This window comes from Vespa mandarinia, unplaced genomic scaffold, assembly GCF_050613455.1.
Source record: "Vespa mandarinia isolate Hongniang unplaced genomic scaffold, ASM5061345v1 scaffold_57, whole genome shotgun sequence".
NCBI lineage: Eukaryota > Metazoa > Arthropoda > Insecta > Hymenoptera > Vespidae > Vespa > Vespa mandarinia.
Genome location: NW_028197191.1, coordinates 601,190 through 673,278, shown reverse-complemented (window position 1 = coordinate 673,278; position 72,089 = coordinate 601,190).

Sequence of the window (72,089 nt, the reverse complement as noted above, 5' to 3'; positions counted from 1 at the left end):
AAGTTACGCGAGTGCCTCTCGGACCAACACGGCTGCCGTTTTGGTAATTTTTTTCAATTCGAGTGACACTAATGCGAGTGGCTCCCGAATCATTGCGCCTGGCGGAGTTGGAAATTTTCCGTCGAGACCGGGGAAAGTTGTCCTAGTGAAACTAGAACCAATGCCACTGCCGGGCTTGACAATATTCTGTCAGGTCGAAGAAAAATTATACGCGTGACTTTGGAGCCAATGCGCCTGTCAGAATTGGAAGTATTTCTTCAAGTCGAAAAAAAGTTAAACGAGTGCCTGTCGATCCCATGCGACTCTCTGTATTGGAAATATCCTGCCCAATCGAGTGAATGTTTTACCAGGGCCTCTGGAATCAATGGGGTTGTCGGACTTAGAAATAATCCGATTAGTGTAGAGAAAGTTATGCGATTGCCTCTCGAACTAGTGTGGCAGTTGGAATTAGAAATATTCCGAATATACGCTGGAAACTTACGCTAGTGCTATTCGAATTTAAGCGACTGTTGGACTTGAAAAATCTAGCGTTATCGTAGAATAGTTATACGAGGGACTCCCGAACCGACGAGACTGACGTACTTTGAAATATTTCTTCTATTGGAGAGAAAGCAATATGAGTGACTCTGGAAACAATTCGGCTCTCTGACTTAGAAATATACGGAATAGTTAAGGGAAAGTGATGCGATTGACATGGGAACCAATGAGACTTTCGAGCGTTGTAATTTCCGATTACTTGGGGGAAAGTTACGAGAGTACATCTCCAACCAATGCGATTGTCGCATTTGGAAATATCGCGCATAGACAAAAGAAACTTGTATGAGATAATTTCGAACCACACAACAAACGGATATAGAAATATTCCAACTACACGAGAGAAAGTTATGCAAGTGTATTGTGATCAAATGAGAATATTGTCCGTGTCAATATTTCGAATAGGCGAGGGAATGATATGCGAGTGCTTCTCCAATCAATGCGACAATCGCACTTGGAAATATACCGACAAAACGAGGGAAAATGATACAAGTGCCTCTTGGACCAATGCAACTCTCAGACTTGGAAATATTCCGAGTTTTTCCGTTGCCAACGGAAGGTTATGCGAGTGCCTCTCGAAACAATGCGATGCTAAGTCATACACAAATTTCGAAGTCGAGGAGAATTTTTGCATGTTCCGCTCGAAATAATGCGACTGTCGCAGCTACATATATGCTAACTAGTCACAGGAGAGTTATGAGAGTGCCTCTCGAATTAACGCAAAAGTGGGACTTGAAAGCAATCGAACTAGTAAACGGAAAGTTGTGAAGTAGCCTCTCGGACCAATGCGACTATAGAACTTCGGAATATTTCGACTAGTCGAGAAGAAGCTATACGAGAACTTCTCTAATCAGTGCGTATTTCGGGTTAGGAAATATTCCGCTTAGTCGAGAGATTGTTGATAGCGTAACGCTCGAACCAATGACACTGTCAGTTTTGGAGTAATACCGTCAAGTCCAGAGAAGGGTATGCTAACGTTCCGAAAAACTATGAGACTCTCGGACGTAGGTATATTCCAACTAATAAAGGAAAAGTTATGCGAGTGACACCGGACATATGCGACTATTGATTGGGCTTGGAAATATTATGGCAATTTAAGAGAAATTTATACGAATTCCTTTTAAACCAATGCGACTGTCGGGCTTGGAAACGATACCGCTAATCCAAGAATTGTTATGCGAATGCCTTTCGAACCAATGCGACTGTTTGACCAGGAATAATTCCGACTAGTCAAGGGAAAGTTATGCTAGGTCCTCTCAAATCAATGCAACTGTCGAACGTAGATATTTTCCGAATAGTTGATAGAAAGTTACGCGAATGCCTCTCGAAACAAAGAGGCTGCCGTATCAGCAAATATTCCGACTAAACGAGGGTATTTGTGTGAGTGTCTTCTCGAACCAACGGGACATTCGTACCTAGAAATATTACCATAAGTTGAGGCAATGCTATGCAAGTGCCTCCCAAAACAATGTAATTGTCAGTCCTAAGTATATTCCAAATAGTCGAGAGTTAGAAATGAGAGTGCCTCTCAAATCAATGCGAAAATCTGACTTGGAAACATTCTGCCTTGTCGAAGAAAAGTTATGCGAGCTACATGTGATACAATGCGATTATCGTACTTGATAATATTCCGAATAGTCGGGGGAACGTAACGCGAGTGCCTCTCGGACCAATACGAATATCGCAATTAGAAATACTCCGACTAGTTGAGAGAAAGTACGCTAATGCATCTCAAACCAATGCGACTGTCGCATATTGAAATATTCCAGCTAATCGAGGGAAAGTTATGCTTGTTCTGCTCGATCCAATGCAACTTGCGTACTTAGAATTGTCCGGACTAGTTCAGGGAATGTTGTGCGAGTGCCTCTCAAAGCAATGCTGCTGTAGAACCTAGAAATATTCCAACATTTCGATAAAAATTTTGATAATATCTTCCGAAGCAATGAGAAAGTTGGACTTGGAAATGTCGCGCCTAGTCGAGAAAAAATTTTGCGTGTGCTTCACGAATGAATGAAGCTATCGGACTTGGAAATTTACAGTCTAGTCGAGGGAGAGTCATTCTAGAATCTCTCGAATCTATCCGACTGCCGGAGTTAAAAATGTAAAAACTAGCCCAGGGAAAGTTGTGCGAGTGGTTCTAGCAACGACGCGACTGTTGGTTTTGGAAATATTTTGACTAATCGATTGTAAGTATTGCGAGTGTTTTTCGGTCCATTGAGTTATGTCGGACGCGGAACTTTGGGACAAGACGAGTGAAAGTTGAGTGATTGCCTATCCAACCAATGCAAAAGTCTGACTTGGCATTGTTCGGATTAGTCGAGGAAAAGATAAGAGAGTGCCTTTCGAAACAATACTACTGTCGGCTTGTACATATTTCGAATGGACGAGGATAAGTTATGGGATTGCCTCACGTATAAATGCGACTGCCTGTCTTGAAAAAATTCCGACAAGTGGTGGAGAATTACGCAAGAGACCCACAGACCATTGCAACTATCGAATATGGAAATATTCCTATTAGTCTACGGAAAGCTGTGCAAGTACATATCGAACCTGAATTTTCCGAATAGTTGAGGAAAAGCTATGCGTGTACGTTTCGAACGCAATGCGACTGTCTGACTTGAAAATAGTCTGCCTAATCGATGGATAGTTATGCGAATTCTCAATACAATGCTACTGTCAGACGTGGAAATATTCCGGCAAGACGTGGGATAGTTATTCGTGTGTATCCCGAACCATTGCGACTGTAAGACCTACAAATATTCCGACTATTCGAAGGAAAGTTGTGCTAGAAACTTTCGAAACAAAGCGTCTGCCGGACTCAGTAACTTCCCACTGGTCGTGGAAATATTGTAATAGTTACTCTTCAACAAATACGAATGTCGACTTGGATATATTCCGACTAGTCGAGGGAGAGTTATGCGAGGGCTTCACGAAATAATGCGACGGTCTGTCTTAGATGTATTCCGTCTTTTCTAGGGAAAGTTATGTGTGTGACTATTAATACAATGCGACCGTCGGACCTAGATATATTCCAAGTAGACGAGTGATAGTTATTAGTTTGCCTCTCGAAACAATGCGAAAGACGGACTTGGAAACAATTCGACTAGTTATGGGATATTAATGCGAGTGCATTTCGAAGCAATGCAACTATCACTCATAAAAATAGTCCGACTAGTCATAGGAAAGTAATGCGGCTGCATCTCGGACCATATCTATCATCGCACTTATAACTGTTCTGACTTGACAACGGAAAATTATGATAGGGCTTCTTGTACCAATATGTCTGTTGGACTTGGAAACATTCCGACTAGCCAGGAGAGAGTTATGCAATTTCATCACGAAACAATGAAACTGCCTGCATTGGAATTATTCCAACTAGTCGTTGGAATGATAAGAAAGTGCTTCTCAAAATAAAGCGACTAAGGGATTTGGAAATTTCCGACTAGTCGAAGGAAGGTTATGCGAGTTCCTCTCAATACAATGCGTCTGTCGGACCCAGATATACTCCAACGAATGGAGGATAAGATTTGTGGATGCGTCTGGAACCAATGAGGAAATTGTCTGGAATATTCCGAATTTTCGTAGGAAAGTTATGAGAGTGCCCCTCCATCCAATGGGATTGTTGGAATTAGTAGCATCCCTTCTTGCCGAGGGAGAGTTATGCGAATGCCCTGTGAATAAATGCGACTGTCGGATTTGGAAATTTTCCGACATGTCGAGGGATAGTTATGCAAGCATTGGGTGAATCGATGCGACTGAGGGGCTTGGAAATTCCCCGACTAATCGAGGGATAGTTTTACTAGTAACTTGTGGACCAATGCGAATTACGAACTAGGAAATATTACGACTATTCGTGGTAATGTTATACGAGTGCGCCTCGAACCAATACGATTGTCGGTCTTAGAAATTTTTCGAGTTGTCGAGAAAAAGTTATGCGATTGACTTGTGATCCAATGCGACTATTTGTCTTGGAAATATTTCAAGTTGGCGAGAAAAATTAGTGCGGATGCCACACGAACCAATACTACTATCGGACTTTGAAAAATTCCCGATAGACTAGGGAATGATTTACGACTACAACTCGAACCAAAGCGACAGGCTGACTTGAATCTATTCCGGCTAGTCGAGAGAAAGTTATTCGAGCGCCTCCCAAAACCATGCATCTGCTAGACCTAGATTTATTTCAACTATCGGAGGGAATAATATGAATATGCTTCTCGTACCAATGCGGCTGTCGGACATGGAAATATTCGGACTTGTCGAGAGAATGATATACGCGTTCCTCACGAAACACTGCGACCGTCGAACTTAGCAATGCTGATTTTAGTAGAGAACAAGCTTTGCGAGTCCATCTCGAAGCAATGCGACTGCTGGACCTAGAAATATTCCGTCTAGTGATGGAAAAGTTATAAGAATGCACTTAAAACTAATGTAATTTTCGTACTTATCAATATATCGACTAGTCGAAGATAGATTATGTGAACGACTAGTGAAACAATGACACTGTCGGACTGAGAAATATTCCGTCTAGTGGAGGGATATTTATGAGAGTGACTCTCGAAATAATTCTATTGTTGGGCCTAAAATTATTCCATCTAGACGAGGAGAGAGAGGTGAGTGACGTGTGTAATAATGCGACTGTCGGATTTGAAGATTCTCCTATTCTTCTAATTCCTGTTGCTTAAAGTATTTCTACTGAAGTACTAAGCCAACTGTCTTGCATATGTTGTTTACGCCCCCTAACCTGAAGTACTTTTACCAAGTACGTTGAACGTATATTCCTCTTTAATTTTTCAAGTCCCTTACTAAAAGTATTAACACCAAAACAGTTATTACACGTTCTGTGTTTTCATTCTAGGTCCCTTGACTTAAAGTACTTTTACTAAAGAACTTCGGTTGTGTTCTTTCCTACTAGTCGGTATATTTCCAATTCTAACAGCCGAATTGGATCAAGAGACACTCGCATAACTTTCCCGCGACGAGCTGGAACATTATCAAGCCCGACTCTTGCATTGGTTAACAAATCACTTGCATAACGTTTCATCTTGTTCATCTAGTTGTAATATTTCCAAGTCCAACAGCCGCATTGTATCGAGAGACAACTGCATAACGTTCCCTAGACCGTTCGGAATATTTCCAAGCTAGACATCTCATAGGTTCAGAAGACACTCGCATAACTCTCCCTAGACTAGTCGGAATATTTCAAACTCAAACATTCTCATTGGTTCACATAATGCTCCCATAGCTTTCCCACGACTGGTCGCAATGAATCCATGTCCAACATCCGCTCAGATTAGAGTGGTACTCGCTTGAATTTCCCCTGTTTAGTCGGAATATTTCTTAGTCCGATAATCCCATTGGTTCGAGAGACACTTGAATAATTTTCCCTTGACAAGTCGGAATACTTGCAAGTGCGACATTTGCATTGGTTCGAATGGCACTACCATTACTTTCCTTCTTCTAGTCGGAATATTTCCAAGTCTGACAGTTCCACTGATTCGAGAGGAATTTGCACAACTTTCCATCGACAAATAGAGTTATTTCCAAGATCAATGGTCGCATTGGTTCACTAGTAACTCTCAACAACTTTGTCTTGACAAGACGTAATATTGCTTAATCCCATTGTCGCATTGGTTCGATAGCCAGTCACATGACTTTCCCTCGATATGTCGGAATATTTCCAAGAGCGGCTGTCGCATTTATTCGGGAGGAACTTGTACAATTTTCCTTCGATTAATCGGAATGTTGCAAAGTCGCACAGATGCATTGGTTCTAGTAGCATTCGTTTATCTTTGCCTCTACTAGACGTAATATTAATAAATCTGACAATCGCATCGGTTCGAGATGTAGACTAATAACTTTTCCTCAACTAGTCGGTAAATTTCCAAGTCCTAATATCTCATTAGTTCACAAATCAATCGCATACATTTTTTTCGGCTAGACGTAATATTTCCAACACGGATAGTGGCATTTCTTCACAAATTACACGCATAACTATCCATAGACTAGACGGAATATTGATAAGCAAGATGGTCGCACTTGTTCAAGAGGCACACTAACAAATTTCCCCCAACTAGTCGGTATATTTCTAGGTCCGACAGTCACACTGCTTCGAGAGGCGATCGCATGCCTTTCCCTGGACTAGTCGGAATACTTCCTAATCCGACCGCCGCATGAGTTCCAGAACATTCCTAATATCTTTCCCTTGTCTAGACGGAATATTAACAAACCTGACAATCGCTTTGATTCGAAAGGCAATCGTTTAACTTTCCCTCGCCTTGTTGGAATATTTTCATAGTCCGACAGCTACATTGGTTCGAGGACAAGCGTATAACTTTTCCTTGTCTAGTCGGAATATTTCTAGGTCCAACGGTCGTATTCGATCATCAGGAACTTACATAAATTTCCCCCTACTAGTCTCAACAATTCTGAGTTCGTCAGCCGCTATGGTGCAAGAAGCATTCGCATAACTTTCCCTTAACTTGTCATAATATTTCTAGTCCTGTTGGTCGTATTGTTTCAAGTGGCACTCGTATAACTTTTCCTCGACTACTCGGTATAACTCCAAACGCGACAGTCCCTTTGTTTAGAATGGCACTATACTATTTTCCCTTGACGTGATGGATTATTTTTAAGTTAGACAGTCGTATTCGTCGAGAGGCAATAGTATAAATATATTTCTACTCGTCCGAATATTTTCAAGTTCAACAGTTGCAATGTTTCGATAAACACTCGCATATTTTTCCCTCGATCAGTTAGAATATTTCCAAGTCCTAAGGTCGCACTTGTTCGTTCAGCGCTCTCATAACTATCCCTCGAATAGTAGGAATTTTTCTAGGTCTGAAAATTGTAATGGATCGATTGGTATTCATATAATTATTCATCTCCAAATTGGAATATTTTCAACACCAACAAATACATTGGTTCGCAGGCCACTTGCATAAATTCCCATCGAATAGTCGGATTATTTCTGATTCCAACAGTTGTATTCGTTCGAGAGGAATTCAAACAACTTCCCGTTGACAAGTCGGAGCATATCTACATGCGACAGTTGCTTAGGTTCGAAGAGCACTCACATAAATTCCCACATACTTGTCGGAACAATTCTAAGTCTGACTATCGCATTAGTACAAGAGCACTCGTAAAATTATCCCTCTACTAGTCCGAATTCAAATATAACAGTTACATAGGTTCGATGGGAACACTCATGACTTTTTCACGACCAGGTGAAATTCCGATAATAAAGATTCCATTCCCGATAATCGCATTGGTTTACTAGTCACTCGCAAAGCTTTTCCCGACTGAACGGAATATTTTCAAATTCAGCATCCGCATAGGTTCGCGAGGCACACGCATAACTTTCGTTCGACTAGATGGAATATTTCTACGCACGAAATTCGCGTTAGTTTACAAGAAAGTCGCAGAAATTTCCCTCGGCAATTCGCCATATTTCAAGGTCCGATTATCGCACTGATTTAGAAATTACTCATTCAATTCTCCCTCGAGTACTCGGGATATTTCAAAGATAGACAGCCGCATTGATACACAAGTGTCTCGATTAATGTTTACACGTCTAGACGGATTGATTCTATGACTAACATTCGTTTTGATTCGAGTGGCGCTCGCATAAAGTTCCCCCGATAGTCGGAATATATTTTGCTCCGAGTGTCGCATTAATTCTAGAATCACACGCATTTCTTTTTCTTGACAACTTGGAATATTTCCAATTCCGACAGCCGCATTAGTTATCAAGAGACTCACATAACTTTCCTTCGATTATTTGGGATATTTCCAGGTCCGATCGTTGCAATGATTCTAGGATAACCAGCATATCTTTTCTTGACTGGTAGAAACATTTTCTATTCGGACCGATGCACTAGTTCTAGTATCACTCTCACACATTTCCATCGAGTGGTCGTATTTTTTCCAACACCGATAATCCCTTCGGTTCGATTACACTCACATAAATTTCACTCGACTAGTGCGAATAGTTCCAAGTCCGCAATCCGCTTTGGTGCGAGTGTCTCTCGCTTAAGTTTCCCTAGACTAGTCTGAATATATCCAAATACAATCTCTTCATTTGTTCCAGAGGCACTCGAAAATCTTTTGCCGTCTAGTCAGAATATTTTCATTACCGACAGTCGCCTTGGTTTACTTGTCACACGCGTAGCTCTTCCCGACTAGACGGAATATTTCCAAGTCCTGCGCACTCATTAGATCGAGAGGCACCCGCATAACTATCCTTCGACTAATCGGTATGTTTCCATTTCCGACAGATGTATTGGTTCCAAAGACATATTTGCAGGATTGCAAAAATGCCAACTTGTCGAGGCTTAGTAATGCGAGAAACGTGTGAACCAATGCGGCTGTCACGCTTGGAAATATACAAGTAGTCGTTGGACAGTTATGCGAATAATGTGAACCATTGAGACAGTCAGGCTTGAATATATTCCGACATGTCGTCGGTATGTCGTGCGAGTGACAAACGAATCAATGCAACTGAAGTACTTTAAAATATTTTGATTTGTGAACGAAAGTTATGCAAGTGGGACTCGAAAAAATGTTACTGATTGGAAACTGACTTGGAAATATTCCGATTAGTTGCAAGTAAGTTATGCGAGTAACTTGAGATCCGATGCGACTTTGGAATCCAATGCGATTTTTAGAAATATACCGATTATGTGAGGGAATGTTATGGGAGTTTCTCTCGAACCATTGCAGTTTTAAGTCCAAGAAATATTCTGTCTTGTCGAGGGAAAGTTGTGCAACTAATTTGTGAATCGAACAATTTCGAGTATTGGACTAGGAAACATTCCGACTTGTCTAGTAAAATAATGCGAATGCCTTGTGAACCAATGTGAGCATTGATCTTGGAAAATTCCTAAGAATTGAGAAATATTTTTGCCAGTGCCACTCGGACCAATGCGACTGTCACACTTAGCAATATTCATTTCTGTCCAGTGAAAGTTAAGCGATTGGATCTCGAACCAATGAGACTGCTGATCCTAGATATATTACGACTAGTAGTGGTAATGTTATGAGAGCGTGCCTAGAACTATTGCGATTGCCGAATTATCAATATTCCGTCTTGTCTAAGTAAGGATATGTGATTGACTTGTGAACCAATGAGACTGTTGGACTTAGAAATATTCCTTCTAGTATAGTCATGTGAGTGACTCCCGAAACAATTCTACTGATTGTCCTAGAATTATTCCAACTAGACGAGGAAAGACATGCGAGTGACGTGTGTACCAATGCGACTGTCAGATTGGAAATTCTTCCATACTTCCAATTCTTGTTACATTTAGCATTTTTACTGAAGTACTTGGTCCAACGGTCTTGATTATGCTCTTTACGCTTCCTAATCAGTAGTACCTTTACCAAGTACGTTGATCATATGAACTTCTTTTCGTTTTCAAGTCTCTTACTTAAAATACTTCTACTATAGAACTTTGCTTGTGATTTCCTCTCTATTCTAAGTAAAAATGCGCCCTTATCAAAAGTACTTTTAAAGTATCTAGGTTATATGCTCCTTCCTCTCCACGTACCATCCATTAAAGTATTTTTCCAAAGTACCTCCACTATGATTGATTGCACTCCTCCCCTTCCAAGTCCTGTCACTCAAAGTACTTTTAAAAAAGAATTTTGATTGTGTGCTTTCACTTTCCTTCCCAATCCTTTCATGTAAAGTATTTTCAGCAAAATACTTCCTCATATTTTCCCTCTTTTCCTTCGAAGTCGTCTTACAAATAGTACCCTTACAAAAACACTTGGACTATATGACCCTCCTCCACTCTTCCCAGCTATTTTACCTAAATTACTTTCACTAAACTACCTCAATGATATGCTCTCTCTCTTTTGTTCCTATTACTTTTACTCACAGCATTTTTGCCAAAGCACTTGATTACAAGATCATTCTTTCCGGTCTAAGTCCTTTTACTCATAGTACTTCTACTAATTTACTTGATTATATGTTCTTTTGCTTCCAAGTCATTTTACCCGAAGTACTTTACCTAAGAACTTTGATCATATGTCCCTACCTCTCTCAATAAGCCCTCTTACTTAAAGTCATGCAATAAGAACCTTGATCATTTCCTCCTCCCCATTACTTAAAGTAGTCTTATGAAAAAAAATCTTATTTCATTCCTCTCCACTCTACGCCCTCTCACTTAAAGTACCCTTGTTAGATTATCTTGATTACGTATTACTTCTCTACTCCGCTAAGTGTTTAACTTAAATTGTCTTAATAGAGCACCCAAGCCTAGATGATTTCTGCCTTCTCCTTTAAGCCCTATCAGTTAAAGCATTTCTCTAAATTTCTTCTACGGTTGTCTGATCATCACACAGTCACTTAATCATTAATGGAAGTATAACTGAGAGGTACTACATTCCTTCACAAATTATTATTATTATTACTATTTTACTTCATACGATATCTTTCAGCTTAAAAGATTTCCTTCGACTTCTTCTTCTCTTATATTTAATTAAGATGTCACCAGTTTAAATTCCATGAAGGTTGACCGGGGGGAAAGATATTCCGGAAGTGAATTAGCATCCCGTTTGGATCTCAGGGTGAAGGTTTTCCCAGTGATGGTTAACGAGGTGAGGAGTTGCTCGTGCATAGCGTTGCTGAATGAAACTTGCGCGTCCCCGAATGTTACGATTGGATGCACGTTCAGCGTAAGGCAGCGCAGGCACGCAGCAACACGCCGGGATAGTGCGCGATCATCGTCCATGGCTACTCACCGAACCTTCAGCTGCGTTACTACCTTCACATAACGCGGGATGATTCAGGTGGAAGCCAGTCTTTGAGTATCTATAGTAGTTTTGGAAATGTCCGATAGGAGTTTGCTGTTATCATTTGCAAGAACGTGCACAAATTTGTTTGTAACAAATGTCGCTTATGCTAAATCGGCCGAGATTAGTTTAAGGGAATAAATCACCTTTCATCCAGTTTGAATAATATACTCGTCGAACAGAACATAGGGTGCGGATCGATATTCACGCCATCGCGAATTCGATCGTATGTCAGCATGCTTTCCACGCAAAAATCCCTGGAAGCGGAATTTACGCCCCCAGTCCATACAAATGGCAGCGACCCTCGCGACTACAGCGCTAAAGGAACGAATGTAAAGGACCCCTTATCTCCGATAATGGAGCAAGACGCCGAGCAAGATAGCGCGGATACATCCCGGGAATTACCGAAAGCAACCCTAGAAATAGGCAACGCCACATTGGCAAATGTTGAAGCGGACAAGGCACCTGAAACCACCGATGCCCTAGCCGCGGGTTTTAAATTCGAGGCACTGCGGGTCACTTTTGCAGAGCCCTGCGCATTCACCCGCAGTAACAAAATGTATTCGGCTAAGGCCCCCCTCACATAAATCGTACGTTCTCCAAAATTCTCTTATTTCAGCGAAATATGGGACGTACTAAAACGGTAACGAGTGAAGAGCGCAAACTTATTAGCCAAATGCGCTTGAACGTACCACTCATACAGGAGCCGTACTAGTAAAAGCAAGGGAACGGATACGAGGTTATAGGATTAGGCAACAGGAAAACAATTGTTGCCATTCGCGATGAAAGATCCTGGTTTGCATTCACTGCGACCAACCCAAACATCTCATTGCTGTCTATCTCGCAGATCAGCAATCTGCACTGCGGCTGTGTAGTAGTGCAGGTTCCCAGCCCCTCCTTTTACTTAGCATCGCTCTACATTCAGTATAGAGACAAAATGGAGGAGCTCCTTAGGAATTTGGAGCCTGCTAATCGTGCCCAAAGTGGGGAGAGGGAAATGATACCACTGGACGCCATAACACAATCTCCTTCTGGGGCCTTCAGGGCACAGACGAAGGATCCTCGAAGTTAGAAGCCCTCTACTGGGCATCCGAGCTAAAATTAATTAACGACGTAAAGCAGCCACCCTCATTCTGGACCACGAGGGGCTCTTAATACATCGACGTAAACTTCTCGTCGCACTCCATGACCAGACTTATTGTCCAATGGAAAGTAAGAACAGGTTGTCCGTTTAGTGATCACAATTATACAGTCATCACGACAGATCCACCAAAGGCCGTGTTGGTTCGGGAGGGTGGTGCTCGGGGCAACGGAAACAGGCAATTCAATACCAGGAGAGCCGATGGAGACATGTTTGCTTGCTTTCTCTCACCGCGGCAAAGCTAAAGGGAAGCAGATTAGGGTCTGCTTCAGAAGTAGAGACACTAGCTAACATGCTGACTTGTGTCCGACAAACCACTTGCTATGTATCTATGCCCGAGAAGAATGCTCACCGGAAGTTCAACCCACGAAGGTCATCAGCGCTAAAGAACAAGAAGAAAGCGGTTGCTAGATTGAGACGCGCATTCCAGCGAGAAAATGAATATCAGGCACGCCATAGGTTAATGCACGTTTATCGTTCTACGCTGCGGGCTTTCAGCGAAGGGTTAAGATGTGCCAAATCAGTTAGTTGGAAGCAATTCGTTATGGAACGTGACAACGCTAAACCGTGGTTGTACGTTTATAAAGAACAGGCGGGCAAACTACGCGCCAAGGGAGTAATTAATACTCTTAAACGAGTCGGAGGGAAGACCACTAACATCCAAGAAACAGTTAGAATCCACCTCAATGTACCGAACGACACCCTATACGAAGACACACCAGAACTGCGAGCAGTACGGATCTCTCAAGATACGTTCTCGAAACAGCGGATGACCCACTCTTCAAGAAGGAGGAGTTCACGCGTTTCATATGATCAGTTAAAAACGGCAAAGCGCCGAGGCTGGATCTCATCGAGGGTTATAGGCTCAAAAGACCATTCGCCATCATCCCATCCCAATTCGTAGATATTTTCAACGGATGTTTTCAATGGGATGTTATCTTCTCATCTACATGGAAGGAGGACTCCTTAAGTTATCTCCTGAAGTCGACAACGAAGACACGGAAGACCACGAGACCTATCTTTTAATATGCCTTCTCTCCGGAAAAAGGGAACGTTATGGAAAGTCTGCTGAAGTTGCGCCACATCGAAACTTCCCTCGAGCCGCTAAGAATACCGGAAAATCTGTTCGGCTTTGTCCAGGGACGTTCCATAGAACGGAATAGTAGAGATCCGTCGAATAGCTTCTGCCTTCTCACGGAGATATGCCGTCGCGTTGTTATTCGACATATCTGAATCCTTTAACAACGCTACGTGGCCTCTAGTTCTCAAAGCACTCCAAGATCTGGACTAGACGAGGAACGCCTTTAAATTGAAGACAAGTTACTTCACGGACTATAAGGACAAAATCGCTCTAGAGAAACGTAATGTTTCAAAGCAGGCCTCGAGAGGATGCTCACAAGGTTCAGTCCTCGGCCCCTTCTGATGAAACTCATGTTCGCTCAGCTCCTCAGGATCCTGGAGGAATCCTCGGAAGTCAACGAGATCGCGTACGCGGACGACCTACTCGTCATTGTAGATGAGGACTCAAGGAAAAAACACAAAGTGAACGGAAATCGTCCGATTAACAGCATTACCGGATCGTGCACATCGGCGAAATTGACAATCACCAAGCGTAAGTCGGAGGAGATCGTCCTTAAGAGAGATTGGGTTAAGTGGAATCCCATCGGCAAAAAGGGAGGGAAACGTCCGAATAGAAAGCAGAAAATAGCGAGAAATCCGGCCTAGCTATCAGGCCTCCCAACATTAAAACTGGGAAAAATATTATTAAATTATGAATTCCATTAGATACCTCGTATTCGATACATTGTTGTTAACTCAACGACAAGGTCAGCCCATTGTTCGCAAAGCAAGTTAGGTTTGCAGCTCGGGAATAGGAAATCAGCCACTGCGTCCTCCGAGCGATCTATCGTATTCCGTCCTACGGTCACGTTCGAGGCAGCAGGATGGTCTGATCTCTTCACGGAAGGAGATCTCAAAACGTTAGGTGCGTCCCGTCGATCGACGCTCATGTAGGTCTCATCCGTGTATTTCACATTCCTTACGGAACCCCTCTGCGTCATAGTAGTGTAGTTCACGACAGCTCTCCAATTACTGAAACGAACGAGACTATGCGACATTCTGAAATTTGGTGCACCGAGACAGGTAAGCTAAAATCGTAATGCACGAATGTGAAACGCGCGATAGCGAAACAGTTAGATGAGGTATTCTCTAGGGTGTGGCAGTGTAGGTGGGAAATCTCCTACAAAGGAAGAAATACATACTCGTTAATCCCGAACATCAAAAACAGGATTGATGCCCGCTTCGTCTCTCCTAACAACTTCTTAAGTCAGATTCTTGCAGGACACGAAGTCTTCAAGGCCATGCTGATGTCGCTGGACATCATCAAGGAAGGAGCATGCGAATGTGGCGAATAGGACATGGTTTCGCATTACATCATCTACTATCTGGATTTCGAACCACAAAGATAGGCACTGGAAGAAATTCTCCGTAAACGGAGTTGGCCGGAAGCAACAAGACATCTTGTCTCCACGGCCGCGTCTTTCTCCGTCTTCGCAGAGTTTTGCAAAGAATCCATCATCATAAAGGGTTATTAGTTCATGAATACTGTTCTGCCGGGATCGTCGGAGTTCTGGTGATGTGATATGCATCTAGTAAACCAATGCGACTATCGGGAATGGAAATATTCAAACTAGTCTGCGAAATTTATGCGACTGCCACGAGTAGTCGAGTGAAAGTGATGCGAGTGTTTCTAGAACCAATGCGGCTTTCGGACATGAAAATATTCCAACTAGTCGAGGGAACGTCATTCAAGTCACACTCGAACCAAAGCGTATGTCGGCTTGGAATCATTCCGAGTTGACGTGGAAACGTTACTCTTGTGATTTGTAAACCAAAGCAACTATCTGCCTTTGAAATATCACGTCCATACGATGAAGAATTAAGCAAACAACTTGTGAAACATTATGGCTGTTGGACTTGGAAATATCCCGACTAGTCGACGAATTGTTAAGCAAGTAACTCGTGATCATTCGTGACTGTCGGGCTTGGGTACATTCCGACAAGTCAAGCGAAACTCATGCGACAGCCACTCGAACATTAACAACTGTCGGACCTGGAGCCATTCTAACTAGTCGAGGGGGTAAGTTATGCCATTTTCTCTGAAAACAATGCGACAGTCGGAATGATAATATCCTGAATAGTCGAGGGAAATTTATGCGGATACCTCTCTAACCAATGCAGATGTCGGACTTCAATATATTACTACTATTCGAGGGAAACTTATGCAAGTGTCCCGCGAAATAATGTAGACATCGGACTTGGAAATATTCCGACTAGACAATGGAAAGTTATGCGTGAAATTTATTAAACAATGTGATTGCCTGGATTGAAGGTATCTCTACAAGATAGGGGAGGGTTATGCCAATTCCTTTTGAACCAATGCGACTATTATGCAAAAAAATATTCCGAGTAAACGAGTGAAGGTTATGCGATGGCCTCTCGATCCAATGCTGCTGTCCGATTGGAAAAATTCCGACTAGTCGGCGTAAGTTACGCGAGTGTCTTGCAATCCGTTGCGACATTCGGGTTTGAAAATATTCCGAATAGTCGGGGGAATATTATGCGAGTGTTTATTGAGCCAATGCTGCTGTCGCACATGTACATTTTCCGATTTGTGGAAGAAAAGTTATTTGGATGCCTTTCAAACTATTTCGGATGTTGGACTTGGAAATATCCAGACTAGTCCAGGAAATGTTATGCGAGTGCCACACGAGCCAAAACGGATGACGAACTTTGACATATTCGAATAGTCGTGGGAAAGTTATGCGAGTGCCTCTCGAATCAATTCGACTATTGTACTTGGAAATATTCCGACTAGTCGCGTGAAACTTCTCCTACTGTTACGCGAACTTAAGTGGCTGCTGGACTTAGAAATATCTCGCCTAATCGAAAGATAGTTATGCGAGTGCCTCTCAAAACAATGCGATTGGCTGAAATGCAAATATTCTGATTACTCGAGGAACAATAATTCGTATGACGTGTGAGCCTATCCGAATGGCGTGCTTGGAATTATTACGACTAGTAGAGAGTATGATATGGGTGTACCAGTCGAATCAATGCGACTGTCGGATTTTGGTGATTATCCGACTTGTTGAGTGAAATTTATGCGAGTGTCTCCTAACTCATTGCGACTGACGTTCTTCCAAATATATTTACTATTCGAGTGAATGCCATGCGAGTGACACTCAACCCGAGGCGACTGTCGTACTTGGAAATATTCCGTCTAGTTAGGAGATAATTATGCGAGTTCTTGTCGAAACAAAATGGACGTGGGACTTAGAAATATTCCGACAAGTCGATTGAAAATTCTGAGAGTTCCCCCCGACCCATTGCGACTGTTGGACTTGGAAATATTCACTTTAGTCTAGTGAAAGATATGCGAGTGACTCCCGACCCAATGCCACTGTCGGACTTGGAAATTACTCGATTAGTCGTAGGTAATGCGACTACTTCTCGAAAAAATGCTGCTGTTGGAATTTGGAAGAATTTCAACTAATCGTAGGACACGTTTGCGAGTGCAACTCAAAACATTGCGGAGGTCCGACCTGAAATTATTTCGACTTGTCGAGGGAACGATTTGCGAGTACCTCTCGAACCAATGTGACTGACAGTCCTGTGAATATTCATACAAATCGGGGGAATGTTGTAATTGGTCCTCTTGGACTTTCTTACTTGAAAATATTTCGACTTGTCGGGGGAATGTTGCTCACATACCTTTCGAACCAGTGTGGCTTCCAGAATTGGAATTTTTCCGACTAATCCATGGCCAGTTTTGCGAATGCCTCTCGTACCAATGCCAATGTGGGTCCTAGAAATATGCTGACAAATCGAGGGAAAATTATGTGAGTGGCTTGTAAACCAATGAGACTGTCGTTCCTAGAAATATTCCGACTCGTGGAGGGAAAGTTATGAGAATTACTTGTGAAACAATGTGACTGTTGGATTTGTAAATATTCCGACATTTCGAAGGAAACTTATGAGAGTGTATCTCGTAGCAGTGCGATTGTCGGACTTAGCAATATTCATTTTAGTCGAGGGAAAGTTATGCGAGTACATCGCAAATTAATGCGACTGTAGGACCTAAAACTAATCTGACTAGTAGTGGAAAAGTTAAGAGAGTTCAACTAAAACCAGTTCGATTTTCGTCCTTATCAATATTTCGACTAGTCGAAGGAAAGTTATGTAAGCGACTTTTGAAACAATGGGACTGTCGAACTTAGAAATATTCCGACCTATCGCAGGAAAGTTATGCGAGTGACTTCAGATCTAATGGAACTTTAGAACTTGGAAATATACTGACTAGTCGAGGGACATTTATGAGAGTTCCTCTCGAACTATAGCGATGTTCAGACCAAGAAATATTCCATCTAGTCGAGGGAAAGTAATGCGAATGACTTATAAATCAATTTCGACTGTTGGATTTGGAAATATTCCGATTTTTCGGGGACAGTTATGCGAGTGATTTGAGAACCAATGCGACTATCGGTATTGGAAATATTCCGACTCGTCGAGGGAAAGTTATGCGAAGGTCTTGTGATCCAATCCGGCTGTAGTGCTTGTAAATATTCCGATCAGTCGAAAGAAAGTTATGTGGGTGTCTCTCCTACCAATGCAACTGTAGAACTTGGAAATATTCCGTCTAGTCGGCAAAAGTTTTGCAAGTGACTAATAAACTAATGCGGCTATCTGTAATATAAATATTCCGAGTAATCGGCGAAGGATTTACTAGTGCCTGTCGGGCACATTCAGTCTTCGAACTTGGAAATATTCCAACTATTCTAGGGATAGTAATGCGAGCGGTTATCGAATTAATGCGGCTGTCGGAGTTAGAAATAATCCGACTTGTCGAAGGAAAGATATACGAGTAATTCTAGAAATAATAGGTCGGTCAACATTAAGAGCATTCCCAGTGGTCGAAGAAATGTTATACGAGTGGCTTTCGAACAAGTGCTGATATCGGATTTGGCACCTTTGCGATTAGTCGTGGGAAAGTTATAATTAACTTAAAAGTTATAATATAACTTGAGAAGCAATCTGAAGAAGACTAACTGACTTTGAAATATCCCGACTTGCCGATGGAGTCTTATGCAAGTGACTTGTGAACTATTGTGGCTGTCGGACATGAAAATATCTCGACTAATCTAGGAAAAGTTATGGGAGTGTTGAATTAACCAATGCGATTGTCTGACTTTGAAATATCCAGACTAGTCAAACGAAAGTTATGCATGTGACTTGTGAAACATTGTTGCTTTCGAACTAGTAAATATTCCGTCTACTCGAGGGAAATTTATGCGAGTGACTCTAGATCCAATCCGGCGGTCGGACATGGAAATATGAAGACTTGTCAAAGAAATTTATGAGTGCGTCTCTAGAACCAATGTTGCAATCGGACTTGAAATTATCGTGAATTGTGTAGGGAAAGTTATGCGACTGTCTCTCGAAACAATTCGGTTTTTGGACTTGGAAATATTCCAACTAGTAGAGGGAAAATTATGCGAGTGCCTCTCGATCGAATGCCACTATCGGACTTGGAAATATTCTGATTAGTCGATTGAAATATATATGAGTGCTATAGGAACTACAGGTCCATTCGAACTTAGAAATATTCAATCTGGTCGGGAAAAAGTTATAAGAGCTCCCATCGAACCTACGCAACTGTCAGATTTGAAAATTTTCGGACTAGTAGAGGGATAGCTTTACGAGTGCTCTCGAACTAATGCGATAGTCGGATTTAGAATTGTTCCGACAAGTATGTGGGAATTTATGTGAGTGCTCTTCGAACCGAAGTAACTGTCGCATGTAGATATGCTCCGACTTGTCAACGGGAAGTTGTATGAATTCCTCTCGAACGAATACAACTGTTGGAATCAGAAATATTCCGACTATTCGATTGGAATTTATGCAAGTGGCTTGCGAACCAATGTGAGTGTTGGAGTTGAAAATAATCCAAATGGAGATGAATAATTATATGAATACCAATCGATCCATTGCAATTTTCAAACCTAGAAACATTCCTAATTTATGCTAGTATCTTGTAAACCAATGCCACTGACGAGCTTGCAAAAAATCTGAATAGGCGCGGGAAATATATGAGGATATTTCACAAACCAATGCGAATGTTATACTTGGAAATATTCCGCCTAGTCGGGTATAATTATGCGAGGTATTCTAGATATAATGCTACAGTCAACATTAGAAATATCCCGATTAGACGAGGGAAAGTTATGCGAGTGATTCACGAACAAATGCGGCAGTCAGAGTAGGAAATAATCCGACTAGTCAGGGTAAATTTATACAAGTGCCACTCGAACAAAAGCAAATGACTGTCCTGGAATCATTCCGACCAGACAATGAAACTTTGTTCGAGTGATTGGTGAACCAATGTTACTATTGGGATAGGGAATATTCCTAGTGGTCATAGGTATGTTATGCTAGTGCCTCTTAAACCAAAGCGATTGTCGGGTTTAGGAATATTCCGACTAGTGGAGGGAAAGTTATTGGAGTAACTCTAGAACTACTGCGACAGTCCGATTTGGAAGAATTCCGACAAGCCGATGAAAAGTCATGCGAGTACCACTTGAACCAATGCGATTGACGAACTTAGTAATATTTCATCTAGTGCTGGAAATGTTATGCCAATGCTTCTCGAATCTATGCGATTATAGTAGTCGGAAACATATCGACTAGTCAAAAGAAAGTTATACGGGTTTCTCTCGAAAAAATTCTACTGTCGGAAATAGAAATAATCCGACTAGTCGGGGGAAACTTATGAAAGTGCTTCTCGAATCAATGCAACTGTCTTACTTAGAAATATTCCGTCCAGTCGCGTGATAGTTATGCGAGTGACATGTGAACCAATGCGAATTTTGGACATGGAAATGTTACGTCCACCCGAGGAAAGATATGCGTGTGACATCAGAAACAATCTGACCGTCGGACTTCGAAATATTCCGTCTAGTCGGCGTGAAATTTATGAGGGTGGTCTCAATCCAATGCAACTGTCGGACCTATAAGTATTCCGAATAAACGACGGAACCATTTCAGATTTTTTCTCGGTCCAATGCGATTGTCGGACCTAGAAGTATTCCGACTAATCCAGAGAAAGTTTTGCGAATGACATGTAAAGTAGTGCGATTGTCGGACTTCTCAAATATCCCGACTAGTAGAGGGAATGCTATGAGAGTACCTCTCGAACGAGTGGGACTGTTGGACTTAGATATATTTTGAAAAGTCGACAAGTACTTATTCGAGTGCTTATCGAACCAATGCGATTGTCAGGCTTGGAAATATTCCGTCTAGGCGAGAAATAGTTATCTGAGTGCCCCTCGAACAAAAATGACGGTCGGGATTTGGTAATATTCCAGTAAACCGTGGGTTTCTATCCGCATGCCTCTCAATCTAATGCGATTTACGGATATAGAAATAATTCGACTAAACGAGGGAAAATTAAGAAAGTTATTTTCGAACCAATGCGACCGTCGTCATAGGAAATATTCCGACTAGTAGAGGGAAAGTTATTCGTGTGCCTCTCGAACCAATGCGACTGTGGGCCCTAGAAATATTCAGTCTAGACGAGGTAAAGTTATGAGAGTTCATCTCGAACAATGTCGACGGTCGGACGCTGCAATATACCGACTAGTCGAGGGAAGGTTATGCGAGTAATTGAAAAAACCAATGCGAGTGTCAAACTTGACAATAATACGACTAGTCGAAGAGCAGATGTGCGGTTGTCTCAAGATACAATGCAAAAATCGGAATTAGAAACTGAGCGACTAGTCGAGGGAAAGTTGTGAGTGTACCTCTCGAAACAATTAGACTGTCATACATGGAATTATTGTCACTAGTCGAGGGAAAATTATGCAAGAGACATTTGAACCAATGCGACTGCCGGACCTAAAAATATTCGGACTAGACGAGGGAAAGTTGAGAGAGTGCCTTGTGAATCAATGCGACTATTGGTCCTGGAAAAATTCCAGCTAGTCGAGTGAAAGTTATGTGAATGACACTCGTTCAAATGCCATTGATGGACTTGGTAATATACCGGCGAGTCGAGGGAAAATTATGCGAGTGCCTTTCTTATCAGTGCGACTGTCGGACATAGAAATATTTCGACTAGACGAGAGAAAGTCAGTTTAGTGGATCTCGAAAAAAATGCGGCTATCGTATCACGAGATATTATGATCAGTCGAAGAAAAGAAATGAGAGTGCCACTAGAACCAACTTGACGGTCGGTAATGGATATAACACGTCAAGTCGAAAGAAAGTTATGCGAAAGTTATCTCGATCCAATACGCCTGTCGGTATTGGAAATGTTCAGGCTATTCGAGGAAAAGTTTGCGAATGATTCTCGATTCAATGCGACTGTCTATTCTAGAGATGTTCTGATCAGATGAGGGAAACTTATGCGAGTGCCTGTCAAACCTATACGATTGTCGGACTTGGAAATATTTAGACTACGTGAGAGAATGTTTTGCGAGTGCCTTTCGTACCAATTCGGCTGTTGGTGTTGGAAACATTCCATCTTGTCGGGGAAACTTACGAGAGTTCCTCTCAACTTAATGCCACTTTCGAACATAGAAATATAACGACTCATCTAGGTAAAGTTTTGATAATGCATCTCGAAATAATTCGCCTAACGTTATCGGAAATTTTCCGTCCACTCAATGGAAAGGATCAGAGTAACTTATCAATCATTGCGGCGGTCAGACATGAGAATATTCCGCATAGATGAGGGAAAGGTATGCGCGTGCCATGTGAAATAATACTACTCTCGGTCTTGGAAATATTATGATAAGTAGACTGAAATTTATGCGCGTGTCTCTGTTGTCAATGCGACTGTCGGATTTAGAAATATTCCGATTTGACGAGGGAAAATTATGTGAGTGCCTCTTAAACCAATGCGACTGTCGTACTTAGAAATATTCCGCCTAGTCGCGGGATAGTTATGCGAGTGACATGTGAACCAATGCGACTGTCAGACATGGATATTTTACATCCACCCAAGGAAAGTTTTGCGTGTGACATGAAAAACGATCTGACTGTCGGAATTCGAAATATTCCGTCTAGTCGGGGGAAAGTTATGCTATTGACTTGTGAAGCAATGCGACTTTTAGACTTGGAAATATCTAGTCAAATCGTAGAAAAGTATGGAAATGCCTCTCGAAAGATTGCGGCCGTCGACTTGGTAATATTCCGACTAGACGCAGAAAAATTATGCGAGTGGCTTTTAAACCAATTCGACTGTCCGTCTTGGAAATATTCCTATAGTCCCAATGTTTTCATTTTTGGCCTTCCGTCCACCTCTGGTAGTAAATAAACTTGAACTCGAATAACAGTTATCTACATTAAGGATATGGCTCTTTCAAAAATATTATATCATAAGTTAAGCATTGTTCTCGTTTTTCCATTAGGCTTATTTTCGCTATCTATTACGATACATGATTCTGCATAAACAATTATGACTTGTATACATTTTGTCTGATATTTATTGAGAATAAAGAATTTCATGCCAAATCAGCCTCTTTTTAAAGGAATGTATTGTTTGAAGGACATCAGCCGCCTTTTATACAATAGTAAACGTTTGTCTATACACAGCCATTGGTAAGGTTGAAATGATTGATTTTTCGTTTCCTTCAGAATGTCATTGATATATAAGGAAAAACATACAGATTTTTCGTATCATATCGTAACATAACAATAAACCTGTGTGGTCTTTTAAAATATCAATGATATTCCGTACTTTTCATAAATGATCATTAATAGGTTCGATATCATGGGTGAAACGTAGCATCCCTAACAATTTAAAGTAACGACCTCTAGTCATTATTTCTGCAAAAATATGACTATACAGTCATAAGACAGAATTTATCTTTATTCCAGTACTGCATTACTGACAATTTTTTGTTGCGACTGGATTGCGTCGTTGGATCAGATAGGTGCCCCATCGCTACCATCTGTCAATGTCATTTCGTTCGGTGCCGAAAACGATTTCGCCAGAGCACTTGGCTAAGGAGTTAGTTACACCGACGTTAAAATATTATCAAGTATTGGTGAATACAAGAAAATATTGTTGGACGGATCAGTTGTAGAAAAAAATTCTGACATCAAAAAAGAAGGACAGTAATTTTTTCTCATTTGCCATAAACACTCACATAGCACGTGAGTTTTAAAGGTAAATTGAAGCCAAAGATGAATTCAATTGTTTCGAGGATTATCCCTCATTTTTATTGACGCGAATAAAGATTCAAGCACATGAAGAAAAAAATAAGAATATTCATTTCTTACTTCAAGTTTCGGGAAAGAATGAAAGTTTCTTTCTTAGTAGTAAATGTAGCGTGAAGAACGTAAGAATCAATGAAATGTGAGAGAAAGAGAAAATAAAAGAATAAAAATATTAATATTCTTTACTATCAATAAATAATTGCATCCGTCGCATATCAACGTTGTGCACCGTAATAAACTTGGTAGGGATTAAAAATTCATTATTAAGAACTCCCATTTCAAAATCTTGTTTAAAGTATCGCAATAATTTCTCCGTAATGCTCTGTAATTTATATATTTAATCAAATATATTTGTACATTTATTTAACAAAATGAATGTGATAATATCGAATAGCATTTTCCGTATCGCTCTTTTTTTATTTTTTTTATATTTTTCTCCTGAATTTTTATTTTTTTTCTCCTTTTTATAATGACAAGAAGACCTTGAAAAATGTCAACAAATCATTGATATTCGACACATTGGACAAAAATGTTATGACGAATTTGGTATTTTTATGGAATAACCTAGAGAAAAATTAGAATATGGACGTTTCCTAAATTCTGAGTATAACCGATTACATATATGCATTTGTGTATACCATTCGATATTGATACATTGGAGATATACAATCGACAAATATATAGGATGTCTCAAAAGCATGAGACCGAACTTATACTGTTTATTACTGAGGTTTAAATATGTAGAAGGTTTAGGTAAACTTATATCCAAAAATGCTTTATTGAAAAGATGCATGCTTTTCGCGTATACTAATATTTTGAATGAATTTTCGTACAAGCTTTTACTAATAATAAATGAAAATTATACGTGTGAACGCAAAACAATGAATCGCCAACTAGAATCATCAAAATTGAAGACAAAAAGTAAAGAAATACAAGAAGTATGTTTTCTTCTTTACTTTAGATTCTAAAGTACTTTTAAACTCATGTAAAATCTTTCTCTTTATTTATAAGAATGATTTCACGGGATGTCCTTATAATAGAATTATTATTAAATTATTATTAATATTATTGTTGTGTTCATTATTATTAGAAAATGAAAACGTATACGTATAACGATAGAAAGAGAGAGAGAGAGAGAGATTAGACGTGCTTAATCTAATCGCTTTTCGCGGTTTCGAATAATAACATGTATCACTGTAAATGACGAACGTAGAAGATTAAACGGCGATTATTAACCAAAATAAATGCAAACATTTTCTACATGCTCTAAATGTGTATGTGTGCATGTTAAAAGATTACAGAACTAACTAGTTGTGTGTCTGTATTTATTTATGAGATATACCGGCCACAAATAAGCAGAATGACGGAAAGTTCCAGAATCTTCCGGGTCGTATGTTGTATAAATATATGACAAATTCGTGAAGATCATGGACTTTGCGAGGTGCGTTTGTCCATGGAAAGAAAAGAAGAGCGGAAATATTGGGAAAGAAAGAGAATAAAGTTGATCTAAAGAAAGTGGTGGGTTTTTAAGCTACAATAGACAAACGCATGACACAAATTGCTATAAGTATATAATCAGAATGAAAATATACTAAAATATTCCTATAATAAGAAAGTTTATACTTACTGATGTCTCTTATAATACGGTTCGTATTAAAATCTAAGATAACATGGGTTGTCTCTAGTTTTATATCTATGTTTGATATAATTTCTTCCTTTACCTTCATTAGAAGAACCTTCATTAACTGCGCCATATTTATCTCCTCCGTATTGTCGTCTCTATATCTTCTAGAATAATTATAACATAAAAGTGAAACTAACTCTCAGTTCTAATATTTACATGAATAATAGCATTTGCAAAAAATGATTTTCAATATTGATAAAATATACCAATTAGAGGTTATATTTTTTTCTAATTGATTTTCAACATATATCTAATTTTAATAGTAACGTAACAGTATTCAAAATCGCAAAGATTTTAATTCGATTTATGTAAATATCTAATTAATCTAATACATGCATGAATACTAATTTAAAAAAGAAACTTCTCACAACTCTTTTTAAAGTTAACAGGTCGAAGAACTGACAATACTACTAGATGTAAATTTCCTAAATGGAGAACGCTATATCTCTACCATTTTTTGCTATTTTCGATTTCACAAGGTTTTCTCTTTGTAATTATTATTATTTGGAGTGTACAGTTAACTCAATAATATATACCATCAGAACTAAGCTTCACTCGGCTAGATATATATATATACATTCCGTATGGTGGACATACCCGCTGCAAATTGTATTGATTAGTACATATTTAATTTAATTTAATTATAAGGGTGTATATATATATACATTGATACAGGTATACATATATTACAGTATATTTCTATATATAATATGGAAAGAATGGATAATGGTTAATAGGTACAATATACAACCGCCAAGTTTAAAAAATAACATTAGAAAAAATATTGAAAAGGGTAGAAAGGTATAATTTGCTTTTTGCCAATGAAATAACATATTTTACGTTACAGTTTCTCAGAACATTTCTTCAAAATACTGCATACTTAGAGCATTATAATTCTTTTATTTCACAATTAAAATTTGATCCATGTGCTAGAAGTGCTGGAATAATCGGTGAAGAAGCAACTAGAAGGGTATTTGCAAATTAATGATATGAAGAAAAATCAATCTGGCTTTAGAAAGGAGTTCTCGAGTGAAAGTGCAAATTAAATTGCCGTTGACGAATGGAAGTTAGCAATTAGCGATGGAAAAATGGCTGGAGTAATTTTCATGGATCTTAAACGAGGTTTTGAAACAGTATAGAGATTAAGACTAAGTTCAGAACTGCATCAATATAGAATTAGACAGAATGTTTTAAAATGGTTGATATCATATTTACATAATAGAACGCAACAATTACTTTTGAATGAATAGATGGTCACACTTAATTAACGCTGAGCATGGAGAGTCACAAGGATACTCTATTGGGACAATTACTACTTACTATATGCATAAGTGATGTAATCAGAATATACTCAGTAGGATGTAAAATTAAAATGTCTGAACTAATTCATGTTCCTGAAGAAGCTAGCATGAACTTAGATATGAAAATGAATAAGACGTTTAATGTACCAGAGGAATGAATAAATATGAATAGATTGAAAATAAATGCAGAAAAGACAAAATCATCATCATCATCATCATCATCATCATCATAAACAACACCACCATTACCACCAACACTACCATCACAAACATTATTATCATCATTATCATCATTATCATCATTATCATCATCAATATCATCATCATTATTATTATAATTATTATTAATATTATTAATATTATTCACGGTGGGGGCACAGCTGCTGCCTAACCAGGTCATGCGCAGAGTCATTTCCTGGATGGAAAACCACGGGCTATCTCTAGCAGCTCGGAAAGCATTGATCGTGAACACCTTGCGCAGCTTCATTGTAGGAGACTCGGCGGTCCAGACTAAGTCGGCTATCAAATACTTAGGTTTAATGCTCGACCACAAGCTCAATTTTGGAGAGCACATAATTAGGATAGCCGACAAGCCGGCAAAAGTAGTAGCCTCGCTTGGAAAACTCATGGCACGCGTCAACGGGCTCCAACCGTGCATGAGTGGACTGCTGATACGCTCAGCCGTAGCAGTGATTCTGTACGGCGCGGAAGTTTGGGCCGAGACGCTGCGACATGAGAAATTCCGTAAGCGCATAGCCGCGGTACAGAGGAGGGACGCACTCCGAATCGCGTGCTCCTACCACACAGTCTTTGAGCACGCGGTGCTAGTGGTTGCGGGGGTAATCCCGATCGATCTATCAGCCCAGGAGAGACATTTCGTCCACCAGCAAAGGCCCATTCTGGGTAGGAGGAGGCATCAAGGCTCCATAGGTCTACCAGCATCGAGACCTGGCAAATCAGATGGGAACAGGAGCATAGGGACAGATGGACGGCCCGGCTCATCAGTCGACTAGACAGCTGGCTAAACCGCGAGGCGGAGGAGGTCGAACTCTACCTCACCCAATTTTTGACATGGAAGTCTGTTCTGCTCCTACCTCGCAAAAATGAGGAAGGTCGCACCCGGCAACTACCCCTATGGCGACTCGACCGTCGACGACGCCCTCCACAAATTCTTCAAATGTGCCCGGTGAAGCATCGAACAACTCACTTTGGAGCAAGACCTCGGAAAATTCTCGCCAGACATGGTTGTCGAGAAAATACTCCGAGGTCAAGAGGAGCGGACAAGGTGGCCTCGTACGTCAGGGCCATCTTGCGCAGAAAAAAGAAGAAAATGGGCGGCCCATAGAACTGCCCCCGATGTTGCTCCAGGCTCCTGCCCAGTAGAACCGAAGAGAGAGTCCCGTAAAGGGACCTCATGCAGTGGCGCCATCCCGAAGTAATGCCACATGGCGGTGCCGGGTTGGTTTCACTATATTACCAGGATGGATATGTGATTAGTCGGTAGTGCCTATTCCAACGATGAGCGCGACACATCAGGGAGGAGGACCCAAAGAGTGAAGTGTTCCTCTGGTGGGCGTGGTCCCTGGGTTAGTGCGTACAGATTGGCATTCTCATACCATCAAAAAAAATTATTATTATTATGATTATTGTGTTTATTATTGTTATTATCTTTATTATTATTTTTGTTATTTTCATAATTTTTATCACTATTATTAGAATTATTGTTATTGTAATTGTTATTGTTATTATAGTTTTTCTTGTTATCATTAGTATTATTCTTGTTATTATTATTATTGTTATAATCATTATCATTATTATCAGTATCATTATCATTTCATCATTATCATCATTATCATCATCATAATCATTATCATTATCTTTGTTATCATCGTTATCATCATCATCATCATCATCATCATCATCATCATCATCATCATCATCACTATCATAACCATCATCACTATGAACAATATTAGTACTTCTTATATATTATTATTAGTAGTAGTAACATTTGAAATTCTATATATTGATCTAGGCCTCCAGATGCAATTATATAAGAAAAAGAGTCCTGGGTGTTCCTTTCATATTTTATATGGAAATGAATTTATGTTTTAGTATTTATTAAAATAATATAATTTCTAACTGATTATTTTTAAAAATATATTAGACAAATTCGTATATTTTTCGCAGATTTATATACTAATTCTTTTATTGTCAATTATATTTCTTATTTTCTTTATATTTATCATAAAACAAATGCTTACGAAACTCATATGAAGCACCGATCACTGCGAGACGCACTCTATGATTAGAGAAATGTATACATATGAGACACTGATAACGTGTGGGTTCAGAGTTTACTAACACTACTTTGACTTACACAAAACCAATAGTTATGTACGCATGAGAGAAAAATTACCAACAAAAGCCTATTAACCGATATGATTGAGGTATCATGGTGAGGGACAGCATTCCCCGCTTGTCTGTAATTTATATTTTATTCATATATAGTTGACGTGAACACATACCTTTAAGAAATGATTTTAATTGAACAGGCTTTAAGAAAAGCAGAAAAAGGAGCGAAGTAGTCTAAGGGATATGTATATGGAAGAGTTGCTATGAGTGTTGAGCTCTAAATAGATGTAGCAAGAAAACATGGAATTACTGGTCGATTGTGTTTATAGGATCACCTTTGTGTCCTTCTTTCAGAGTAACACATTCTTGTTTGCGATATAGTACGTTGTCCTATTGCATCGGTGAGTAGTAATTTTTTTGTATTATAACCATATTAATGTTATTCTGTATTTTATTTATTTTTTATTTATTTTTCATTAGTGACTTGATCTTTATTTATTATTTAAGCCAAATTGAGTATATATTGAAATATAATATAATTTATTTATGTATTCAATAATGAAAATTATATACCAATATTATTAAATGTGAGTATTTTAAATATTAAATAAATATTATTGTTCTGAATGATACATAAAGATATTGTATTTATTATAGTTATACATTACACGTACTAATTTTTGTAAATAATATGAATATGAGATAAGGACTGTGATTTTTTGGTTCAATAATTTTAAACATTTAACGAATGCATAAATACATATATTGAAATATCAGTATTAATATAAATGACGTCGTCTTCTTTAATTACTTGTCCTAATTAATTTAATTAATTGTCATTATGTGTCATATTTTATTGTTTACAATTCTAATCAAAAATGAAATTCGGTGAATTTTTTTATAGTTAATGAAGTAATAAGTGCGTTTCAATAAAATGACAGATTATAAACCCAATCAATATTTTCATGAAGAAGTACTGAACTGTGTATTCTGGGTCGTTTTGAAAGGTCTTACGTAAAAGGCAAAGTAAAGGAGGATGTCGAACCTGGTGAAAAACGAGAATCCTCATCGAGAACAATTCTATATCACAAATTCAAATTGAATTATGTTTGATATTAATGAAATGAATAAAAAATGCAATAAATTTAATTTTTTTAATGAAATAAACTAAAATATTAATAATATATTTTAGAAAAATATCATGGGAAATGTATCTAAATTTATTGATATAAAAATTGAGTATATAATAAACTCTATGTAATTTAGTTGTCTTCCATTAAATTGATGTAAACTATATAAACATTTATATTATATATATATGTACATATATGTAAAATAATTTATATGTGCATGCATGGTGTAGAAGATGTGTTTGCCGAGGTAGAAATGCATAGAAGTCAATAGAAAGAATGATTCTGAGTTAATGTTAGATAAAATTTTGTTCGAATTCTATCTCACGCTTCAACGATATGCTGTGTAAGATATAAAGTCAGAGAATTATTTTAATAATCATTTAACGAATTTTTTAATATATAATCTGTGCCGAAGAATAATTGGAATCTAATATACAGAATTATCACGAAATTATATTCTTCTTATCTTCATTATACTGCGACGATTGAATCCATTTCGGAAGAAACAGATGAGATTTCAACTCTTCATTTTATGACGTTGATCATATACGCGCGACTTGTTATAATTCGTAAAAATATATTATTACAAGACACGACGCCTTACAAAACGGGAGATTATTCTTGTGTAATGATGCCTTCTAAATCGTGTGGTAACATTTTCCAGACTATGACTCCGTCGAAGATATTTAAATTCTTATCTATCTATGTCGAGAATCACAAGTTTCTCTAATACTTTAAGATCATTTTTCGTTTCTCCTCCATACGTATTTTATTTACGCAAATAAGTTATGCTCTTGGTATTTTCTTTACTCCACGCCAATAGAATCCGATTTCGAAGGAATTTGAAGAGATTTCAACTTTTCATATTCTACCAATAACCATATACCTACGGAAAGTCGTATAAGGTAACGAAATTTTATTAAAAATCACGATTCCGATTAAAACGGGACTTAGCTCTTATATAATGCAGTATCATGAATCTTTTGGTGGTATTTTCCGAACTTAGGCACATGTTCCATCGAAGATTTTTCGATTCTTACGTATCTGTCTCCAAAATCGCCTGATTTTCTGATATTTTAAACCAATTATTCAAAGCTCTTTATTTTTAATATATGTAAACACGTTATATTTACACATTTTATTTTCTTTATTTTCCATCGATAGGTTCCGATTTCGGTGGAATCGGAGGACATTTCACCTTTTTCTGTTTTTATGATATCTGTATATCCGCCAACAGTCGTAATACAAAAAGGAATATAATTAAAAATTATCAATCCGTTTAACATGACACTTTATTCTGATAATCTGACTTTTTGTGTGCCTGCAGTGGGATACAAAAGCCTCCTAAAATAATTTTTATTCCAATGACCATTTCGGCACATTTTATTGTTTTTATTATGTACATTTTAATTTAATTACACAAGAATGACTAACACGCTGAAATCCTCTACCGCTGCAAAGGCTCTTCTCACTGAGAAAGAGCTTAGGCTATACGAGGAAAAACTAGATGTGCGCGAGGCTCGATTAGACATCTGTTTGGAAGAAAATACCACTTTAGCACAAAGATTGAAATGTTTGGAAAGAAAATAAAAGAAACTGAATCGAAAAATCAAGATGCAGAAGTTCGGGAGCGTATAAGTGCAGTAGAAAAACGCGAAAAAGAGATAGGAATACAGAACACAAAAATTATTGTTCGACATACGGAACTCAACAAACAAGAACTAGAATTAGAAAGAGAATAAATAATGTTACAATACCGCGAAAATGAAATTCGTACAAAGGAACTTAAACGTCAGGAATCGATGATGAACGTGTCTTTGGGAAATAATCAAGCGGGAAAACGGTACTTTTCGCGAAATAGTCTGATTCGATGCGCCGTCGCCAGTGCGATCGCTAGGGGCTCAAATAAAGAAGACTACAATCAGGACAATGAGAGAATATTACCCAGGGCTTGACATATTAAGCAATAACCTTCAGGAATGCTGAATTTAAAATTAAGGGAAATCACGGAGACAATTCGTAATATTCGAGCCAAAGTGGACGGACAAGCATTTTCGGTCACAGAAGACCAGGAATTACATACGGTAGAGCAATTGGTAAGCTTATTAAAAGCAGCCTTCCAGCCTGCAAAGTCTACGAGTCATTACAAGGGGCAATTAGCCAACATATTTATGAAAGCTAACGAGAGAATATTAGATTATACCAAACATATCAAGGAACCAAGACAAGCTATTATCGAGGCGGAGAGCAAACAATCGGGAGAATTGTCAGATTACACGCGAAGACGCATTGAGAGCGAGGTGCTCGACGCGTTGGAGAATGGATTGCTAGAAGAATATGAATTACGTATGAAACATGAAAGGTATTATGATCTGACGACCGGGGCTAATAAATATCCTTTTGAAAATAAGTAGGATTTCAGAGAGAAACTGCGCTCGTAGCGGCAAGAGGGGATCACCAAAATACACGTGATCACAAGCAAAAAGATCATTTATATTAACTGTAAAGGAACCGGCCACATATCAAAAGACTGCCAAAACAAAAAGAGGACCACCGATATTTGCAGAAGTCACTGCGAGAACTCCCTCTCTTCGATCTAAGGACAAAGTAAAGAATCTAACGATGAACAATAGGCCATTTAGTCCTCGCGAACAACGGATTTGTTACTATTGCAAAAAGGTAGGACATATTTTTTAGAATGCCTGGAATTGAAATATGATAGTGAACATAGGAGGGGGGATAAACAGTCAACATATAATTCGCGACGTCGGAATCCGGAAAACAGGATAAAGAGCAGTCGTAATTCAACAGATTATCGGAGGCCGAAAAGTCGAGGCGACGATCACCTGAACCCGTCTCAAAGGGTAAATAATAAAGAGAGAAGCTACTAGTAATCAGGGAAACCCAACAAACGGCTCGTCGAAATCCGACTGGGGCGGGGACACCATAGAAAATGCTCACAGACGAACGATTATACAGGCGACTCAGCTAACCAAACCGTAATTGTAAATTATAGGCCAACGGCGAAGGCACCTACGATATGCGTGGACATCGAAAACCTCGGAAAGAATATCAAGTTTATGGTAAAACCGGCGCGGAAGTCAACATCATTCAAGAAAGTGCTCTCAAGTCAAACGTAACAATCAATAATGAAGATGTAATTAAAGTGTGCGGCATTAAGGACGACTATATTCGAACAGAGGGTTCGTTGGTTACCTCTTTGAAAAATTAGTTTGATTTTATGTGGTGGCATAAACCATTCTGATCGAACAGGACGGTATCATGAGAATCGAGTTCTTAAAATCAGTCGGTGCTGATGTGAGCTTCATGCAACAATGCATAAATGTCACGGACAAAGAAACGCCATTCACAGATAGACGGTTAGTGCGCGTGCCGGCAAGGACGAATGCAGTATTTCATTGTCATGTTAGGAACTCCGAAGTTACCGAGGGTTACATTCCGAAAATAAAAAGCCTACCGGGTCTATATATGGGAGAATCCATAGTAAGGAATCATCAAGGTTGGGCATATTTTAGGGTAATAAACACTACTGAGGAAGATCAGAAGATTGTTTTGCCTACCCTAGAACTACAAGCTTGTAAAACATGTGAAGACCAGGAAGACATAATACAGAATGCACAAGGAAATTCAAGGGAAAAGCAACGGCATATGTAAGAGCAATCAGGAGCAATCAATAAAATCACTGTTGAGGTGGTCAAGAATGCAGAGACGAGAAGAACAGAGCGAACGAAGTAGAATCGCTACTACGGTTAGATCTCCTGAATTATGAAGAGAGGAAATTCGTCATGAAATTCTTGTCCTCCAGCGCAGACTGCTTTCATCTCCTGGGGATGCAACGGGAATAGCTGGGCAGCACAGGAGTGCTGTTTCACAGGAGCATCACTGTTAATGTAATGTCCATACGCGTGAAGCAGTATAAGTTCCCACCTGTACATAGGGAAGAAATCAGTAAAAGCAGGCCCAGGAATTTCTCGAGAGTGAGATCATTCGACTATCTCTCTTCACTTACAACCCTCCTATCTGGGTGGTGCCCAAAAAGGCCGATTCACATGGAAATCCTAAACGGAGGCTGATCACTGATTACATGGGTTTGAATGAAAATACCGTCGGGGACGCATATCCAGTCCACAACAACAAAATACTCGACCAGCTGGGTTCTGCAAAATTTTTTTCAACATTTGATATGAAGTCGGGCTTTCACCATCTGAAATGCACCCCAACGACAGTCACAGGACTGCATTCTCAACACCGCACGGGCATTTCGAGTTTACTAGGATGCCATTCGGTCTGAAGGACGCCCCAGCAACCTTTCAACGGCTTACAGATCTCGTCTTAACGGGATTTCAAGGCGAAGAGATGTTCATTTACCTGGATGACAATGTGCTATATGTCAGGTCATTCTACGAACACGAAGTAGTGTTTAATAAATTAATAGGAAGACTGAGGCAAGCAAATCTGAAGCTACAACTTGACAAATGTGTATTCTTGGAATGGAAAGTAGTCTATCTGGGTCACATCACTGGCAAGAACGGGGTGAAACCGGGCCCCAAAAAACTACTAGCGGTCAATACATTCCCGCGTCCGAAAATGACAAAGCATGCTAGACAATTCTTAGGACTCGCGGGATTACAGAAGATTTATACCGGGATTTTCCAAATCCAGTGTTACATTCCACGAAATGTGACTTGTGAAAATTTAAAATAGTGTATGAAAACTGTAAAATAAATTAAATTAAAACATTTGCTAGACTTAAGGAAGACACGGGGATCGACCTTTCAAATTTCATTTATTTCGATTTAGCATACAAAAGGTTAAGACACGCGTTCTGATAAGTTCATTTACTCGTAGGTCAAAAAATTATTAAATGTACACAAAATATATTTCCCAATAAATTATCACATCGCCGACTGACAAAAGTACTGTTGATAATTTTACTACAGTGAATAATTCTACTAAAGTCGGAAATTCTACATTCGATAATACTATTGTCGGTAATTCTACTACTGTTGGTAATATCTAGTGTAGGTAAAATCTACTGTCTGTAATAACTACTATCGGTAACTTTACTACTAGTAACATTAGTTAAAACACTTTTAAAATATATTACAAGTAACTATTACTACAAGCATCTCTTTTATTATTTATACTACAATATACGAATAAAAAAGTAACAATAATAATACTATACAGTTGACAAATAGAAATATTATATTAGCAAAATAAATGTATTTGCAGTACATAAAAGCCTATGGATGTTTAAATAATGAACAATAACACAAATGAATTTATTAATATTCACCGATCTTTATATATTCACTGCGTAATATGTGTTAGTATAACAACCTTAATAACTAAAGAAATATCTTTATATCTTCGAAGAGCATAAAAGTAATAAATACATGCGAGACACTCTTATCACTAATGGCAAAACGATGTCCGGTGATACGAATTCTAACATCCTGCGATCCAAGTATTAAGAACGACAATATCAACATCATTCTTGGAACCACACCTGGCGATAACAACATTCCAGGGGCTAAAAATTCCCATAACTGCATCCGGTGATAAGCACCGAACAAGCGCAATACTTGGAAGAGGTTACAAAGGAACGCTCAGATTGTTTCCCCCCACCACCGCCGCATTTAGGCGGCAAGCGCGAACGGCGCGCCAGACTACCACCATACTTAGGAGGCAAGCAAGAGCGGCGCGCATGCGCAGTAACGTCGACCGGACTCGCCCTGAAAGAAATATAGCGTGTCGTCCGTCATCGTTCGCAGCTCTAATTGATAAGTCGCAAGCTCCTAGTTTTGAGCCTCAAGGAGCTATCTCCCAAAAGAAGAATTTTTATTAACAAGTAGTACTGCACTACGGCATATCTATCTTTGTAGATTGAATAAATTGGAATTCTATAATTAAACTCAGTAAAATTATAATTCATATTTAAATAAAAAATAAACGCGCTCGCATGTGGAACATAATATTCAAAATTGTTAATCAGTGTACATTGGTGGTGCATTCAATACATAATTAAAATTATTATTGTTAATCAGAGCGTGATTTTTTTTATAACCATTCATTCGTTCATCCTTATTGCTCGGTTAGGTACACCACACCGGCATCCCTCCTACGGAATTGTCGTTTTCGGTGAGGACGCTTTGCACGGACGACACTTTATTCTCTCTTCTCTCCTATCTTCAAACGACCACCCTATCCTTAGACTTATCTACATCATGCCAAAGGTACGTCGCGGTGATAGGAAACATCAATTACGCCGACTGTTAAAAGAATTTTACCACGAAAAAGAAAATAATAACGAAGCATTGGGTGTTGAACTAATTGAAGAAGTGCAAGAAAATTTTCCATCATCACTACCTGACCCCAATGCAGCACTCCAGAAGGTGGATTCACCTACTGGACCTTCAAATATCGGATCCAAGGACCCAAATACCTGAAATAAGGCTTCAAAAGCAACTAGGATTGCTCTCCCAGGAGCATCTGCAACATCGTTTCATCACTCGATTCGGTGCCAAACCCAAGGCAATTGAACTGCCCAGGCAGGTAAAGGCCGAGAAGGGCACTAATTACTCGCAAAAGTCGGAATAGCTTTATTATTTTAGAAGTTAGCTTTATTAGAGAACGTGGCTTGTGAGGCGTAACACTATAACGCTATATTTCAGCATTTCTACCTTTGTTAATTAAGCGAATAGAAATCCTTCGATTAACTCAGTGGATTATAAACCTAAAGTTTAAATAATAAAATAAACGCGCTCGCGGTACATTACATTAAAATTCAAAAGTGTTTGTAATCAGTGTAGTTTGGTGAAACATTTAATATTTAAATAAATTTGTTATTGTTAATTTGTACCTGAACATTCATATCCATTCATTCTTCCATCCTTATTGCTCGGTGAAGATAAATCGCACGAGCACTTGCCCTAAGGAAATTGTCGTTTCGGCGAGGACGCCGCGCACGGACAACCTTTCATTCTCTCCTTCCTTCTACCATCAACCAACCTTTCTTTCCAAACATCTACCTACCTTATGCCAAAAGTACATCGCGGTGGTAGAAAATATCAATTACGTAATCTATTAAGAGAGTTCCATTACGAAACAAAAAATTATAACGAAACATTGAGTGTCGAATTAGTTGAAGGAAAGAAAGTATATTTTTCAAAGTAACGCCTGATTTCTGTGCAGCCATCCAGAAGGAGGACACCTTCGCTGGACCTTCCAATTCTGGATTCTAGTACTCATAAATACTTGGAAATAAGGCTTCAACGCCGACTTAGATTACTGTCCCAGAAAGTAAGTTAACATTTGCAACATGCCGCCGAATGACAACGTGAGATCCTTAAAGTATCTTAAAAGGAATTGAATGTAGGTAACAGAATACTAATTCTACATTCGGTAATCCTACTGTCGGTAATTTTAATGTTGGTCAATCTACCATCGGTAACCCTACTGTTGGTAAATCTGTTGTTGGTAACTCTATAGCCAATAATCATATCCAAGAAATTTTAATAATATTGATGATGAATTGTTAGTATTAAAATAAAACATTATTGTTAAATAAGGGTCCGTTTAATTAACAAGTGAAAGAACATATGTTAGAATAGAGTTAATAAATAAATAGGATAAAAGTAAATGGACAAGATTTAAAACATGTATTATTAAATGTCTAACAATATACTTATGTTTACATACATATGACAAACAAATTTAGAAGGAAATAATAGATGAGTAATGCTATGAAATTTATATTACGTGAATGATAAGACGCATATTACATAATACTTTCACATATATTTACAATGGCACAAATTATTATAATAATTTAGTTAACAAAGATATAACATTGTGATTTCCAGATATAAAATAACAAAGACAAATCGACAAGTTCGAGACATTATTATCGTGAATAGATAGCCTACATCCGTTGATAACCGCACCGGGAAGGCTTAGAAATCCTAGAACTGCATCCGGTGATAATCGCATTCGAGAGGCTCAGAATTCTGAGAACTACATCCAATGAATAGGGTCGACCAGCTGTAATTATCAGATTAGTTAACGGAGTAACGCTCATACTGCATCATGCCACCTTTCTCCACGGTTACTGCACTCACGCAAAGGCGACAAGTTTAAGCGGCGCGCATGAGCAGCAACACAAACTGGGACTCGTCCGAGTTGGAGAGCAGCAACGCGGCAACCAGTCTTCGTCCATCGCTCAACTCGTTCAGCCGCATGCTCTTAGTCTCACGCATAAGAATTGTCTAAGTTAATAAATAAATTAACATTGTTCCTTTTTGAAAAGATAGATAGGTTTTACTGCGTACTTTATTATACTGTACGATTCATAGGTAGTTACGCATTTCAAGGGAGGATTTTTGTTAAACGAGAAAGAGAAGTAATCGCGAAGAGAATATAAATATTTCTATTGTATATTTCGATGAAGATTCAAATTAGACACGCGTTAAAACAATAAACTAAATGCGAAACACGAGCAGCGCGTCGAAATTTAATTCAAAGTTTAATCCAAGTGTTCTCTGTGAACTGTAAATTTAGTATATTTTTAGTGCTTTATTAAATAGTTATTGTTGAATTGTGTTGTCATTTCTCATTCCTATTATCGACCATCGATCTCCCCTTCCGTACATCTAAGGAATTAGCGGATCTATGAGTTAAATCTATATAGAGGCGTGGATTTCAGTCCAGGGTATAGGAAACGCGAACTTATATATCAATCAATACGCTAATAATCTTTATTGCCTTTGGAAATCTTGGCAGCAACGGATAGTTAGAAACGATATAGTGGCTATAGTATACATCGAAGGAACGAACGGTTTCCACGCAGCAGCCATTCTTCCAGAAGTAGACATTTATTTACTCTCAATCCCGAGTCTTTATACCAAAACGAAAAGCGTCAGCAAGGTTGGAGTAGAATGTTTAGTCCTTGACCATATTAACAGCTCTCGTTTAAATTCCATTTTTTTGTGTTTTCGTCCATCCGAGACGAAAGACTATCAGGCAAATAAAGATTCGGACCAATTGAAAATGAAAATCGAAAGCCTGAAAGAGGTCTTCGATAATTACTCTGAAGATCAAAAGAAACTATTACGCTTAATCCCCATATGCAGAATTGTATTTAGAAGAGAAATTTGATATCGGCTATAATTATCACGACGCAGTACTTATTGCGACTAAACTTGCGGACGAAGCAGTACCACGTTCGGCAACACTTGTTCCATCAGAAACAGAATCTTCTACTCAATTACCATCTACTTATGCGAAAGATAATCGAACTGCATATATGCCACAAATCTCACTGCCTACCTTCAGCGGGGAGCACGCGGAGTGGCCAGCTTTCGCAAACAAGTTCAAATCTGCCATACATGAAAATCAATAGACGACTCTAATAAATTAAATTATCTGATATAATGTTTAAAAAGTAAACCCGCGTTAGTGATCGCATCTATAGGCGTTACCTCCTCCAATTATACTATCGCTTGGTCAATGCTGGATGAGTATTATAAATTGCCACACCTGATTTTGAAGATACATTTAAAGGCGATTTACGAATTGCCTAAATTGAAAAAGGGATCATATAAAGGATTAGCTCATCTCGTGAATACTGCCCAAAAAGTTCCAGGTCAATTAGACCGTTGGGATAAGCATTTTACAAAACGCTCCTTGTCTATTTCCTATCTTCGCGCCTTGACGTACATATTTATGCGAGATGGGATGATGATTCCCGCTGTAAAGGCTCTCACACCGAGTGGCAATTCTTCAAATTTGTACATAAAAGGAGAATCGCGTTCCTACAAACGCGATCAAGAGTACAATCGGTTAAAACGCAGAGTCAGGCTGCATCAGTTTCCAAAAATAATTCGTCTCAAAATAAGCAAGGGAACGTTTCCATTTTGTGTAATCCTCAATCGGGCTATCAACTTCGAGGAAAAGATCGTGATTCTCTCGTACATAATCAGGAAATACTCTCCGCATCCGTAAAAAAGGTATGCGCCATTTGCGGATCAGGTCATCCTGCATTCCGGTGTGGTATGCTGCTAGAAGCAATTATAGATCAACGTCGTGAACTCGTCAAAGGCAAAGCTTTGTCAAAATTGCCTCTGTACGAATCACGACGCGAATAAATGCAAATATGGACTTTGTCGACGAGGTAAGCTTTCATATAACATATTGCTTCACGTTGAATCTAAGCATGTAGTTCCCGTTTCTTCTAACAACGCAAGTCTAGCGAAGGCCGCGCATTGTTACGTACTGTAGTACAAGTTAAGACAGCTGTAGTACAAGTTAAGAACGGAAATCGTACGCGCAATTGTCGAGTATTATTGGACACCGGATCGCAGTCACACTTTATATACAAAAAGGTGGCCAATCAATTAAACATTTCGCTAGACGTGTAGATATTCCGGTCAGCGGATTGCATGGGAACTGTAAAATTGCTCGCGATTCAGTTAGGGTGCACCTCAAATCATTGAAAACGAAATTCTTAGAGGAGATAAATTGTTTGGTACTACCGTCATTCCATCAAGACTTACCCTAGCGACATGTGGGTCGCAACAATCTATCCATTCTGACAGCTATTAATTTGGCAAAACCATAATTTCACAAGTCCACAAATTAAGCAATTAGCGGAAGGAATGATAAGCACTAAGGCTCCACTGACCAATTGACGACCATATTTTGATCCAGCCAGTTTGCTTCTGAATGGTGATAGGCTGGCGCAATCAGATCTGACTTACCGTTGAAGGCACATTCTGCCTCGGAACCATCATATGACGACAATGATCCTAAAACATGCACATCTAGACGGTTATCACTCCGATTTTCAAGCGACACTATTAATCGTAAGAAAGCGTTCCTGGCCTATTGATGGCCGGAGAAACAAAATGAACATTATACACACGTCCATGCCTTGTAGCTGATAAAATCCATTGATGCATGGACACATCATGGAGGATACACCGCGGCATCGCATTATCAGCAATAGATCTTTCTCAAGCACCGATGTCAATTACTGCAAACCATTATACATCAAGTGTAACATTCGATCGTTATTCGACTATTCACATTATTGGGCTGCCTTATACTCCCCTTGCATACGTTACTTCTCGCTTGACACTATCTATTTTATATTTATGTAAATATTACATATTTATCAGTTCAACAAAGCGATTAATTTGCTGAATTATAAACTTTAAGGAATTTTTTGCAACTCGGATGAAATATTTTCTTCAATGTATATAATTAATTAGCTGGGATTTTATTTTCTTTCTACGCTGCCTACACATCTGTTTCTCACACCGAGGGACTGTCATTTCTCATTATTTAATTTCTTCTTATCAACTATTAATTCGTACCACTTTAAACGTCATCAACAGCAGTAGCGTTGCTCGATTAGTCAAGAGGAGAGTTCTTTAAATTTCCGTCCTCGCTCTGATTTTGTAGGATTTGGTAAAAAGACCATTACAGGATGACAAGTTGGCTTTGCAGCATGGTAGACTGGCTAATAGAAGGAGAAATGACTGGAATACGTCTGTGATGTTGTCCTCGATAAAAATAGTGAGGGAAGAACTGGCTTTGATGGAAGAAGAAGCGATGACGTCGATAATGGTGGATTCTGGTGGTTTTAGCCGTTTCAAGCACCCATTGGGTTATGATGATTCATTTAAGTGAACTCTAGGTGGGAATGGATGAGGGGTGCCAAGAATCTGGTTCGGGAAGCTATAGAACTGTCCCCAATAATATGAGCATTGTAAGTTACAAGTTACATGGTAAGTATACAAAAGACAATTGTGCAAGAAGTCTACCGGCAGAACTTTGTGACAGATATAAGTAATTAGGAAGCGTGGTGCTATCAAGGAGGACGACTAATGAAGGCAGAAGCGGCTATAAAATATCAATTATATGGGGCGGATTCAAACCGTATTGGAGTCTTTATAGTTATATTCCAACCTAGTAGTTGATACGATGGTTTTGTTGAATACTAATTAGTGTTTATGACCTCAAAAAGGCTGAAATCTTATTTTGCCTTCCAGCCTATTCGAATAAGAACAAATAATAACGTGGATATAGCATCAGTAACAGTTTGTACAACATTTTGTAATGTTGTTAGTAGATAGATGGTTGCTCGTGGGGAAAAATATTCCGGTGGTAAACTATCCTTCCCCTCGGATCTCCGGGTGGAGGCTTTCCATGGGCGAATATCGTGGTGAGGGGAAGCTCGGGCGAAGCTTCGTTAAATACAGCTGGCGCGACTCTAAAGATGACGAATAGATGCACTTCCGGCGTTGGGCAGCGTAGGTACGCAGCAACACGCCGAGCAGTGCGCGATCGTCGTCCAAGGACACACACAGTGGGACCCCCCGCTGCGATCTTTGTCCCGCACAACCCGGGCTGCATCAGGTGGGCGCCAGTCTTTGAGAGGCTACAGTTGTTTTGGAAAGAAGCGATAGATGTTTGCCGAAGCCATCTACAAAGCCGTGCAAACAAATGCCGTAGAAGTTAAACCGGCCACGATTAGATTAGAGAAACACAGCGCCGAAGCTGCTGTGATGAGTTCTTTCAGTTCGAACAACAAAGTGGACGAAAACAGTTCAGGGTACGAATTGACAAGCACGCGATCGCGAACTTGTCCATACGCCCGCATACATCCCTCGCAAAACTCACTGGAAATGAAATGTATGAACCCAGTCCCTAGAAAAAGCCTCAAACTCCGCGATAACAGCGTATACGGGACGCATGAAAAGACCCCCTTACCACCGATAGTCGAGCAAGACTGTATAGAAATTACTCGGGAATCTTCGGAAACAGTCCTCGAGATAGGCGACGCTCCATCGACAATTCTCGAAGAAGACATTACACGCGTATCCCCCGAAACCACCGACGAGATAGGCGTTGATATTCAAGTCGAGGCACTGCGGGTCACTTTCGTTGAACCCTGCGCATCTATCTGTGGTAACGAAACGATTTCGGCTAAGGCCCCTCTTTCCGTAAATCCTGCGTTTTCGAAAATTTGTTTGTTACAGTTAGATATGAAACGTTCTAGAACGTTAACGGGTGAAGTTCGCGAACTAATTAGACAGAAGCGCTTGGATGTGCTGCATTTGCAAGAGCCGTATGTTCAAAAACAATGGACGGGATACGAGTTAATAGGATTAGGTAATACAACAATAGTAGCTATCATCCGCGATGAAAGAATCTGGTCGGTAGTCACGGCAACCAATCCGATCATCGTGTTGTAAACCTTGCAGCTTAGCACCCCGCACTGCGTCTGTGCAGAAGCGAAAGCACCGGGATCCTCTTTCTACGTCTTCCCGCAATACTTTCAGTACAGCGACGAAATAGAGGAGCACCTTAGACACTTGGAGTCGGTACTTGTGCCCTAAGGGAGGAGAGAGTAATAGTATCACTCGACGCCAACGCGCGATCTCCCTCAGGACACAGACGAAAGAGGCTCGAAAATAGAAGCCCTCATCCGGCATCCGGAATGAAAAATTTAAATAACGTAAAGCAACCACCAACCATTTGGACGACGAGAGGCTCCTAATACATCGACGTAACCCTCTCGTTGGAATCCAAGAGTAGACTTATTGGCCAATGGATGGTCAGAACAGGCTGAACGTCCAGAGACCACAATTCCATAGATATCGCGATACATCCCCCGAAGGCTTAGTCGGGTCGATGGGGTAGTGCTCGGGACGCTGGAAACAGAAGGTTCAATACCAGAAGTGTCGATTGGGACTTGTTTGCTGAGCGCATAATCTCCCTCACCGCGGCAAGGGTAGGGAGAAGCAGTTTAGGATCAGCTTCAGAAATACAGACACGAGCCAACGTGTTCACAAGTGTCCTACAAACCGCATTCTCCGAATCTATGTCCCGAAAAGAGGCTCACCGGAAGTCCAACCAATGGTAGACCTTAGCGTTAACGAAACAAAGGAAAGCGGTAGCTCGGTTAAGACGCGCGTTTGAACAAGAAAATGAATTTCAGGTACGCCTCGGATTATTGCGAGAGTATCATTCGTCCTTGCGGGCCTATAATAAAGAGGTACGACGGGTTAAATTTGACAGATGGAGGAAAATCATCACGGAATATGGCAACGTGGAAACGTGAGGGTATATTTACAAGCAACAGATGGATAAACTTCGGGTCGAAAGAGTTATAAACACTCTTAGACGAGAGGGCGGGAAGACAATGAATGTACAAGATACGGCAAAATTTCTCCTTAATACGCATGTCGATTGTGTATCCGAAGAAACACCGGAACAGCGAGCAATTCGAAATTATTCACGAATTGTTCACGAAACGACGGATGCCCCTCTCTTCACGGAAAAAGAGGTCGCGCGGGCTATAGGATCCCTCAAAAACGAAGAAACTCCGGGGCGTGATTTTATCGAGGTGTGTGTGCTCAAGAGAGCATTCGCTATCATTCCTACACATTTTGTAGATCCTTTCAATGGATGCCTTCAATGGGGTATCTCCTCCTTTATTCTGATATAGGGTTCCTTAAGAGTACTCTTGCAGTGCGGCAACAAAGACGCGGAAGACCACAAGTTCTACCGACTGATAAGTCTTCTCTTTGTCATAGGGATGGTTTTGGAAAGGCTGCTAAGGTAGCGCTTCTCCGAAACCTCCCTCGCGCCGGGAAAAATATTGGGCAAACAGACTGGTTTTGTCCGGGTATGTTCCACAAAAGACGCAATCGTGGAAATGCGTCGAATCGTTTTTGCCTCTTAACGAAAATACATCGCGTTGTTATTCAACATTTCGAAAGCCTTCGACAACGTACGGTGACCTCTTATCCTCAAGGCACTACAAGTTTGAGACTGTCCGAGAAATGTCTTCTACGTGATGACTATCTACTTCGTGGACCGTAAGGTAAATATTGCTGTTGGTGGGCATGAGGACACAAAGCAGGCCTCGAATGGATGCCCTTAAGAATTGGGACTTGGCACCTTCTATCGGAATCTCGACCAGCTCCTTTGGGTACTAAAGGAATTCTCGGAAGTCAACGCAATCGCGTATGCGGACGATTTACTTGTTACCATAAATGGAGACTCGAGAAAAGAACTCAAAAAGAAAGGGAATCGCGTGATTGAAAGCATGACCGAATGGTGATCGTAAACGATGCTCTCCATCAGATAGCGTAAGACAGATGCGATCGTTCTTAAAAGCGACTGGGTGAAGAGGAAACTCATCGGTAGGAGGGGAGGACAACGTCCGGGTAGTAAACAGAAGACGGCGAAAAAACCGACATTTCTAATAAGCCCCTCACTATAAAGATAAGGAACAACAATTTCAAATTCAGGAATTCAGTGAGAGATTTCGGGATACAATTTGACAAAGTATTGAGGATCACCACACACTGCCGTTAACTCAAAAATAAGGTCGGTCCTTTGTTCGCAAAGCTAGTTAGATTAGCAGCTAGGGAATACGGACATCGTCACTGCGCACGCCGAGCGATTTATCGCGATGTGTTCACCCCTACACTTACGTACGCGGTAGCAGGATTGTCTGCGCTCTGCATGGAATAGGACCTAGGAATTTAAGCGCGATCCAACGATTGGCCCTCATTTCGGTCACATGCGCGTATCGCACAACCACTATGGATTACCTCTGCATTGTAGCGGGAGTACCCCTGATTGACCTCCAGTTACTCAAACGGAGGAGATTATATGTCATTAGGAAAAACAGAGGCAGCGAGATAGCAACGCGAAAACTGGAAGGCACGAAGCTAAAGCGCGCGATAGTAGACCAGGTAGATGAGAAAAGCTTTGGGTATTGGCAGTCCAGATGTCAGAATTTCTGCAGACGAAGGACAGCATACGAGTTTTTCATATGTTTTTCTTTTCGATTCTCCAAATCACTTATCAAAACAATTTTTTCAGGTCATAGGACTTTCAAACTGACGTCGCTGAACCTCGTCACGTGTGGAACAGGCAAGTGTGGCGAAGAAGACAAGGTTTCGCATCACATCATCGAATGTCCGGTTTTCGGACACCAGAGTGTTGTTTTGAGAGAAATTCTCTCTCTTTCTCTTTCTCTTTCTCTCTCTCTCTCTCTCTCTCTGTCGTTATACGTATACGTATTCATTCTCTGATAATAATAATCATAACAATAATATAAATAATAATTTAATAATAATTCTATTATAAGGACATCCCGTGATATCATTCTTATAAATAAAGAGAAAGATTTTAAATGAGTTTAAAAGTACTCTAGAATCTAAAGTGAAGGTGAAAACATACTTCTTGTCTTTCTTTTCTTTTTGTCTTACATTTTGATGATTCTAGTTGGCGATTCATTGTTTTGCGTTCACACGTATAATTTTCATTTATTATTAGTAAAAGCTTGTACGAAAATTCATTCAAAATATTAGTATACGCGAAAAGCATGCATCTTTTCAATAAAGCATTTTTTGGATATAAGTTTACCTAAACCTTCTACATATTTAAACCTCAGTAATAAACAGTATAAGTTCGGTCTCATGCTTTTGAGACATCCTATATATTTGTCGATTGTATATCTCCAATGTATCAATATCGAATGGTATACACAAATGCATATATGTAATCGGTTATACTCAGAATATAGGAAACGTCCATATTCTAATTTTTCTCTAGGTTATTCCATAAAAATACCAAATTCATCATAACATTTTTGTCCAATGTGTCGAATATCAATGATTTGTTGACATTTTTCAAGGTCTTCTTGTCATTATAAAAAGGAGAAAAAAAATAAAAATTCAGGAGAAAAATATAAAAAAAATAAAAAAAGAGCGATACGGAAAATGCTATTCGATATTATCACATTCATTTTGTTAAATAAATGTACAAATATATTTGATTAAATATATAAATTACAGAGCATTACGGAGAAATTATTGCGATACTTTAAACAAGATTTTGAAATGGGAGTTCTTAATAATGAATTTTTAATCCCTACCAAGTTTATTACGGTGCACAACGTTGATATGCGACGGATGCAATTATTTATTGATAGTAAAGAATATTAATATTTTTATTCTTTTATTTTCTCTTTCTCTCACATTTCATTGATTCTTACGTTCTTCACGCTACATTTACTACTAAGAAAGAAACTTTCATTCTTTCCCGAAACTTGAAGTAAGAAATGAATATTCTTATTTTTTTCTTCATGTGCTTGAATCTTTATTCGCGTCAATAAAAATGAGGGATAATCCTCGAAACAATTGAATTCATCTTTGGCTTCAATTTACCTTTAAAACTCACGTGCTATGTGAGTGTTTATGGCAAATGAGAAAAAATTACTGTCCTTCTTTTTTGATGTCAGAATTTTTTCTACAACTGATCCGTCCAACAATATTTTCTTGTATTCACCAATACTTGATAATATTTTAACGTCGGTGTAACTAACTCCTTAGCCAAGTGCTCTGGCGAAATCGTTTTCGGCACCGAACGAAATGACATTGACAGATGGTAGCGATGGGGCACCTATCTGATCCAACGACGCAATCCAGTCGCAACAAAAAATTGTCAGTAATGCAGTACTGGAATAAAGATAAATTCTGTCTTATGACTGTATAGTCATATTTTTGCAGAAATAATGACTAGAGGTCGTTACTTTAAATTGTTAGGGATGCTACGTTTCACCCATGATATCGAACCTATTAATGATCATTTATGAAAAGTACGGAATATCATTGATATTTTAAAAGACCACACAGGTTTATTGTTATGTTACGATATGATACGAAAAATCTGTATGTTTTTCCTTATATATCAATGACATTCTGAAGGAAACGAAAAATCAATCATTTCAACCTTACCAATGGCTGTGTATAGACAAACGTTTACTATTGTATAAAAGGCGGCTGATGTCCTTCAAACAATACATTCCTTTAAAAAGAGGCTGATTTGGCATGAAATTCTTTATTCTCAATAAATATCAGACAAAATGTATACAAGTTATAATTGTTTATGCAGAATCATGTATCGTAATAGATAGCGAAAATAAGCCTAATGGAAAAACGAGAACAATGCTTAACTTATGATATAATATTTTTGAAAGAGCCATATCCTTAATGTAGATAACTGTTATTCGAGTTCAAGTTTATTTACTACCAGAGGTGGACGGAAGGCCAAAAATGAAAACATTGGGACTATAGGAATATTTCCAAGACGGACAGTCGAATTGGTTTAAAAGCCACTCGCATAATTTTTCTGCGTCTAGTCGGAATATTACCAAGTCGACGGCCGCAATCTTTCGAGAGGCATTTCCATACTTTTCTACGATTTGACTAGATATTTCCAAGTCTAAAAGTCGCATTGCTTCACAAGTCAATAGCATAACTTTCCCCCGACTAGACGGAATATTTCGAATTCCGACAGTCAGATCGTTTTTCATGTCACACGCAAAACTTTCCTTGGGTGGATGTAAAATATCCATGTCTGACAGTCGCATTGGTTCACATGTCACTCGCATAACTATCCCGCGACTAGGCGGAATATTTCTAAGTACGACAGTCGCATTGGTTTAAGAGGCACTCACATAATTTTCCCTCGTCAAATCGGAATATTTCTAAATCCGACAGTCGCATTGACAACAGAGACACGCGCATAAATTTCAGTCTACTTATCATAATATTTCCAAGACCGAGAGTAGTATTATTTCACATGGCACGCGCATACCTTTCCCTCATCTATGCGGAATATTCTCATGTCTGACCGCCGCAATGATTGATAAGTTACTCTGATCCTTTCCATTGAGTGGACGGAAAATTTCCGATAACGTTAGGCGAATTATTTCGAGATGCATTATCAAAACTTTACCTAGATGAGTCGTTATATTTCTATGTTCGAAAGTGGCATTAAGTTGAGAGGAACTCTCGTAAGTTTCCCCGACAAGATGGAATGTTTCCAACACCAACAGCCGAATTGGTACGAAAGGCACTCGCAAAACATTCTCTCACGTAGTCTAAATATTTCCAAGTCCGACAATCGTATAGGTTTGACAGGCACTCGCATAAGTTTCCCTCATCTGATCAGAACATCTCTAGAATAGACAGTCGCATTGAATCGAGAATCATTCGCAAACTTTTCCTCGAATAGCCTGAACATTTCCAATACCGACAGGCGTATTGGATCGAGATAACTTTCGCATAACTTTCTTTCGACTTGACGTGTTATATCCATTACCGACCGTCAAGTTGGTTCTAGTGGCACTCTCATTTCTTTTCTTCGACTGATCATAATATCTCGTGATACGATAGCCGCATTTTTTTCGAGATCCACTAAACTGACTTTCTCTCGTCTAGTCGAAATATTTCTATGTCCGACAGTCGCACTGATAAGAAAGGCACTCGCATAATTTTCCCTCGACTCGCCGGTATATTACCAAGTCCATCAATGGCATTTGAACGAGTGTCATTCACATAACTTTCACTCGACTAGCTGGAATTTTTCCAGGACCAATAGTCGCATTGATTCACAAGGCACTCTCTCAACTTTCCCTCGTCTAGTCCGAATATTTTTAGGTCCGGCAGTCGCATTGGTTCAAATGTCTCTTGCATAATTTTCCCTCGACTAGTGACAATAATTCCATGTATGACAGTCTAATTGTTTCGAGAGGTACACTCACAACTTTCCCTCGACTAGTCGCTCAGTTTCTAATTCCGATTTTTGCATTGTATCTTGAGACAACCGCACATCTGCTCTTCGACTAGTCGTATTATTGTCAAGTTTGACACTCGCATTGGTTTTTTCAATTACTCGCATAACCTTCCCTCGACTAGTCGGTATATTGCAGCGTCCGACCGTCGACATTGTTCGAGATGAACTCTCATAACTTTACCTCGTCTAGACTGAATATTTCTAGGGCCCACAGTCGCATTGGTTCGAGAGGCACACGAATAACTTTCCCTCTACTAGTCGGAATATTTCCTATGACGACGGTCGCATTGGTTCGAAAATAACTTTCTTAATTTTCCCTCGTTTAGTCGAATTATTTCTATATCCGTAAATCGCATTAGATTGAGAGGCATGCGGATAGAAACCCACGGTTTACTGGAATATTACCAAATCCCGACCGTCATTTTTGTTCGAGGGGCACTCAGATAACTATTTCTCGCCTAGACGGAATATTTCCAAGCCTGACAATCGCATTGGTTCGATAAGCACTCGAATAAGTACTTGTCGACTTTTCAAAATATATCTAAGTCCAACAGTTCCACTCGTTCGAGAGGTACTCTCATAGCATTCCCTCTACTAGTCGGGATATTTGCGAAGTCCGACAATCGCACTACTTTACATGTCATTCGCAAAACTTTCTCTGGATTAGTCGGAATACTTCTAGGTCCGACAATCGCATTGGACCGAGAAAAAATCTGAAATGGTTCCGTCGTTTATTCGGAATACTTATAGGTCCGACAGTTGCATTGGATTGAGACCACCCTCATAAATTTCACGCCGACTAGACGGAATATTTCGAAGTCCGACGGTCAGATTGTTTCTGATGTCACACGCATATCTTTCCTCGGGTGGACGTAACATTTCCATGTCCAAAATTCGCATTGGATCACATGTCACTCGCATAACTATCACGCGACTGGACGGAATATTTCTAAGTAAGACAGTTGCATTGATTCGAGAAGCACTTTCATAAGTTTCCCCCGACTAGTCGGATTATTTCTATTTCCGACAGTAGAATTTTTTCGAGAGAAACCCGTATAACTTTCTTTTGACTAGTCGATATGTTTCCGACTACTATAATCGCATAGATTCGAGAAGCATTGGCATAACATTTCCAGCACTAGATGAAATATTACTAAGTTCGTCAATCGCATTGGTTCAAGTGGTACTCGCATGACTTTTCATCGGCTTGTCGGAATTCTTCCAAATCGGACTGTCGCAGTAGTTCTAGAGTTACTCCAATAACTTTCCCTCCACTAGTCGGAATATTCCTAAACCCGACAATCGCTTTGGTTTAAGAGGCACTAGCATAACATACCTATGACCACTAGGAATATTCCCTATCCCAATAGTAACATTGGTTCACCAATCACTCGAACAAAGTTTCATTGTCTGGTCGGAATGATTCCAGGACAGTCATTTGCTTTTGTTCGAGTGGCACTTGTATAAATTTACCCTGACTAGTCGGATTATTTCCTACTCTGACTGCCGCATTTGTTCGTGAATCACTCGCATAACTTTCCCTCGTCTAATCGGGATATTTCTAATGTTGACTGTAGCATTATATCTAGAATACCTCGCATAATTATACCCGACTAGGCGGAATATTTCCAAGTATAACATTCGCATTGGTTTGTGAAATATCCTCATATATTTCCCGCGCCTATTCAGATTTTTTGCAAGCTCGTCAGTGGCATTGGTTTACAAGATACTAGCATAAATTAGGAATGTTTCTAGGTTTGAAAATTGCAATGGATCGATTGGTATTCATATAATTATTCATCTCCATTTGGATTATTTTCAACTCCAACACTCACATTGGTTCGCAAGCCACTTGCATAAATTCCAATCGAATAGTCGGAATATTTCTGATTCCAACAGTTGTATTCGTTCGAGAGGAATTCATACAACTTCCCGTTGACAAGTCGGAGCATATCTACATGCGACAGTTACTTCGGTTCGAAGAGCACTCACATAAATTCCCACATACTTGTCGGAACAATTCTAAATCCGACTATCGCATTAGTTCGAGAGCACTCGTAAAGCTATCCCTCTACTAGTCCGAAAATTTTCAAATCTGACAGTTGCGTAGGTTCGATGGGAGCTCTTATAACTTTTTCCCGACCAGATTGAATATTTCTAAGTTCGAATGGACCTGTAGTTCCTATAGCACTCATATATATTTCAATCGACTAATCAGAATATTTCCAAGTCCGATAGTGGCATTCGATCGAGAGGCACTCGCATAATTTTCCCTCTACTAGTTGGAATATTTCCAAGTCCAAAAACCGAATTGTTTCGAGAGACAGTCGCATAACTTTCCCTACACAATTCACGATAATTTCAAGTCCGATTGCAACATTGGTTCTAGAGACGCACTCATAAATTTCTTTGACAAGTCTTCATATTTCCATGTCCGACCGCCGGATTGGATCTAGAGTCACTCGCATAAATTTCCCTCGAGTAGACGGAATATTTACTAGTTCGAAAGCAACAATGTTTCACAAGTCACATGCATAACTTTCGTTTGACTAGTCTGGATATTTCAAAGTCAGACAATCGCATTGGTTAATTCAACACTCCCATAACTTTTCCTAGATTAGTCGAGATATTTTCATGTCCGACAGCCACAATAGTTCACAAGTCACTTGCATAAGACTCCATCGGCAAGTCGGGATATTTCAAAGTCAGTTAGTCTTCTTCAGATTGCTTCTCAAGTTATATTATAACTTTTAAGTTAATTATAACTTTCCCACGACTAATCGCAAAGGTGCCAAATCCGATATCAGCACTTGTTCGAAAGCCACTCGTATAACATTTCTTCGACCACTGGGAATGCTCTTAATGTTGACCGACCTATTATTTCTAGAATTACTCGTATATCTTTCCTTCGACAAGTCGGATTATTTCTAACTCCGACAGCCGCATTAATTCGATAACCGCTCGCATTACTATCCCTAGAATAGTTGGAATATTTCCAAGTTCGAAGACTGAATGTGCCCGACAGGCACTAGTAAATCCTTCGCCGATTACTCGGAATATTTATATTACAGATAGCCGCATTAGTTTATTAGTCACTTGCAAAACTTTTGCCGACTAGACGGAATATTTCCAAGTTCTACAGTTGCATTGGTAGGAGAGACACCCACATAACTTTCTTTCGACTGATCGGAATATTTACAAGCACTACAGCCGGATTGGATCACAAGACCTTCGCATAACTTTCCCTCGACGAGTCGGAATATTTCCAATACCGATAGTCGCATTGGTTCTCAAATCACTCGCATAACTGTCCCCGAAAAATCGGAATATTTCCAAATCCAACAGTCGAAATTGATTTATAAGTCATTCGCATTACTTTCCCTCGACTAGATGGAATATTTCTTGGTCTGAACATCGCTATAGTTCGAGAGGAACTCTCATAAATGTCCCTCGACTAGTCAGTATATTTCCAAGTTCTAAAGTTCCATTAGATCTGAAGTCACTCGCATAACTTTCCTGCGATAGGTCGGAATATTTCTAAGTTCGACAGTCCCATTGTTTCAAAAGTCGCTTACATAACTTTCCTTCGACTAGTCGAAATATTGATAAGGACGAAAATCGAACTGGTTTTAGTTGAACTCTCTTAACTTTTCCACTACTAGTCAGATTAGTTTTAAGTCCTACAGTCGCATTAATTTGCGATGTACTCGCATAACTTTCCCTCGACTAAAATGAATATTGCTAAGTCCGACAATCGCACTGCTACGAGATACACTCTCATAAGTTTCCTTCGAAATGTCGGAATATTTACAAATCCAACAGTCACATTGTTTCACAAGTAATTCTCATAACTTTCCCTCCACGAGTCGGAATATTTCTAGGAACGACAGTCTCATTGGTTTACAAGCCACTCACATAATTTTCCCTCGATTTGTCAGCATATTTCTAGGACCCACATTGGCATTGGTACGAGAGGCATTCGCAAAACTGGCCATGGATTAGTCGGAAAAATTCCAATTCTGGAAGCCACACTGGTTCGAAAGGTATGTGAGCAACATTCCCCCGACAAGTCGAAATATTTTCAAGTAAGAAAGTCCAACAGGACCAATTACAACATTCCCCCGATTTGTATGAATATTCACAGGACTGTCAGTCACATTGGTTCGAGAGGTACTCGCAAATCGTTCCCTCGACAAGTCGAAATAATTTCAGGTCGGACCTCCGCAATGTTTTGAGTTGCACTCGCAAACGTGTCCTACGATTAGTTGAAATTCTTCCAAATTCCAACAGCAGCATTGGTTCGAGAAGTAGTCGCATTACCTACGACTAATCGAGTAATTTCCAAGTCCGACAGTGGCATTGGGTCGGGAGTCACTCGCATATCTTTCACTAGACTAAAGTGAATATTTCCAAGTCCAACAGTCGCAATGGGTCGGGGGGAACTCTCAGAATTTTCAATCGACTTGTCGGAATATTTCTAAGTCCCACGTCCATTTTGTTTGGACTAGAACTCGCATAATTATCTCCTAACTAGACGGAATATTTCCAAGTACGACCGTCGCATTGGCCTGAGTGTCACTCGCATGACATTCACTCGAATAGTAAATATATTTGGAAGAACGTCAGTCGCAATGAGTTAGGAGACACTCGCATAAATTTCACTCAACAAGTCGGATAATCACCAAAATCCGATAGTCGCATTGATTCGACTGGTACACCCATATCATACTCTCTACTAGTCGTAATAATTCCAAGCACGCCATTCGGATAGGCTCACAAGTCATACGAATTATTGTTTCTCGAGTAATCAGAATATTTGCATTTCAGCCAATCGCATTGTTTTGAGAGGCACTCGCATAACTATCTTTCGATTAGACGAGATATTTCTAAGTCCAGCAGCCACTTAAGTTCGCGTAACAGTAGGATAAGTTTCACGCGACCAGTCGGAATATTTCCAAGTACAATAGTCGAATTGATTCGAGAGGCACTCGCATAACTTTCCAACGACTATTCGAATATGTCAAAGTTCGTCATCCGTTTTGGCTCGTGTGGCACTCGCATAACATTTCCTGGACTAGTCTGGATATTTCCAAGTCCAACATCCGAAATAGTTTGAAAGGCATCCAAATAACTTTTCTTCCACAAATCGGAAAATGTACATGTGCGACAGCAGCATTGGCTCAATAAACACTCGCATAATATTCCCCCGACCATTCGGAATATTTTCAAACCCGAATGTCGCAACGGATTGCAAGACACTCGCGTAACTTACGCCGACTAGTCGGAATTTTTCCAATCGGACAGCAGCATTGGATCGAGAGGCCATCGCATAACCTTCACTCGTTTACTCGGAATATTTTTTTGCATAATAGTCGCATTGGTTCAAAAGGAATTGGCATAACCCTCCCCTATCTTGTAGAGATACCTTCAATCCAGGCAATCACATTGTTTAATAAATTTCACGCATAACTTTCCATTGTCTAGTCGGAATATTTCCAAGTCCGATGTCTACATTATTTCGCGGGACACTTGCATAAGTTTCCCTCGAATAGTAGTAATATATTGAAGTCCGACATCTGCATTGGTTAGAGAGGTATCCGCATAAATTTCCCTCGACTATTCAGGATATTATCATTCCGACTGTCGCATTGTTTTCAGAGAAAATGGCATAACTTACCCCCTCGACTAGTTAGAATGGCTCCAGGTCCGACAGTTGTTAATGTTCGAGTGGCTGTCGCATGAGTTTCGCTTGACTTGTCGGAATGTACCCAAGCCCGACAGTCACGAATGATCACGAGTTACTTGCTTAACAATTCGTCGACTAGTCGGGATATTTCCAAGTCCAACAGCCATAATGTTTCACAAGTTGTTTGCTTAATTCTTCATCGTATGGACGTGATATTTCAAAGGCAGATAGTTGCTTTGGTTTACAAATCACAAGAGTAACGTTTCCACGTCAACTCGGAATGATTCCAAGCCGACATACGCTTTGGTTCGAGTGTGACTTGAATGACGTTCCCTCGACTAGTTGGAATATTTTCATGTCCGAAAGCCGCAATGGTTCTAGAAACACTCGCATCACTTTCACTCGACTACTCGTGGCAGTCGCATAAATTTCGCAGACTAGTTTGAATATTTCCATTCCCGATAGTCGCATTGGTTTACTAGATGCATATCACATCACCAGAACTCCGACGATCCCGGCAGAACAGTATTCATGAACTAATAACCCTTTATGATGATGGATTCTTTGCAAAACTCCGCGAAGACGGAGAAAGACGCGGCCGTGGAGACAAGATGTCTTGTTGCTTCCGGCCAACTCCGTTTACGGAGAATTTCTTCCAGTGCCTATCTTTGTGGTTCGAAATCCAGATAGTAGATGATGTAATGCGAAACCATGTCCTATTCGCCACATTCGCATGCTTCTTCCTTGATGATGTCCAGCGACATCAGCATGGCCTTGAAGACTTCGTGTCCTGCAAGAATCTGACTTAAGAAGTTGTTAGGAGAGACGAAGCGGGCATCAATCCTGTTTTTGATGTTCGGGATTAACGAGTATGTATTTCTTCCTTTGTAGGAGATTTCCCACCTACACTGCCACACCCTAGAGAATACCTCATCTAACTGTTTCGCTATCGCGCGTTTAACATTCGTGCATTACGATTTTAGCTTACCTGTCTCGGTGCACCAAATTTCAGAATGTCGCATAGTCTCGTTCGTTTCAGTAATTGGAGAGCTGTCGTGAACTACACTACTATGACGCAGAGGGGTTCCGTAGGGAATGTGAAATACACGGATGAGACCTACATGAGCGTCGATCGACGGGACGCACCTAACGTTTTGAGATCTCCTTCCGTGAAGAGATCAGACCATCCTGCTGCCTCGAACGTGACCGTAGGACGGAATACGATAGATCGCTCGGAGGACGCAGTGGCTGATTTCCTATTCCCGAGCTGCAAACCTAACTTGCTTTGCGAACAATGGGCTGACCTTGTCGTTGAGTTAACAACAATGTATCGAATATACCACAGGTATCTAATGGAATTCATAATTTAATAATATTTTTCCCAGTTTTAATGTTGGGAGGCCTGATAGCTAGGCCGGATTTCTCGCTATTTTCTGCTTTCTATTCGGACGTTTCCCTCCCTTTTTGCCGATGGGATTCCACTTAACCCAATCTCTCTTAAGGACGATCTCCTCCGACTTACGCTTGGTGATTGTCAATTTCGCCGATGTGCACGATCCGGTAATGCTGTTAATCGGACGATTTCCGTTCACTTTGTGTTTTTTCCTTGAGTCCTCATCTACAATGACGAGTAGGTCGTCCGCGTACGCGATCTCGTTGACTTCCGAGGATTCCTCCAGGATCCTGAGGAGCTGAGCGAACATGAGTTTCATCAGAAGGGGCCGAGGACTGAACCTTGTGAGCATCCTCTCGAGGCCTGCTTTGAAACATTACGTTTCTCTAGAGCGATTTTGTCCTTATAGTCCGTGAAGTAACTTGTCTTCAATTTAAAGGCGTTCCTCGTCTAGTCCAGATCTTGGAGTGCTTTGAGAACTAGAGGCCACGTAGCGTTGTTAAAGGATTCAGATATGTCGAATAACAACGCGACGGCATATCTCCGTGAGAAGGCAGAAGCTATTCGACGGATCTCTACTATTCCCTTCTATGGAACGTCCCTGGACAAAGCCGAACAGATTTTCCGGTATTCTTAGCGGCTCGAGGGAAGTTTCGATGTGGCGCAACTTCAGCAGACTTTCCATAACGTTCCCTTTTTCCGGAGAGAAGGCATATTAAAAGATAGGTCTCGTGGTCTTCCGTGTCTTCGTTGTCGACTTCAGGAGATAACTTAAGGAGTCCTCCTTCCATGTAGATGAGAAGATAACATCCCATTGAAAACATCCGTTGAAAATATCTACGAATTGGGATGGGATGATGGCGAATGGTCTTTTGAGCCTATAACCCTCGATGAGATCCAGCCTCGGCGCTTTGCCGTTTTTAACTGATCATATGAAACGCGTGAACTCCTCCTTCTTGAAGAGTGGGTCATCCGCTGTTTCGAGAACGTATCTTGAGAGATCCGTACTGCTCGCAGTTCTGGTGTGTCTTCGTATAGGGTGTCGTTCGGTACATTGAGCTGGATTCTAACTGTTTCTTGGATGTTAGTGGTCTTCCCTCCGACTCGTTTAAGAGTATTAATTACTCCCTTGGCGCGTAGTTTGCCCGCCTGTTCTTTATAAACGTACAACCACGGTTTAGCGTTGTCACGTTCCATAACGAATTGCTTCCAACTAACTGATTTGGCACATCTTAACCCTTCGCTGAAAGCCCGCAGCGTAGAACGATAAACGTGCATTAACCTATGGCGTGCCTGATATTCATTTTCTCGCTGGAATGCGCGTCTCAATCTAGCAACCGCTTTCTTCTTGTTCTTTAGCGCTGATGACCTTCGTGGGTTGAACTTCCGGTGAGCATTCTTCTCGGGCATAGATACATAGCAAGTGGTTTGTCGGACACAAGTCAGCATGTTAGCTAGTGTCTCTACTTCTGAAGCAGACCCTAATCTGCTTCCCTTTAGCTTTGCCGCGGTGAGAGAAAGCAAGCAAACATGTCTCCATCGGCTCTCCTGGTATTGAATTGCCTGTTTCCGTTGCCCCGAGCACCACCCTCCCGAACCAACACGGCCTTTGGTGGATCTGTCGTGATGACTGTATAATTGTGATCACTAAACGGACAACCTGTTCGTACTTTCCATTGGACAATAAGTCTGGTCATGGAGTGCGACGAGAGGTTTACGTCGATGTATTAAGAGCCCCTCGTGGTCCAGAATGAGGGTGGCTGCTTTACGTCGTTAATTAATTTTAGCTCGGATGCCCAGAAGAGGGCTTCTAACTTCGAGGATCCTTCGTCTGTGCCCTGAAGGCCCCAGAAGGAGATTGTGTTATGGCGTCCAGTGGTATCATTTCCCTCTCCCCACTTTGGGCACGATTAGCAGGCTCCAAATTCCTAAGGAGCTCCTCCATTTTGTCTCTATACTGAATGTAGAGCGATGCTAAGTAAAAGGAGGGGCTGGGAACCTGCACTACTACACAGCCGCAGTGCAGATTGCTGATCTGCGAGATAGACAGCAATGAGATGTTTGGGTTGGTCGCAGTGAATGCAAACCAGGATCTTTCATCGCGAATGGCAACAATTCTTTTCCTGTTGCCTAATCCTATAACCTCGTATCCGTTCCCTTGCTTTTACTAGTACGGCTCCTGTATAAGTGGTACGTTCAAGCGCATTTGGCTAATAAGTTTGCGCTCTTCACTCGTTACCGTTTTAGTACGTCCCATATTTCGCTGAAATAAGAGAATTTTTGAGAACGTACGATTTATGTGAGGGGGGCCTTAGCCGAATACATTTTGTTACTGCGGGTGAATGCGCAGGGCTCTGCAAAAGTGACCCGCAGTGCCTCGAATTTAAAACCCGCGGCTAGGGCATCGGTGGTTTCAGGTGCGTTGTCCGCTTCAACATTTGCCAATGTGGCGTTGCCTATTTCTAGGGTTGCTTTCGGTAATTCCCGGGATGTATCCGCGCTATCTTGCTCGGCGTCTTGCTCCATTATCGGAGATAAGGGGTCCTTTACATTCGTTCCTTTAGCGCTGTAGTCGCGAGGGTCGCTGCCATTTGTATGGACTGGGGGCGTAAATTCCGCTTCCAGGGATTTTTGCGTGGAAAGCATGCTGACATACGATCGAATTCGCGATGGCGTGAATATCGATCCGCACCCTATGTTCTGTTCGACGAGTATATTATTCAAACTGGATGAAAGGTGATTTATTCCCTTAAACTAATCTCGGCCGATTTAGCATAAGCGACATTTGTTACAAACAAATTTGTGCACGTTCTTGCAAATGATAACAGCAAACTCCTATCGGACATTTCCAAAACTACTATAGATACTCAAAGACTGGCTTCCACCTGAATCATCCCGCGTTATGTGAAGGTAGTAACGCAGCTGAAGGTTCGGTGAGTAGCCATGGACGATGATCGCGCACTATCCCGGCGTGTTGCTGCGTGCCTGCGCTGCCTTACGCTGAACGTGCATCCAATCGTAACATTCGGGGACGCGCAAGTTTCATTCAGCAACGCTATGCACGAGCAACTCCTCACCTCGTTAACCATCACTGGGAAAACCTTCACCCTGAGATCCAAACGGGATGCTAATTCACTTCCGGAATATCTTTCCCCCCGGTCAACCTTCATGGAATTTAAACTGGTGACATCTTAATTAAATATAAGAGAAGAAGAAGTCGAAGGAAATCTTTTAAGCTGAAAGATATCGTATGAAGTAAAATAGTAATAATAATAATAATTTGTGAAGGAATGTAGTACCTCTCAGTTATACTTCCATTAATGATTAAGTGACTGTGTGATGATCAGACAACCGTAGAAGAAATTTAGAGAAATGCTTTAACTGATAGGGCTTAAAGGAGAAGGCAGAAATCATCTAGGCTTGGGTGCTCTATTAAGACAATTTAAGTTAAACACTTAGCGGAGTAGAGAAGTAATACGTAATCAAGATAATCTAACAAGGGTACTTTAAGTGAGAGGGCGTAGAGTGGAGAGGAATGAAATAAGATTTTTTTTCATAAGACTACTTTAAGTAATGGGGAGGAGGAAATGATCAAGGTTCTTATTGCATGACTTTAAGTAAGAGGGCTTATTGAGAGAGGTAGGGACATATGATCAAAGTTCTTAGGTAAAGTACTTCGGGTAAAATGACTTGGAAGCAAAAGAACATATAATCAAGTAAATTAGTAGAAGTACTATGAGTAAAAGGACTTAGACCGGAAAGAATGATCTTGTAATCAAGTGCTTTGGCAAAAATGCTGTGAGTAAAAGTAATAGGAACAAAAGAGAGAGAGCATATCATTGAGGTAGTTTAGTGAAAGTAATTTAGGTAAAATAGCTGGGAAGAGTGGAGGAGGGTCATATAGTCCAAGTGTTTTTGTAAGGGTACTATTTGTAAGACGACTTCGAAGGAAAAGAGGGAAAATATGAGGAAGTATTTTGCTGAAAATACTTTACATGAAAGGATTGGGAAGGAAAGTGAAAGCACACAATCAAAATTCTTTTTTAAAAGTACTTTGAGTGACAGGACTTGGAAGGGGAGGAGTGCAATCAATCATAGTGGAGGTACTTTGGAAAAATACTTTAATGGATGGTACGTGGAGAGGAAGGAGCATATAACCTAGATACTTTAAAAGTACTTTTGATAAGGGCGCATTTTTACTTAGAATAGAGAGGAAATCACAAGCAAAGTTCTATAGTAGAAGTATTTTAAGTAAGAGACTTGAAAACGAAAAGAAGTTCATATGATCAACGTACTTGGTAAAGGTACTACTGATTAGGAAGCGTAAAGAGCATAATCAAGACCGTTGGACCAAGTACTTCAGTAAAAATACTAAATGTAACAGGAATTGGAAGTATGGAAGAATTTCCAATCTGACAGTCGCATTGGTACACACGTCACTCGCATGTCTTTCCTCGTCTAGTTGGAATAATTCTAGGACAATCAGTAGAATTGTTTCGGGAGTCACTCACATGACTATACTAGAAGGAATATTTCTAAGTCCAACAGTCTCATTGGTTCACAAGTCAATCACATATCCTTACTTGGACAAGACGGAATATTGATAATTCGGCAATCGCAATAGTTCTAGGCACGCTCTCATAACATTACCACTACTAGTCGTAATATATCTAGGATCAGCAGTCTCATTGGTTCGAGATCCAATCGCTTAACTTTCACTGGACAGAAATGAATATTGCTAAGTGCGACAGTCGCATTGGTCCGAGTGGCACTGGCAAAAATATTTCTCAATTTTTAGGAATTTTCCAAGATCAATGCTCACATTGGTTCACAAGGCATTCGCATTATTTTACTAGACAAGTCGGAATGTTTCCTAGTCCAATACTCGAAATTGGTTCACAAATTAGTTGCACAACTTTCCCTCGACAAGACAGAATATTTCTTGGACCTAAAACTGCAATGGTTCGAGAGAAACTCCCATAACATTCCCTCACATAATCGGTATATTTCTAAAAATCGCATTGGATTCCAAAGTCGCATCGGATCTCAAGTTACTCGCATAACTTACTTGCAACTAATCGAAATATTTCCAAGTCAGTTTCCAATCAGTAACATTTTTTCGAGTCCCACTTGCATAACTTTCCTTCACAAATCAAAATATTTTAAAGTACTTCAGTTGCATTGATTCGTGTGTCACTCGCACGACATACCTACGACATGTCGGAATATATTCAAGCCTGACTGTCTCAATGGTTCACATTACTCGCATAACTGTCCAACGACTACTTGTATATTTCCAAGCGTGACAGCCGCATTGGTTCACACGTTTCTCGCATTACTAAGCCTCGACAAGTTGGCATTTTTGCAATCCTGCAAATATGTCTTTGGAACCAATACATCTGTCGGAAATGGAAACATACCGATTAGTCGAAGGATAGTTATGCGGGTGCCTCTCGATCTAATGAGTGCGCAGGACTTGGAAATATTCCGTCTAGTCGGGAAGAGCTACGCGTGTGACAAGTAAACCAAGGCGACTGTCGGTAATGAAAATATTCTGACTAGACGGCAAAAGATTTTCGAGTGCCTCTGGAACAAATGAAGAGATTGTATTTGGATATATTCAGACTAGTCTAGGGAAACTTAAGCGAGAGACACTCGCACCAAAGCGGATTGCGGACTTGGAACTATTCGCACTAGTCGAGTGAAATTTATGTGAGTGTAATCGAACCGAAGGGATTATCGGTGTTGGAAAAAATACGACCACTCGATGGAAATGTGTGAGAGTGATACTAGAACTAGTGCATCGGTCCGAATAGAAAATGTTTCTACCAGTCAAGAAAAGATATGCAGGTTATCCTAGAATCATTGCAACGATCGGACCTGGAAATATCCCAAATAATCGAAGGAAAGTTATGTGAGTCTCTTGATAACTAATGCGGCTGTCGGAATTGGAAATATTCCAAGTTGTCAAGAAAAAGAAATGCGTGTGATTCTAGAATTAATGCGACACTCGGAGCAAAATATATTCCGACTATCGGGGGAACTTTATGCGAGCGCATCGAATCAAAACGAATGTTAGTCATAGAATCAATCCGTCTAGACGTGTAAACATTAATCGAGACACTTGTGTATCAATGCGGCTGTCTATCTTTGAAATATCCCGAGTACTCGAGGGAGAATTGAATGAGTAATTTCTAAATCAGTGCGATAATCGGACCTTGAAATATGGCGAATTGCCGAAGGAAATTTCTGCGACTTTCTTGTAAACTAACGCGAATTTCGTGCGTAGAAATATTCCATCTAGTCGAACGAAAGTTATGCGTGTGCCTCGCGAACCTATGCGGATGCTGAATTTGAAAATATTCCGTTCAGTCGGGAGAAGCTTTGCGAGTGACTAGTAAACCAATGCGATTATCGGGAATGGAATCTTTATTATCGGAATTTCACCTGGTCGTGAAAAAGTCATGAGTGTTTCCATCGAACCTATGTAACTGTTATATTTGAATTCGGACTAGTAGAGGGATAATTTTACGAGTGCTCTTGTACTAATGCGATAGTCAGACTTAGAATTGTTCCGACAAGTATGTGGGAATTTATGTGAGTGCTCTTCGAACCTAAGCAACTGTCGCATGTAGATATGCTCCGACTTGTCAACGGGAAGTTGTTTGAATTCCTCTCGAACGAATACAACTGTTGGAATCAGAAATAATCCGACTATTCGATGGGAATTTATGCAAGTGGCCTGCGAACCAATGTATTTGTTGGTGTTGAAAATATTCCAATTTGGAGATGAATAATTATATGAATACCAATCGATCCATTACAATTTTCAGACCTAGAAAAATTCCTACTATTCGAGGGATAGTTATGAGAGCGCTGAACGAACAAGTGCGACCTTAGGACTTGGAAATATTCCAACCAGTCGAAGCAAATTTATGCGAGTGCCTCTCAAACTAATCCGACAATAGGACTGGGAAATATTCTAACTGATCGAGGGAAAAATATGCGAGTGTTTATCGAAACATTGCAACTGTTGAACTTGAAAATATTCGGACGAGTAGAAATATATTTATACTATTGCCTCTCGACGAATACGACTGTCTAACTTAAAAATAATCCATCACGTCAAGGGAAAATAGTATAGTGCCATTCTAAACAAAGGGACTGTCGCGTTTGGAGTTATACCGAGTAGTCGAGGAAAAGTTATACGAGTGCCACTTGAAACAATACGACCAACAGGACTAGAAATATTACGACAAGTTAAGGGAAAGTTATGCGAATGCTTCTTGCACCATAGCGGCTGACGAACTCAGAATTGTTGAGACTAGTAGGGGGAAATTTATGTAAGTTCCTGATGATCGAATACGACCGTTGGACCTAGAAATATTCCGACTAGACAAGGAAAAGTTATACGCTTGTCCTCGAACCAATGTAGCTGTCGGACTATGAAAATATTCCAACAAGGCGAGGGAAAGTTAAACGATTGCCTTTCGAATCAAAGCGATTGTCAGGTTTGTAAATATTCCGTCTAGACAAGGGAAAGATATTAGGACTGTACTGGAACTAATGCGGCGGTCGGATTAGGAAGTATTCCGACTAGTCCAGGGAAAGGCATGCGATCGCCTCTCGAAGCAGTGTGACTGTCGGACCTAGAAATATACCGACTAGTTGGGGGAAATTTGTTAGTGTGTCTCTTGAACAAGTGCGACCATCTTGCTTATCAATATTCCGTCTAGTCTATGGACAGTTATGCGTGTAATTTGTGAAGCAATGCCACTATCCGTGTTGGAAATATTACGTCTAGCCGAAAAAAATGTATGCGATTGATTTGTGAACTAATGGGATATTAGGACTTGGAAATTTACCGACTAGTTGAGGAAAAGTTATTAGTCTACATCTCGAACCGATGCGATTGTCAGATTTATTAATATTACGTCTAGTAGAGGCAAAGATAAACGAGTGCTACTAGAACCAATGCATCTGTGCGACTTTGCAACATTCCGTTTAATCGAAGGAAAATTGTACAAGTTCCTCCCGAATAAATGCGACAGCCGCTCTTGGAAATATTCCGACATATCGAGGGAAAGTCATGTGACTGGCTATCGAATCAATGCGACAATGGGATTAAGCAATATTACGTCTTGTCAAGACAAAGTTGTTGAGAGTTACTAGTGAACCAATGCGACCATTGATCTTGGAAATAACTCTATTTGTCGATGGAAAGTTGTGCAAATTCCTCTCGAATCAGTGGAACTGTCAGACTTGGAAATATTCCGACTAGAAGAAGGAAAGTAATGGTAGTGCCATTCGAACCAATGCAAATGTCGCACTTGCAAGTATTCCGACTTGTCAAGGGAAAATTATTCAAGTGTCTCTCGAACCAATGGGATTATCGGACTAAGAAATATTCCGACTAAACAGGGGAAATTCAAGCGAGTACCACTCTAATCTGAGCGGATGTTGGACATGGATTCATTGCGACCAGTCGTGGGAAAGCTATGGGAGCATTATGTGAACCAATGAGAATGTTTGAGTTTGAAATATTCCGACTAGTCTAGGGAGAGTTATGCGAGTGTCTTCTGAACCAATGAGACTTTCTAGCTTGGAAATATTCCGAACGGTCTAGGGAACGTTATGCAGTTGTCTCTCGATACAATGCGGCTGTTGGACTTGGAAATATTACAACTAGATGAACAAGATGAAACGTTATGCAAGTGATTTGTTAACCAATGCAAGAGTCGGGCTTGATAATGTTCCAGCTCGTCGCGAGAAAGTTATGCGAGTGTCTCTTGATCCAATTCGGCTGTTAGAATTGGAAATATACCGACTAGTAGGAAAGAACACAACCGAAGTTCTTTAGTAAAAGTACTTTAAGTCAAGGGACCTAGAATGAAAACACAGAACGTGTAATAACTGTTTTGGTGTTAATACTTTTAGTAAGGGACTTGAAAAATTAAAGAGGAATATACGTTCAACGTACTTGGTAAAAGTACTTCAGGTTAGGGGGCGTAAACAACATATGCAAGACAGTTGGCTTAGTACTTCAGTAGAAATACTTTAAGCAACAGGAATTAGAAGAATAGGAGAATCTTCAAATCCGACAGTCGCATTATTACACACGTCACTCACCGCTCTCTCCTCGTCTAGATGGAATATTTTTAGGCCCAACAATAGAATTATTTCGAGAGTCACTCTCATAAATATCCCTCCACTAGACGGAATATTTCTCAGTCCGACAGTGTCATTGTTTCACTAGTCGTTCACATAATCTATCTTCGACTAGTCGATATATTGATAAGTACGAAAATTACATTAGTTTTAAGTGCATTCTTATAACTTTTCCATCACTAGACGGAATATTTCTAGGTCCAGCAGTCGCATTGCTTCGAGATGGACTCGCAAAGCTTGTTCTCTACTAAAATCAGCATTGCTAAGTTCGACGGTCGCAGTGTTTCGTGAGGAACGCGTATATCATTCTCTCGACAAGTCCGAATATTTCCATGTCCGACAGCCGCATTGGTACGAGAAGCATATTCATATTATTCCCTCCGATAGTTGAAATAAATCTAGGTCTAGCAGATGCATGGTTTTGGGAGGCGCTCGAATAACTTTCTCTCGACTAGCCGGAATAGATTCAAGTCAGCCTGTCGCTTTGGTTCGAGTTGTAGTCGTAAATCATTCCCTAGTCTATCGGGAATTTTTCAAAGTCCGATAGTAGTATTGGTTCGTGTGGCATCCGCACTAATTTTTCTCGCCAACTTGAAATATTTCCAAGACAAATAGTCGCATTGGATCACAAGTCAATCGCATAACTTTTTCTCGACAACTCGAAAAATCTAAGACCGACAATCGTATTGGTTCGAGGCGCACTCGTATAACATTACCACGAATAGTCGTAATATTTCCTAGTTCGTAATTCGCATTGGTCCACAAGTTACTAGTAAAACTATCCCTCGATTAGTCGGGGAATTTCCAAGCCCCTCAGTCGCATTGATTCACCCAATGCTTGCATAACTTTCCCTCGACATGTCGGAAAATTTCCAAGTCCGACAGTCGCATTCATTCACAGGGCATTCGCATAACTCTCCCTCGGCAAGAAGGGATGCTACTAATTCCAACAATCCCATTGGATGGAGGGGCACTCTCATAAATTTCCTACGAAAATTCGGAATATTCCAGACAATTTCCTCATTGGTTCCAGACGCATCCACAAATCTTATCCTCCATTCGTTGGAGTATATCTGGGTCCGACAGACGCATTGTATTGAGAGGAACTTGCATAACCTTCCTTCGACTAGTCGGAAATTTCCAAATCCCATAGTCGCTTTATTTTGAGAAGCACTTTCTTATCATTCCAACGACTAGTTGGAATAATTCCAAAGCAGGCAGTTTCATCGTTTCGTGATGAAATTGCATAAATCTCTCTTGACTAGTCGGAATGTCTCCAAGTCCAACAGTCACATTACTACTAGAAGCCCTATCATAATTTTCCGTTGTCAAGTCAGAACAGTTATAAGTGCGATGATAGAAATGGTCCGAGATGCAACCGCATAACTTTCCTATGTCTAGTCGGACTATTTTTAGGAGTGACAGTTGCATTACTTCGAAATGCACTCGCATTAATATCCCTTAACTAGTCGAATTGTATCCAAATCCGTCTTTCGCATTGTTTCGAGAGGCAAACTAATAACTATCACTCGTCTACTTGGAATATATCTAGGTCCGACGGTCGCATTGTATTAATAGTCACACACATAACTTTCCCTAGAAAAGACGGAATACATCTAAGACAGACCGTCGCATTATTTCGTGAAGCCCTCGCATAACTCTCCCTCGACTAGTCGGAATATATCCAAGTCGACATTCGTATTTGTTGAAGAGTAACTATTACAATATTTCCACGACCAGTGGGAAGTTACTGAGTCCGGCAGACGCTTTGTTTCGAGAGGTTCTAGCACAACTTTCCTTCGACTAGTCGGAATATTTGTAGGTCTTACAGTCGCAATGGTTCGGGATACACACGAATAACTATCCCACGTCTTGCCGGAATATTTCCACGTCTGACAGTAGCATTGTATTGAGAATTCGCATAACTATCCATCGATTAGGCAGACTATTTCCAAGTCAGACAGTCGCATTGCGTTCGAAACGTACACGCATAGCTTTTCCTCGACTATTCGGAAAATTCAGGTTCGATATGTACTTGCACAGCTTTCCGTAGACTAATAGGAATATTTCCATATTCGATAGTTGCAATGGTCTGTGGTTCTCTTGCGTAATTCTCCACCACTTGTCGGAATTTTTTCAAGACAGGCAGTCGCATTTATACGTGAGGCAATCCCATAACTTATCCTCGTCCATTCGAAATATGTACAAGCCGACAGTAGTATTGTTTCGAAAGGCACTCTCTTATCTTTTCCTCGACTAATCCGAACAATGCCAAGTCAGACTTTTGCATTGGTTGGATAGGCAATCACTCAACTTTCACTCGTCTTGTCGCAAAGTTCCGCGTCCGACAGTCGCAATGGACCGAAAAACACTCGCAATACTTACAATCGATTAGTCAAAATATTTCCAAAACCAACAGTCGCGTCGTTGCTAGAACCACTCGCACAACTTTCCCTGGGCTAGTTTTTACATTTTTAACTCCGGCAGTCGGATAGATTCGAGAGATTCTAGAATGACTCTCCCTCGACTAGACTGTAAATTTCCAAGTCCGATAGCTTCATTCATTCGTGAAGCACACGCAAAATTTTTTCTCGACTAGGCGCGACATTTCTAAGTCCAACTTTCTCATTGCTTCGAAAGATATTATCAAAATTTTTATTGAAAAGTTGGAATATTTCTAGGTTCTACAGCAGCATTGCTTTGAGAGGCACTCGCACAACATTCCCTGAACTAGTCCGGACAATTCTAAGTACGCAAGTTGCATTGGATCGAGCAGAACAAGCATAACTTTCCCTCGATTAGCTGGAATATTTCAATATGCGACAGTCGCATTGGTTTGAGATGCATTAGCGTACTTTCTCTCAACTAGTCGGAGTATTTCTAATTGCGATATTCGTATTGGTCCGAGAGGCACTCGCGTTACGTTCCCCCGACTATTCGGAATATTATCAAGTACGATAATCGCATTGTATCACATGTAGCTCGCATAACTTTTCTTCGACAAGGCAGAATGTTTCCAAGTCAGATTTTCGCATTGATTTGAGAGGCACTCTCATTTCTAACTCTCGACTATTTGGAATATACTTAGGACTGACAATTACATTGTTTTGGGAGGCACTTGCATAGCATTCCCTCAACTTATGGTAATATTTCTAGGTCCGAATGTCCCATTGGTTCGAGAAGACACTCACACAAATACCCTCGTTTAGTCGGAATATTTGCTGATACGACAGCCTCTTTGTTTCGAGAGGCATTCGCGTAACTTTCTATCAACTATTCGGAAAATATCTACGTTCGACAGTTGCATTGATTTGAGAGGACCTAGCATAACTTTCCCTTGACTAGTCGGAATTATTCCTGGTCAAACAGTCGCATTGGTTCGAAAGGCATTCGCATAACAATTCTTGGATTAGCGGTATCGTTTCCAAGCCCGACAGTCGCATTGGTTTAAAAGGAATTCGTATAAATTTCTCTTAAATTGCCATAATATTTCCAAGCCCAATCAATAGTCGCATATGTCCGTGTGTCACTCGCATAACTTTTCCTTGATTAGTTGGAATATACCTACGTCCGAGAGTCTCATAGTTTTTCGGAACGTTAGCATACCCTTCTCTGGACTTGACGGTATTACTCCAAAACTGACAGTGTCATTGGTTCGAGCGTTACGCTATCAACAATCTCTCGACTAAGCGGAATATTTCCTAACCCGAAATACGCACTGATTAGAGAAGTTCTCGTATAGCTTCTTCTCGACTAGTCGAAATATTCCGAAGTTCTATAGTCGCATTGGTCCGAGAGGCTACTTCACAACTTTCCGTTTACTAGTTCGATTGCTTTCAAGTCCCACTTTTGCGTTGATTCGAGAGGCACTCTCATAACTCTCCTGTGACTAGTTAGCATATATGTAGCTGCGACAGTCGCATTATTTCGAGCGGAACATGCAAAAATTCTCCTCGACTTCGAAATTTGTGTATGACTTAGCATCGCATTGTTTCGAGAGGCACTCGCATAACCTTCCGTTGGCAACTCGGAATATTTCCAAGTCTGAGAGTTGCATTGGTCCAAGAGGCACTTGTATCATTTTCCCTCGTTTTGTCGGTATATTTCCAAGTGCGATTGTCGCATTGATTGGAGCACTCGCATATCATTCCCTCGCCTATTCGAAATATTGACACGGACAATATTCTCATTTGATCACAATACACTTGCATAACTTTCTCTCGTGTAGTTGGAATATTTCTATATCCGTTTGTTGTGTGGTTCGAAATGATCTCATACAAGTTTCTTTTGTCTATTCGCGATATTTCCAAATGCGACAATCGCATTGGTTGGAGATGTACTCTCGTAACTTTCCCCCAAGTAATCGGAAATTACTACGCACGAAAGTCTCATTGGTTCCCATGTCAATCGCATAACTTTCCCTCAACTATTCCGTATATTTCTAAGTCAGAGAGCCGAATTGTTTCCAGAGTCACTCATATTGCTTTCTCTCCAATAGAAGAAATATTTCTAAGTACGTCAGTCTCGTCGGTTCGGGAGTCCCTCGTATAACTATTCTACGATAACGCTAGATTTTTCAAGTCCAACAGTCGCTTAAATTCGAATAGCACTAGCGTAAGTTTCCAGCGTATATTCGGAATATTTCTAATTCCAACTGCCACACTAGTTCGAGAGGCAATCGCATAACTTTCTCTACACTAATCGGATTATTTCTAAGTCCGACAACCCCATTGATTCCAGAGGCCCTGGTAAAACATTCACTCGATTGGGCAATATATTTCCAATACAGAGAGTCGCATGGGATCGACAGGCACTCGTTTAACTTTTTTCGACTTGAAGAAATATTTCCAATTCTGACAGGCGCATTGGCTCCAAAGTCACGCGTATAATTTTTCCTCGACCTGACAGAATATTGTCAAGCCCGGCAGTGGCATTGGTTCTAGTATCACTAGCACAACTTTCCCCGGTCTCGACGGAAAATTTCCAACTCCGCCAGGCGCAATGATTCGGGTGCCACTCGCATTAGTGTCACACGAATTGAAAAAAATTACCAAAACGGCAGCCGTGTTGGTCCGAGAGGCACTCGTGTAACTTTACCATGACTGGTCGGAATTCTAGCAAGACCGACACCGTTATTTATTTGAAAGGCATTCTCAAAACTTTCCCCCGAAGAGTCGGAATACTTGCAAGACCGACAGCCGCATTGGATCGTGATTAACTCGAAAAAATTTCCATCGATAAGTTGCATAATTTCCAAGTCCGACAATAGCAAATGTGTCGGCAGCCACTCGCATTATTTTCATTCGACTAGTCGGAATATTTCCTAGATCGACAACCGTTTTGTTGGAAAGTCACTCGCATAACTTTCACTCGTCTAGTCGGAATATTTTCAAGTATAAGAGCCGCATTGGTTCGATTGTCACTCTCATAACTTTCATTCGACTAATAAAAATCAAATCCCGACTGTCGCTTTTGTACACAAGTCATACACATAACTTTCCCTGGTCTAATCGGAATATTTCCAAGATCGACAGGCGCAATGATTCGGGAGTCACTCGCATAAGTTTCGCAAGAATTGTCAAAATTTTTCCAAGACCGCTAGACGTATTGCTTCGCGAGGCATTCGCATAACTTTACCACGACTAGTCGGAATACTTGCAGGACCGACAGCCGTATTGAATCGAGGGGCACTCGTATAATTTTCTCAACAGAGTTTGGGATGTTTTCAATTCTGATACCCGCACTGCATCGATAGGCACTTGCATAACATACCATCTACAAGTCGAAGTATTTCCAAAACCGACTTTCGTATTGGTTCGAGAGGCTCCCACATAACCTTACCTAAACTAGTTGGCATATATCCAAGTGCGACAGTCGCATTCGATCGATAGGCACCCGCTTAGCTCTCAGTCGACTAGTAGGAATATT